This window comes from Bombina bombina, chromosome 1 (genome assembly GCF_027579735.1).
Source record: "Bombina bombina isolate aBomBom1 chromosome 1, aBomBom1.pri, whole genome shotgun sequence".
Lineage (NCBI taxonomy): Eukaryota > Metazoa > Chordata > Amphibia > Anura > Bombinatoridae > Bombina > Bombina bombina.
Window position 1 is genome coordinate 336,646,225 of NC_069499.1, and position 72,089 is coordinate 336,718,313.

Consider the following 72,089-nt stretch of genomic DNA (forward strand, 5'->3'; position numbering starts at 1 on the left):
TAGCAATAAATCTCTAATGAAATTTCAGGAAGTTATTCATTATACGTTTCTCCAACCTCCTTACTACATTAATGCACTCCCTGTACCCTCCAGAATCCTCTAGGACAGGTTATTTTGATATATTTTTTTACCTTTTGAGCCCACGTGACATAATAGACTAACAAACACAGTATAAAACCCAAAGGCAATCTTTCCAGCTGAATTAGTTGTCTAGGATTCCTGTACAACTATTTCTATCCACAGGTACTTTTTTTCCAGTACTTTTTTAATCTCTAGTGTTTAGAAGTCAGACAGCAAACATACTAATCACTTGTAAAGTCTAGTTTCATCAGGAGCTGACAAATTTATTTCAAGTTAAGGAGCCGGCAAGAATATTTAGGAACCAGACATTTACCTTTTTAGGAGCCAGACAAGGGCGTGTGTTTAGGATGTGAGAATATAAAGCATAAAATTTGAATATTGATCTCTGTAGACGTATATCAAAAAACATTTACCATAGCATATGTGTCTCTCTTTAAAGGGACCGTGTACACCAATTTTCATATTACTGTATGTAATGGACACTACTACAAAGAAGAATATGTACAGACACTGATATAAAAATCCAGTATAAAACGTACTTAGAAGCTCCCACTTTGGCACTTTGGTACTTTTGATAAGGTTAGATTGGGACACCCACTGAAAGGGGCTAGGAAACAGGCAGACACTTCCCCCTCCCCCTTCCCCTGCATATGAAAAGACCTATTACACAACCAGGAGCCTGTATACATCAGTATACATCTAAAACGTTGGGGCTTGGCTAGGAGTCTGAAAATCAGAACAATAATATTTAAAAATAAGCAAAATTATAAATTTTTACAAAAACACTCCCAGGTGAGCTATACTAATGGATCATCTACAAAACATTTATGCAAAGAAAAATCTAGTGTACAATGTCCCTTTAACTGCACTGAAATAATCCACAGCTCAGCACAACTTTAAGAACCAAATTCTAAAATTCTATTATATTTGTATAATATTTTTTTATCCTATATAAAATATATGCGGCAATGACAAATTAACTTGTATTAATGTAGCTAAATTAAGCCTAGAAGACATTAGATCATTCATTTTGGATATGCAGAAAGCAGTCAGAATAAGAGTATAACATTTTGGCATGTACAGCTCTTTCACATGAATGGACGTGATGCATTGTTTTTTTTTTTCACTTGCATGCTGTAGAAAACATTTCAGAAATTCTAGAATTCCAACAAAACAGATATTCTCTAAATGAAAATAGTATAATGGCTTGTTGCCAAACTGGTCACAAAGAGGATATTGTTTTAGTAGATTAAGATTCCTTTCGATGTATCAATGAATTCAAAATGAATACACTGGTCCATTAAAAAGGTATCACAAGCTATTAAAACTATATTTATCAAAACAGATACTTCTATATATGCAAAATTAAAAGGACATAAAATAAAAATGTTTTTTTAGATGGAACATACATTTTTAAACAACTTTGCAATGTACAAAGGAAAAGCACTAATGGCACTATTAGTGGTGTACCCTTAGGGAGAATTCACGTTACTTATAGGCTATATTAGGTATAGAGCAATGAGATTGTGACAAAGATACGCTGTTTAAAATATAACCTTTATTAAGATGATTAAAAAATGGAAAACACACACACTTAAAAACACAAATGCGTTAAAGCTGGTAAGTAAATAATGTGTGAATCGTCAGTAAGCTTTACTGGGGTGATTTGGGAAAATACACAAATCAATAAAGACCTAGGCTGTGGATTTTAAACCATGGCCTGTAAATAAATGTGGTTCTAAGCAAGCCTGCACGTAAGTAAAATACACATGAGTGCAATAATTATGTTGCTAAATGGAGGTAGAATAGCTCATAACCAAGAACAACAGAGGTAAGTAATATCCTTATTGCATTGGTTGCAAAGCTTATCTGTCTGCAATATCAAAATTAGGCCCTTTAAATGCCAACTGTTTAAATACATTTGTTTATATTCACTGCTATCATTGAAGAGACAAATGTAATCATTAGAATATTGTAGGCTGCATTTGCTGGCTCCCTGCGTACCTGCACTCATTGAAATACTGCTCAAGAGACTAGCTGAGCCCAAAAAAAGATTATTTCATGATTCATATAGAGCATGCAATTTTTAGCAACTTTCTAATTTACTCCTATTATCAAATTTTCTTCATTCTCTTGGAATCTTTATTTGAAATGCAAGAATGTAAGTTTAGATGCGGCCCCATTATTGGTGAACAACCTGGGTTGTTCTTGTTGATTGGTGGATAAATTCACCCACCAATAAGGGTCTGAACCAAATAGCTTAGATGCCTTCTTTGTCAAATAAAGATAGCAAGAGAACGAAGAAAAATTGATAATAGGAGTAAATTAGAAAGTTGCTAAAAATTGCATGCTCTATCTGAATCATGAAAGAAAACATTTGGGTTCAGTGTCCCTTTAATCACCTTTGCTTACAAACATGGACATCTATAGATATAAAATGCTACACATTCCAACACACCTAGTTATAAGTTAGCAGTGGGCACTCACAAACATTCACAGCGTCCACTTAGAATATTATTAGCAATGCTGGTTTGTGTTAAGCAGATTTACCAGCAACTCATTGCACATTCAAATGTGCACAGATTCCCTCCTGTGCCCTGACATGTTTCGCCACTGACTGGCTTTCTCAAACTTTGCAATAATTCTTTGTTTGTTTTTAATCCTTTGTTGAAAAGCAGGAAGGTAAGCTCAGGTGTGTGCACGTGTCTGCAGCAGTTTTTCAACAATGTTATATTTTAGCAAGAGCACTAGATGGCAGCACTATTCCCTGTTATGTAGTGCTCAAGATTTGTGCATGCTACCTACCTAGGTATCTCTTCAACAAAGAACAACATGAGAGTGAAGCAAAATTGATAATATATGTAAATTGGACAATTTTAATGGTATTCTCTATATGAATTATGAAAGAAAAAAAATGTAGGTGTCATATCCCTTTAAAGGATTGCTAAATACAGTAGAAATGAACAACTGACACATGCACAATAAAGTTCAGATTCAAACCAGCTTTAGAGACAAAGGGCAAAAGTTTAGTCAGTTTCAGCTCTACCTAGCATTGTTAAAGGGACACTAGGGTCAAAATTAAACTTTCATGATTCAGATAGAGCATGCAATTTTAAACAACTTTCCAATTTACTTCCATTCTAAAAATGTGCAGTCTTTTAATATGCACACCTTCTGAGGCACCTACTGAGCACGTGCAAAGAGTCTTTCTATTATGCAATTAAAATGTATTTACTGGTCCTTTGCGGCGACGTGCTCTCACAGTAAAACGACAGCTTAATACCTCAATGGTTCAGAAACAATCTTAAAAATAAAAAAGGATGGAGCAGATAAGGGTATTTGAGAATGCTTTTTTTGGCCCCAGGGCCACAGGTTGGACAGCACACTTTGCTGTTTTCCTAATAAATAATGTATTGAAGTGAGACATTTGATACAGTACATTCTGCAGTTGTTTATATTTTTGGAAGCACACAAGAGAAAATCAGTTCAGAGTCAGGAGTAAACCAATCCCTGATATTTCTCTTGTTAGAACAATAGTTACCAGCAGGAGATCCCTCAGCTGGAAAGAGGACTGGGTATGTGTCTCATCACAGGGAGTGACAGTGGCTTGTGACCTCTGTCTAAAGGTACAAAGTGCCCTGGGCAGATCAGTCAGTCAATTATGTTCTCTTTCTGCTGACCTTTCACCTTTCATCCAGACCAAAAGGAAACCCCTTAGGATTTTACAGCTGCAATAAAAGAGGTCTGTAGCGAATGCGCTAAAGTGCATGCAGATATCTCCCACTGACCCCTGGCAGACATCAGAACTTGACTCCTGGAGGGGAATGAACAGCCCAGAGTTATGAATCAGGCTCATTATTGCCTATGCCTCACATCTTAAGCAAACCCAACTGGTTGTTCTATAGAAGAGAGGCACTGACACAATTCCATATGCTGCAGTTATTTTCCTTTCACTTGAGAAGATTAATGCTCCATTCACTGAAATCAATAAACAAACTCACTTCCATTATAGTGAGCACACTTAAAGCAAATGAATGAACAAAGATACTCCAAGTAATTATTTAGGGTATGAATCCTAAAAGGAATGTTAAAAAATAAATATTTGCTGTATTTAAAAGAGGGAATTGTATTATGTATTACAATTGTGCACTCCCTTATAGGTTCAAAATACAAATAAACTGATTTAATTTAATAGATTCAAAAGCAAAATAAACAATTAAAGGGGAATGAAACCAAACATTTTCTTCCATAATTCAGATAGAATATGCAATTGTACAGTGAATGGACCATTAAATAATTTTCCAGTTTACTTCAATTATCTAATTTTATTTTATTTATTTGTATCCTTTGTTGAAAAGCATACCTAGGTAGGCTCAGGAGCAGCAATGCACTACTGGCTTGTGGCTCCACATACACGCCTCTTGTCATTGGCTCACTTACCCAATGCGTTCAGCTAGTTGCTCCTTCAACAAAGGATGTCAAAAGAATGAAGACAATTTGATAATAAAGTAAACTGGAATGTTGTTTAGAACTGCATGATCTATCTGAAACATGAAGTAAAATTATTTTTAGAATGGTTTAATAGTACTCTTTTATGTCCCTTTACAGTCACAATACAAGGTTGCAGGACAAATACTTGTTAGCATCCAATGGATTTTCTTCACCACCAAATATATGCATTAGTGTAATCAGGGAATCTACAGCCTTGTTCATTAAAATAGCAAGTGAACACTTGCATGTGCTGCATATAATCATTTTTTTGTATTATTCAGAGTTTGTATTATGATTTTGTTGCAACAAGTTTGCCTCTATAATATTACTGAATTTCATATTAATACTGATTTTTTATTCTTCCTCTTATGTGTTTTTACATACTTAAAGGAACAGTTGGATTCTAGAATACAAAACACTACATTTCCAATATATATATATATAATTTTTTTATGGGGGGGTTGTTGATGAGTTTACATTTGATCATATTAAGTCCACTGTCATAAATATTTGTTAATAGTAGTATTTGCTACTTATAAGTACCATGGCTTCTAGTACCTTGTGTAGAGAATGTAATATATATATATATGGTTTGTTACTGATGCTTTTCTTACTAGTGAGTACAAGTGATTGTACTGCAGTGTGCAGAAAAACTCAGTATTGGCCTCATAGAGACAGGAACTGGAGTGAGAAAACTAAGCACATAACATAGACTGTATCTGACTTTAACTGAAAACATAACATATTACAAAGGAATCTAAACACAACACCATGTGTATTGTATTAACTATGTAATTGTTATGTCAGGCTGGTTTTAATAGCCATAATTAGGTTAGCAAAGGCATTAAATTGCTAATGTAGCGCAAAAATGTAGAGAGGCATCACATTGGTAGTTTAAATGCACAGTAGTAAATGTACAATATACATTGCAAAAATACTTCTGTTAAAGGGACTGTACTATTAGTTGTTTAAATATTGGAGAAATAAAGAGTAATGAATGCTGACATGTTCTAACATTGTTTTAGCTGGGTTAAAAAGCCTGTTCTCTTTAGATCGTTTTCTCTGCTGAGACCAGAAGTAGTTAGAAATGAGCTGATATCTTTTGTTTGCAGGGTTTAGTTTTCCTTTAAAATAATATGTTACTGCTAAGTTTTCCCTGCCACTATGGTGAAAGGACACACGCACAAATGTATTTCCGGCACACGCACAAATGTATTTCCGGCACACGCACAAATGTATTTCCGGCACACGCACAAATGTATTTCCGGCACACGCACAAATGTATTTCCGGCACACCTTTCAGTATCCCCAGTGGATGGAGCATGCATGGGAGGTAATTGCACTGGAATGCAGCCCAGGAGCCTATGTGGATAGGGTAAGATGCAAGTTATTATTGTAGCCCTGATAACCAGGGCAGGATCATGACTTCATAGGCACTTCTTCCGTTGTGGGACCCATTTTGGGACTATTGGGGACTGTTTACATGTTTCTGTTTGTAAGAGCAAATCTTATTGTTATTAAAGGGGTATGAACCCTCCCCAAAAAAATGTGTGATTTTAACGGAGCATACAATTTAAAAAAAGTTTTCAATTTAAATCTATTATCATTTTTTTTTCTAATGGCATTCTTTGTTGAAGAGATACCTATGTAAGTGTCTGCAGCAGACATGGCAGGAAATAGTGCCACATAGTGCTCTTGCATATGGGTAACATTCTTGCAAAACTGCTGCCATATAGTGCATTTTATGTCCCTTTAAGAAAAAATAAATTTTGCTTCAACGCCAAAATTATTTTTTTCTTTTGATTTTCATGGGCCCCTAAACGTTTGCGGGCCCTAGGCCTATTGGATAAGTCGGTCCATTAACAGAAATACATTTGCATAATGAAAACAGAAAATGCTAAAGTTGCTGCTGTGGCTTTTAAATAACACCTTTATGTCATTTTAAACAAATAAACCTGCCAGTCGCTGATCTTTTTCATTCGTTTTTGCACATTGCAGATAACTGCTGAGAATGCGATGCTCACAGGATGTGGCTCTGAAGAACATGGCCGTATGCGAAAATAAAAATGACGAAGAAAAAAACAAACATGTTACCCATGCAAAGCCAAAGTTACTAAAACCAGTCCATAACCCTCTTCTCCCACCTGGTTTTGGCAACAACATCATTCCCAAATGACTGCTAACCTCTAGCGCGATGCTGGATAAATGTAATCTGCAGAGCTGCTCAGAAAGGAAGCTTCAAGTCACAAGCGAGGTCAGCTTAAAATAAAGTCCTGTAATTCTGATATGTCAGTCTCACTTCAATATGGGAAAAAGCAGACCTGTTATAGTTTTATTGCTTACAAAAGACACGGACTCAAAAAGGTCTTCAGATAAGCTATAAATATAGCAGCGCTGAGCTCAATCCATGTTTAACTATTGGGAGTCATGGTGTAAGAACCATTAAACAATATATGCAAATTACATTCAGCACAAGAATATAATAATACTTTTAAAACATAAAAAGTACAAAAACAGATCAGACAGAAATATCATCTATACCAAATAAACTAGCTTTTTTTTCTTCAAATAATATATGTTAGTGTTTTTAGCAGTCTTTTCAATTAAAATAAGGTTTTCAAAACATTTCCATAATTTATTAAAAGGGCATAAAGCTGAAATAGGAAAATGTGTTAGAGCCTTTTCTTATTACATTAGTTCTTGCCTATATCTTTATGTATAACCCGCTGCAAGTGGTTAAACACATAGTTATAGTCAACTCAGGAACAGCCAAGCAGTACTGGTCTGGAGCTGAACATAGCCACTAGGCCAATCAGTGGAGGCATATATGCATAGCCGCAAATTACAAGTCAGATTGATTCCAGGTTTCGCTATGTGTTTAACCCCTGATATTGGCAAGCAATAGTGCAATAAGAAAATGTTGTAAGACATTAGAGAAATATCTTATTTCATCTTGATGCCCATTTAATTACTTTTACATCATTTTGTATAAACATAAGTGTACCCTTTCTAACAGTGTATGTATCACTGGGCAATACAGTAAGGAGAACATAGAAGTGTTGGTCTTTAAAGCCCTAGCGGACTGTTTCAACGTCAGCACTATGAATACAGACCGATGAGGAAGCTTTAGCTTTTAGTACATTGTGTATGTTCTTGGAGCCATGCTCATAGCCTAACCAGCCGCTGATTGGTGCAATTGAGCTGTGCATTCGCTCAACTGCCAATCAAGCACATGCATGGAGTGTACACACCAATCAGCAGCAGGCTAAGATCAACACCAGGTGTGCATAAATACTGCAAAATCTTGAGTTAATAGGGCTATTTATAATAATAAAATGTTATTCTCAAATTAAATTCCTATAATATATTTGTTATGGTCTCTTCCAGTTTACAGTACAGTACAGTTTACAGTACATCTAATCTGTTTACATATAAATATAAATAGACAATAAAACAACCCTACTATTAAGATCCATTTAATACCATACATTTGAACTATGCACTGCAGCTACCAGCATTTAAACAGAATAGGAACGTACTAGCATACAAAGTCATGCTAATACCAGCTCATTTACTGAAATACTCTCATTCCTATGGACAATAGAGGGGCCTTTATAAAATAGTGACCAGCAATTTCACAGGTCAGTGACTGCCTTTAATCTGAGATGCAGATCTAATAATACTAATCTTCTCACTGACAAGATTGCTTCATTATTTATTAATCATTTTACATTTCATTTTAAACCTGAAATCTATAGAATATGAAGTTTCATAAATATGCAGTTATTTCCTTGTAGATTATATTTCTATGTACTCTATTGTTACATCACTTATGTTTGCAAAAGTTTACAATGGTGAAATAATTTATGTATCAATTTGAAAACCTTCAGCATTTTACAATAAGTGATATTTCAGTAACTATATATAAATAACACTTACAAACACAGGCACAACAGCATTGTCTTTATTTAACACTGTCAACACCATACTGGCCAATCAGTGGATGCTCAGACATACAGGCAGCCAAGAGGTTAAACAAAACAAGCAGCCATAGGCATAATATTTTTAGGTTTCAAAATTATTGTATTTAACAGTTTAATCCAGGGCTTGACAAATCCCAAGAGCAAAGGCAGCAACAAACTTTAAAAAATGTAGTACTGGTTCATAGCTGTTTGAATTCATCTACATGCATCCCTATATAAAGTCTTACACTGGCCCCTAATCAGCCTTTTTAAGTCTCAGATAAATTTGTTAAACCCTGGTTTAATCTTGTAATGTGTCCAATAAATAAGCCTGCAGTAATTGCAGGGATATACATACCCATAGCATACACGACAGGCAGAGCCAAGTCATTCTGTGGTCTGAACGTGGCTGAGGCAGGCAAAGGGATGCAGAGGGCATGCTGGCAAATGCACACCCTTATACCAGCATAAAATAAGTACTCAGAACAGCTCCCATATCCATAGTGATCAGGCACAATGTATAGTCCAACAACTCCAAACACACAAATAAACTTTTTTAAATCTCTAACACCACTTCCCCTCCCTCCTGCTTCTCATTCAGTCACTGCCTATAATATATTTCTAGTCTCTGCCTCTATTTTTCTATCACCACATCATACTTTCCCTCTCTCTCTCTTTCTTTTTCATTCCCTCTCTCTACTTAGTTCCAGCCTCTTTCTTTTCTGTCTCCAACTTTTCCCTCATTCTCCCATCAGTTCCAACACCTCCTGAAGAGAGGGAGGTACTCTGAGAAAATCCTTCCCTCACTTTTTTATATTCTAAAACCTCTTTCCTCTCTCCTCCCTCTGTTCATCCTTAGGCTGGCAGCCACAAGCAACTTTTTAGGGAAGAAAAAAATCTAATTCTTTGGTATTTCCTCTTCACCGTATACCTCAGCCTCTTTGAGCCACCCAACCCCCTATCACACACCTCCTCTCCCTGCATGGATATAGAAGGGTCTTTTTTTTCCCTTGTATTTCATAGAGCTTATGATCACAAAATACATATAGGTTGACATTTCACAAGGAAAGATAAACTGGTATTTTTAGTTTTTTTCCTGTGGTGATTTCATAAATGTTTCCCAATTTTCTTTATTTATTTATCCAGATATATATGCTGCACAGAGCTGTGTGTATTTGTATATAAGCAGCATCATTTGGAAATTAACATTTTTAATGTAATTGTTCTGAAGCAAGATGGAATAATGGTCTCTGCACACAATCCGTCCCTGATGTTTGTGCCAGAATTTGGCACATGGTCTTGCAGCTGAGAGAAGCCTATGCCAATGCTACAGTCAGCATACGCTTTGCAATGCTTTGCTAACAGGTGAAATATTCTGTATGCCACTTATATCTTTTATTAAGTACATTTAACCCATTGGCTGTCAGGGAATGCTTCCAAATCTAAGCCTCTTTGCCTTAGCAAAACAGCCCTGCATAAAAGTGTGACAATGTACACTGCAAGGCTAAAGACAGGCATACAATGGTAAATGTTACATTATGTAGCCTCTGTCCAAAATCTGGAGACAATGATTGCAAATAAATTAATAAATTAAATTTAAAAATATAGACGCTTACAGGGACAGTCTACACCAGAATATTTATTGTTTTAAAAGATAAATAATCCCTTTATTACCCATTCCCTAGTTTTGCATAACCAACACAGTTATATTAATATACTTTTTACCTCTGTGATTATTTTGTATCTAAACCTCTGCAAACTGCCCCTTATTTCAGTTCTTTTGACAGACTTGCATTTTAGCCAATCAGTGCTGGCTCCTAGGAACTCCACGTGCATGAGCACAGTGTTATCTATATGAAATACATGAACTAACACCCTCTAATGGTGAAAAACTGTCAAAATGCCCTGAGCTAAGAGGCGGCATATGAACCTCCTAGATTTAGCTTTCAACTAAGAATACCAAGAGAACAAAGCAAAATTGGTGATCAGGGCCGTCTTTAACACAGGGCAAAAGGGGCAGCTGTCCAGGGCCCAGTCTTTGTTGGTTCATGCCAGACTGCTGATGTCATGTGATATGGGGGGGACACACAGTCAGTCCCAATACTGTCACCGTCAAAAGTTCTCTGCTTATATTTATTTGTGAGAAACTGTGCCAGACCGTGCAGGTGTCATGTGACATGCCAAGCTAGTGCCATGTGCTGTTTTAGATGTGCACTGTGCAGCACTGAATGCTAAGCCCTAACTCGGCATCCAGCTAATCCCACTGCATCAGAAAAGGTCCTGCTGAGGTTACCACTGTTACCAGGTAACTGCTCTGGTGGTGGGGATTGTTTCTGGGTAGGGCTGACTGTAGGCGCATGCAGCAGAAAGCTGAAGCGGCAGGCACGTGAGGATTTGAGAATCTGTGCAGCTGCACACACTGCTCTCTTCAGTCTTGAGGCTGTGTGACTCATCTCACACTGTATCCAAGCAGCCTTGGGCAGACAGCATCCAGTCTGCTGGTCCCCTTAACCCTGCTCTTTCTGCTGTGGCCCTAAGATCAACTAACCGAAGTTTGTTAGGGGAACAATGCTTTGTAGAAAGGTGTCAGTGGGAGGAATAAGTAAGTGCACACACGCCCCTCCCCCTGCAGCATTGTCTACTGCAGTGTGAAAGGAAACTTGTTCCTAGCAAAGAAGTGACATGTGCTGCTGTGGCTGATATATAGTGTCATGCTGACACACATTAAGGCAAGGTTTATTTTTATAGGGGGGTTTTTCTCTCTGTCTCAGATTTTACAGCTTCCCATAGTAGTTCTGCTGTTCCAGTCAGTAAACTTATATTTGTCTGCACCTCCATGGTTCCTCCTCAGTCTTTACCGTGCTTTGCTCTTGTTGGCTGCCCTAAATCTCTTTAACCAGCTAACCTCACACCAGAATCACATTCAAAAGCATATTAAATGAATCCACAGTGGAGGAATTTATATATTTATTTACTTATTAGTACTGCTTAGGTCCAGTTTCACATATTGCAATTTATCTAATTTTTTTTTTTAAATGATTAGCCCAGCAGTGGATGATCCACTGCTGGGCTAATAATTAAAAAAAATAAAATAAAATAAATTGATTTAGTTGTTTTTTGGGATGTTGGGGTGGAGAGCGAAATTGCATGGGGGGGGGGGCAAGAAATTTTTTCCCCCGGGTCCAGTCAATATTAAAGACGGCCCTGTTGGTGATAGAAGTAAATTGGAAAATTGTTTAAAATTACATGCCCTATCTGAATAATGAAAGTTTGTTTTGGACTAGAATGTCCCTTTAAAGGGACAGTCTAGTATAAATTAAACTTTCATTATTCAGATAGGACTTTTAATTTTATTCAACTTTCCAATTTACTTTTATCATCAAATTTGCTTTTTTCTCTTGGTATTCTTAGTTTAAACTAAACATAGGTAGGCTCATATGCTAATTTCTAAGCCTTTGAGGGCTGCCTCTTATCACATGCTTTTTAAATCTCTTTTCAACACAAAGAGACAGAAAGTACACGTGGGCCATATAGATAACACTGTGTTCAGGCACAGGGGGTTATTTAAGATTTAGCACAAAACAATGCTAAATTTAAAACAATAGATAATAAACAGTCACAGTCATGTGATCAGGGGGCTGGGAGAAGGTTCCTAGATACAAGGTAATCGCATAGGTCAAAAGTGTTTTAATATAACTGTGTTGGTTATGCAAAACTGGGGAATGGGTAATAGAGGGATTATCTATCTTTTTAAACAATAACAATTCTATTGTAGACTGTCCCTTTAGTCACCACTGGAAATGATAGGAGGGATGTGAGAACTTGAACTGACATTTTACCGTAATGTAACTCTTAGGGCCAGATTATCAAAAGGTCTCTGGGCAGGCGAGATAATTTAAGAATTTTCGCCAGTCCTGTTTTCCTGGTTAAATTATCTAAAGCCACTCTTTTACCCTGAAACAGTGCGTCTCCCTAAGGGGAGCATACTGCATTTTCTTATGGGAAGCAGATGCATACATAACAAAAGTGCACAATGAAAATATAAATTTAAAAATCATACTAAATAAATAATTGAACTATTGAGACATAAAATACGCAGGAAACGATTGTACTGTTCAGGCGAATCAAAAATCGTAACAAAATTGTTCACCAAAAATCATATTTTATCAAAAACGTAAAATTTGTATTTAAATTACACAGGAATACATTCTTTTATATATACACAGTGTAAATTGTAATTTAAGTACACTACATGTGCAAAAATCACATAGAAATTTTTAAAAAGTTTTATTGTAAAATGGGCTGAACATGGGCGTTCCATGGGCGTATATAAAATGTCTCAAATCCCAGCGTAATTATCTAAACATTTCCTCCATACAGCTCTCACTGTTTTTTCTCTCAAACTAAAGGGTGGTGAGGTTGTGACAAAATACGCAAAATACTTAATACCCTAATAGAAAAATAAACGCGTATAAAAATAGAGGGGATTTAAGATGGTATACACAGAAAGCAGCGCAATGTGATTTGTTTTTGATGCAGGATTTAATTTTTAAAGTGCGCCCCATGCTCAGCTAACTTTGCTCTACCCAGCAAAGTTTCCCTTTCCAAATAGCTCAATTACATTCTATAGGAGACATCTCGCCACTCGCAGGGACAATTCCATGAGGGCAGCCCCTGTGAAGGTAGGCGTGAAAAACCACCAGCAAAGTTTAGATAATTGAGCCCTGAGAATTGTGAGTTGTTTTTTTTCTCTCTCAATATCCCTTAGTAGCTATAATACAGAGACCATGCTACATGCTACATAGTAATTGCTTAATCAGGGCAGGAGCTAATTTATATTATGTTCCTTATTGGCCAAATAAAACAAGAATAAAAATAAAAGAAATACTTAAATTTAGCACACATAACACACATGCAATCAGGGCAATAAGTGAATGCATATATATGTATGTTGTCAGGGGTGACTCATTTTTAAACAAATTGTTAAAATGGAGAAAGGAAGATCAATTTTCAAATACCTACAACGTATTATTGTTTCAAGACAACATATGAGATGTATTAGCTTATAAACAACTTTAAAATGCTTAAATAATGCTCTAGATATTGTTTGCACAGTAAAGTACCAATTTCCCAGTGTAAATACCCCCTTAAGGACTCACATTTAGGTGACTAGAGCAGTTTGCATGTAAATTTTAACACCTATAAGTATCTTAAAATGATTAGTTTGGCATTTGCGGAATTGATTGATTCCCTCTGTCAATAAGTGCTGAATAAAAGCTTGCACAGCTACAGCCCCCTCCACAGCCCCCTTTCCATATGACTCTTTAATAAAAAACAGGGTGGAGTAAGGGGATAACAGCCCCCTCCACAGCCCCCTTTCCATATGACTCTTTAATAAAAAACAGGGTGGAGTAAGGGGATAACATAAATTGAGATTGAAGAATGCACTGCAGTGTAGAGGCCCCCTATGAAATTTAGCCTGTAACTCATTTTTACAAAGAAAATAAAGGCAAATCCTTTGCTATTAGAATAGTCAGATATGATTAGTAAACAAAAAACTGAGATGACATAATCTGTCACTTGATTCTACATCACAGCTACATCAAATACTTAAATGCGTATGTGCTAGATTACAAGTGGTGCACTTTTTAGCGCTTTTGCTTTAGCGTTGAGTTGGGTTGCACACGTATTACAAGTTGAAAGTAAAAAGTATGCACGCAAGCGAAACCTGACCTGCATTAACCAAATATTGCAACCGTGTTAACGTATTCTCCCCATACAAGTCAATGGAGAGTGCACAAGAAAAAAACACCTATCACTCACGCACTAACCTAACAGGAGTTATTCTTCACATACAGTATAATGTAATTTTTATTGTAAATACATATTTCTCTATATATCTGTATATACCTATACCTACATATATATTCCTATATATATATATATATATATATAGGTATAGATATCTTATTTTACATTAACATTTTATATATATATATATATTTATATGTGAATAACATAGGAATGCAAAATATGCATAACACGATTTGTGTTTCGCGATTTAGGTCTTAACGTGATGTCGGGTTAACACACATGAAGAATTACTAATCTTACATTGCATTATTGAAATATTACATATAAAATATTTAAAAATATTAAAAAAAAAAAAAAAAAAAAATATTTAAAAATATTAATAAAAAATATAAAAAATTATTATAGATACTGTAAATAAATAAATATATATTCTATGGATTATGTAGAGTTTTTTTACAGTATCAATAATAATTTTTAATAATGATTATTTTTTTTCAATATTTTATATGTAATATTTCAATAACGCGATGTTAGATTAGTAATTCTTCATGTGCGCTAAACACAAACTGGCTTACGCATATTTTCTATGTTCTTCATTTAGAATTATTTTGTAATTTTTATTATTAAATATATAAATATATATATTCGATCGGGTTGATTTCTGTCTGCCGCCTCAGAGCAGGCGGACAGGTTACGGAGCAGCAGCATAACTTCTGTTTCCGGCGAGACTGAAAGCTCGCTGGAAACACGGGGCATCAAGCACCATATGGAGCTTGATAAATTGACCCCATTGTCTGAAATGCCCGGCCCTTAAAGGGACATAATACTCATATGCTAAATCACTTGAAACTAATGCAGTATAACTGTAAAAAGCTGACAGGAAAATATCACCTGAGCATCTCTATGTAAACAGCAAGATATTTTACCTCACAATCTCCTCAGCTCAGCAGAGTAAGTTATTGTGTAAAAAGTTATACTTCACCTGCTCCCAGCTACAGGTAAAAAAAAAATAATGAAGAAATGAACAGCAGCCAATCAGCATCAGCAGTGCTGAGGTCATGAACTCTTACTGTGATCTCATGAGATTTGACTTAACTCTCATGAGATTTCATAGTAAGCTTCCTTTACCTGATTGGTGAAATAATATGAGAGTTCACGAGGCTCATCCTTTCAGCTGTCCCAGGACAGACATACTAATATGCTGCTTAGAAATCCTTTACAATGGGATGTGGCTACTGAGGAACTTTTGAGGTAAAATATCTTTCTTTTTTACATAGAGATGTTCAGGTGATATTTTCTAGTCAGCTTTTTACAACTATGCTGCATCACTTTCAAGTGTTTAAACATTTGGGTATTATGGCCCTTTAAGGGGTTAAACTCGTGGTTCCCTGAGTAAAATAATATAACATTTCCCGAGTCACTCCAAGTACTGTTCATTCTCTATAAATGTAAGAATGACTTTTAATGAGTTGTGGGAAGGATAGCCCTAAAACCTACCCAGAAAATATCCAGCCTGGACATGTCTGGAGGGAGACATGAGGGTGCAAATGCTATAAGGAAAATTGCTCCTTATTTCCAAGCATAAGCATTTACTTGAATCACTTTTTCACAGCCAATGGTCCACCATTTTTAAACCTGGCTTTCATCTCATTTGTACAACAAGCACAAGTTGCCACTAACACTATTTAATTGTGGATGTCCATGGCAGAATGCAGGAACAGTTATAAAAAGCCTGCACCCCCTTATTCTAGAGTTCTTCAATTAGCAACAATGGTCTGAATATTCTGATTCAGAACAATATGAGTGAAACAGCATTTCTCATTTCTACTTACACATTTGAGTTAGAGCATAAACAGAGACTTTGTGAAAAGGTCCTACAATGTATATATTTATATAAAGTGTAATCATGATGTAAGAGAAAAGAATACAAATTGTTAGAATGTTGTTTGTCATTTTATGAGAAACATCCAATTCCAAAAAAAACGTTTAACTCATTCTCAATGATGTTACTATATTAAAACAATACAAACTAATAAATGATTTCAAAACAAAATCACTACATTGTGTATATAGAGAGCAACTCCCAACTGTGAATCTAGGGTACTTGTGTCAGTGTTTTTGTGATGGGAAGAGCTGTTGTTTCATATCCAAGTGCTTCACAATACTACACCTTCTGATGCTCTTAAAGGGACATGATAATTGCAGGAAACAATATGGTCATGCAGTTTCGCACGGGTTAAACATATAGGTATATGCAAGCAAATGTGCACTAATAAAGTGCTGTAGCACATAAGAGCATTTTCTTTTTGCATGTTTATGATAATTTAAATAATATATGGTGACACTGAGCCTCTGTAGAATTGTATGAAAGTACAGACTCAGCCACAGGATACTCACAAAGGTGAATTGTGGCCACAGGTTATATTCTGGTCATATATATTTTATATAACTGTGCACCTAAAAACCTTTCAATATAAAAAAAAGAGTGTGTGCAGATTAAATTGCTTTTAAAGCACATTGTTAAACCATCATATAGTCTATAGGTTGTCAGCCTTATAAGGAGATACTTATGATAAGTGGTGACACTACACAGAGATAGCCTCTCAATAAGTGTCCACACCTTCTCAATATATGAGCTTATTATAGTTCATATGAATTCAAAAGGTCTCTAATAGCAAACATTCGGCTAGATTTGGAGTTTTGTCGGTAGCGACCCGAAAAACTAACGCCGGCTTTTTTCTGGCCGCACCATAAAAATAACTCTGGTATTGAGAGTCCACATAAAGGCTGCGTTAGGCTCCAAAAAAGGAGCGTAGAGCATTTTTAACGCAGCTTCAACTCTCAATACCAGAGTTGCTTACGCAAGCGGCCAGCCTCAAAAACGTGCTCGTGCACGATTCCCCCATAGGAAACAATGGGGCTGTTTGAGCTGAAAAAAAACCTAACACCTGCAAAAAAGCCGCGTTCAGCTCTTAACGCAGCCCCATTGTTTGCTATGGGGAAACACTTCCTACGTCTGCACCTAACACTCTAACATGTACCCCGAGTCTAAACACCCCTAACCTTACACTTATTAACCCCTAATCTGCAGCCCCCGCTATCGCTGACACCTGCATTTTTAACCCCTAATCTGCCGCTCCGTAAACCGCCGCTACTTACATTATCCCTATATACCCCTAATCTGCTGCCCCTAACACCGCCGACCCCTATATTATATTTATTAACCCCTAATCTGCCCCCCTCAACGTCGCCTCCACCTGCCTACACTTATTAACCCCTAATCTGCCGAGCGGACCGCACCGCTATTATAATAAAGTTATTAACCCCTAATCCGCCTCACTAACCCTATAATAAATAGTATTAACCCCTTATCTGCCCTCCCTAACATCGCCGACACCTAACTTCAATTATTCACCCCTAATCTGCCGACCGGAGCTCACCGCTATTCTAATAAATGGATTAACCCCTAAAGCTAAGTCTAACCCTAACACTAAAACCCCCCTAAATTAAATATAATTTTGATCTAACGAAATTAATTAACTCTTATTAAATAAATTATTCCTATTTAAAGCTAAATACTTACCTGTAAAATAAACCCTAATATAGCTACAATATAAATTATAATTACATTGTAGCTATTTTAGGATTAATATTTATTTTACAGGCAACTTTGTAATTATTTTAACCAGGTACAATAGCTATTAAATAGTTAAGAACTATTTAATAGTTCCCTAGTTAAAATAATTACAAAATTACCTGTAAAATAAATCCTAACCTAAGTTACAATTAAACCTAACACTATACTATCATTAAATTAATTAAATAAAATACCTACAATTACCTACAATTACACCTAACACTACACTATCAATACATTAATTAAATACAATATCTACAAATAACTACAATGAAATAAACTAACTAAAGTACAAAAAATAAAAAAGAACTAAGTTACAAAAAATAAAAAAATATCTACAAACATAAGAAAAATATTACAACAATTTTAAACTAATTACACTTACTCTAAGCCCCCTAATAAAACAACAAAGCCCCCCAAAATAAAAAATGCCCTACCCTATTCTAAATTACTAAAGTTAAAAGCTCTTTTACCTTACCAGCCCTGAACAGGGCCCTTTGCGGGGCATGCCCCAAGAAGTTCAGCTCTTTTGCCTGTAAAAAAAAACATACAATACCCCCCCCAACATTACAACCCACCACCCACATACCCCTAATCTAACCCAAACCCCCCTTAAATAAACCTAACACTAAGCCCCTGAAGATCATCCTACCTTGTCTTCACCTCACCAGGTATCACCGATCCGTCCTGGCTCCAAAATCTTCATCCAACCCAAGCGGGGGTTGGCGATCCATCATCCAGTGGCTGAAGAGGTCCAGAAGAGGCTCCAAAGTCTTCATCCTATCCGGGAAGAAGAGGCGATCCGGACCGGCAACCGTCTTGATCCAAGCGGCATCTTCTATCTTCATCCAATGACGACCGCCTCCATCCTGAAGACCTCCACCGCGGACCCATCTTCTTCCGGCGACGTCCAACTGAAGAATGACGGTTCCTTTAAGGGACGTCATCCAAGATGGCGTCCCTCGAATTCCGATTGGCTGATAGGATTCTATCAGCCAATCGGAATTAAGGTAGGAATATTCTGATTGGCTGATGGAATCAGCCAATCAGAATCAAGTTCAATCCGATTGGCTGATCCAATCAGCCAATCAGATTGAGCTCGCATTCTATTGGCTGTTCCGATCAGAATCCTATCAGCCAATCCTATCAGAATCCTATCAGCCAATCGGAATTCAAGGGACGCCATCTTGGATGACATCCCTTAAAGGAACCGTCATTCTTCAGTTGGACGTCGCCGGAAGAAGATGGGTCCGCGGTGGAGGTCTTCAGGATGGAGCCGGTCGTCATCGGATGAAGATAGAAGATGCCGCTTGGATCAAGATGGTTGCCGGTCCGGATCGCCTCTTCTTCCCGGATAGGATGAAGACTTTGGAGCCTCTTCTGGACCTCTTCAGCCACCGGATGATGGATCGCCAACTCCCGCTTGGGTTGGATGAAGATTTTGGAGCCAGGACGGATCGGTGATACCTGGTGAGGTGAAGACAAGGTAGGATGATCTTCAGGGGCTTAGTGTTAGGTTTATTTAAGGGGGGTTTGGGTTAGATTAGGGGTATGTGGGTGGTGGGTTGTAATGTTGGGGGGGGGTATTGTATGTTTTTTTTTACAGTCAAAAGAGCTGAACTTCTTGGGGCATGCCCCGCAAAGGGCCCTGTTCAGGGCTGGTAAGGTAAAAGAGCTTTTAACTTTAGTAATTTAGAATAGGGTAGGGCATTTTTTATTTTGGGGGGCTTTGTTGTTTTATTAGGGGGCTTAGAGTAGGTGTAATTAGTTTAAAATTGTTGTAATATTTTTCTTATGTTTGTAAATATTTTTTTATTTTTTGTAACTTAGTTCTTTTTTATTTTTTGTACTTTAGCTAGTTTATTTAATTGTATTTATTTGTAGGAATTGTATTTAATTAATTTATTGATAGTGTAGTGTTAGGTTAATTGTAGGTAATTGTAGGTAGTTTATTTAATTAATTTATTGATAGTGTAGTGTTAGGTTTAATTGTAACTTAGGTTAGTATTTATTTTACAGGTAATTTTGTAATTATTTTAACTATTTTAGCTATTAAATAGTTCTTAACTATTTAATAGCTGTTGTACCTGGTTAAAATAAATACAAAGTTACCTGTAAAATAAATATTAATCCTAAAATAGCTATAATATAATTATAATTGATATTGTAGCTATATTAGGATTTATTTTACAGGTAAGTATTTATCTTTAAATAGTTTATTTAATAAGAGTTAATTAATTTCGTTAGATGTAAATTATATTTAACTTAGGGGGGTGTTAGTGTTAGGGTTAGACTTAGCTTTAGGGGTTAATACATTTATTAGAGTAGCGGTGAGCTCCAGTCGGCAGATTAGGGGTTAATAATTGAAGTTAGGTGTCAGCGATGTTAGGGAGGGCAGATTAGGGGTTAATACTATTTATTATAGGGTTAGTGATGCGGATTAGGGGTTAATAACTTTATTATAGTAGCGCTCAGGTCCGCTCGGCAGATTAGGGGTTAATAAGTGTAGGCAGGTGGAGGCGACGTTGAGGGGGGCAGATTAGGGGTTAATAAATATAATATAGGGGTCGGCGGTGTTAGGGGGAGCAGATTAGGGGTACATAAGGATAATGTAGGTGGCGGTCGGCAGATTAGGGGTTAAAAATTTTTATTTGAGTGTCGGCGATGTGGGGGGACCTCGGTTTAGGGGTACATAGGTAGTTTATGGGTGTTAGTGTACTTTAGAGTACAGTAGTTAATAGCTTTAGAAACCGGCGTTAGCCCAGAAAGCTCTTAACTACTGACTTTTTTCCTGCGGCTGGAGTTTTGTCGTTAGATGTCTAACGCTCACTTCAGAAATGACTCTAAATACCGGAGTTAGAAAAATCCCATTGAAAAGATAGGATACGCAATTGATGTAAGGGGATCTGCGGTATGGAAAAGTCGCGGCTGAAAAGTGAGCGTTAGACCCTATTTTGAGTGACTCCAAATACCGGCGGTAGCCTAAAACCAGCGTTAGGAGCCTCTAACGCTGGTTTTCACGGCTAACGCCAAACTCCAAATCTAGGTCATTTTATTTTGTCCAATTAAATCTTAATAAGGAAAATGCATTGTCGCTCTGTGTATGGGCCACTGTGGAGCCTGTCCCAAACATTCTCCAGTGTGTTTAATGTTACATAATAATTGTGATATGTATTATTCTTTAACCTATCCATAGCAGCAACACACAAGGACCAAACATAGGAGTCTCTCTTCATTTTAAAACTGGTTCACTGTGGTATCAGTTTTTATATTTGCCTCATACTAGTGGCCAGGGATGCATGGTGGGATCATGAATTTACCATTAAATTAACAAATAGAAAAATTGGAGAGCAACGGATTGTAAAGACATAACAGTTTATTGAATTACCCATAAGTAAAAATGCACCGAAATGGAAATTCTGGACTGAAACCAAACCCGAAAATCCAGGATGCACTTGGCCAAAAACCAAAACCAAAAATTTAAATTTTTCAAAAATTTTTCAAATATTTTTCAATTTTTTTTTTGTGTATAATAAGACTATTAAATAAATGAATCTGAATTGAAAAACTGCAAGCAAAAAATAAATTACCACACTTTTATTGAAAGTAACACACTAAAATTGGACAAAAAAATATCTTAAAACAATATAACCAAAAAAGAAAAATGTTAAAAAAAAAACAAAAAAACGATAATACCATTTTCAGCCAAGATGTTTCTGCATATTAAATACCAATATACTGTATTATTCTGTGTAACAGAATCAGATTTAATTTTTTTTTACCAAATATCCAAATAAAGTATAGTCCTAGAAAACTATTATTATATGAAAAACGTCAAGTAATGAACTCAAACAGCAGCTCTAGGCTAGCATCAAATTTGAAATATGCTGCACAATAATTTTAGCGAAAATAACAGGCAAAAAATCCAAAAAACGAAATAACCAAAAAAGGAAATTTATGCTTACCTAATAAATTGATTTCTTCTAAGATACGACGAGTCCACGGATTCATCCTTTACTTGTGTGATATTATCCTCCTGCTAACAGGAAGTGGCAAAGAGCACCACAGCAGAGCTGTCTATATAGCTCCTCCCCTGACTCCACCCCCCAGTCATTCAACCAAAGGTATAGGAAGAAAAAGGAGAAACTAAAAGGTGCAGAGGTGACTGAAGTTTTAAACAAAATAATATAATCTGTCTTAATTTGACAGGGCGGACCGTGGACTCGTCGTATCTTAGAAGAAATCAATTTATCAGTTAAGTATAAATTTCCTTTTCTTCTATAAGATACGACGAGTCCACGGATTCATCCTTTACTTGTGGGATACAATACCAAAGCTACAGGAAATGGATGAACGGGAGGGACAAGACAGATACCTAAACAGAAGGCACCACTGCTTGAAGAACTTTTCTCCCAAAAATAGCCTCAGAAGAAGCAAAAGTATAAAATTTGTAAAATTTGGAAAAGGTATTAAGGGAAGACCAAGTCGCAGCCTTACAAATCTGTTCAACAGAAGCATCGTTTTTAAAAGCCCATGTGGAAGCCACCGCTCTAGTAGAATGGGCTGTAATCTTTTCAGGAGGCTGCTGTCCAGCAGTCTCGTATGCCAAACGGATGATGCTTTTCAGCCAAAAAGAAAGAGAGGTAGCTGTAGCTTTTTGCCTTCTACGTTTTCCAGAATAGACAACAAACAGGGAAGATGTTTGACGGAAATCCTTGGTCGCTGCAAGTATAACTTCAAGGCACGAACCACGTCCAAGTTATGTAACAGACGCTCCTTCTTAGAAGAAGGGTTAGGACACAGAGAAGGAACAACAATTTCCTGATTAATATTCTTGTTAGACACAACCTTAGGAAGGAATCCAGGTTTAGTGCGCAAAACCACCTTATCAGAATGGAATATAAGATAAGGCGAGTCACATTGTAATGCAGATAGCTCAGAAACTCTTCGAGCAGAAGAGATAGCAACTAAAAACAGAACTTTCCAAGATAGAAGTTTAATATCTATGGAATGCATAGGTTCAAACGGAACCCCTTGAAGAACATTAAGAACTAAATTCAAACTCCATGGCGGAGCAACAGGTTAAAACACAGGCTTAATTCTAACCAAAGCCTGACAAAACGATTGAACGTCTGGGATGTCTGCCAGATGCTTGTGTAGTAAGATTGACAAAGCAGAAATCTGTCCTTTTAAGAAACTAGCTGACAACCCCTTCTCCAATCCTTGTTGGAGAAAGGACAAAATCCTAGGAATCCTGATCTTACTCCATGAGTAGCCTTTGGATTCGCACCAATAAAGATATTTACGCCATATCTTATGGTAAATTGTCCTAGTGACAGGCTTTCAAGCCTGGATCAAAGTATCAATGACCGACTCAGAGAATCCCCGCTTAGATAAAATCAAGCGTTCAATCTCCAGGCAGTCAGTTGCAGAGAAATTAGATTTGGATGTTGGAACGGACCCTGAATGAGAAGGTCCTGTCTCAGTGGCAGTTTCCACAGTGGCAAAGATGACATCTCCACCAGGTCTGCATACCAAGTCCTGCGTGGCCATGCAGGTGCTATTAAGATTACCGAAGCCCTCTCCTGTTTGATTCTGGCAATCAGACGAGGAAGAAGAGGAAAAGGCGGAAACATATAAGCCAGGTTGAACGACCAAGGTACTGCTAGAGCATCTATCAGTACTACTTGACGATCCCTTGATCTGGACCCATAACAAGGAAGTTTGGCATTCTGACGAGATGCCATCAGATCCAATTCCGGTGTGCCCCATTGATGAATCAATTGTGCAAACACCTCCGGATGGAGCTCCCACTCCCCCGGATGAAAAGTCTAACGACTTAGAAAATCCGCTTCCCAGTTCTCCACTCCTGGGATATATATTGCTGATAAATGGCAAGAGTGAGTCTCTGCCCATCGAATTATTTTGGAAACCTCTATCATCACTAGAGAACTCTTTGTTCCCCCTTGATGATTGATATATGCCACAGTCGTTGAATATCGCTCTCAGTTCCAGAATATTGATTGGTAGTAGGGACTCCTCCTGAGTCCACACACCCTGAGCCTTCAGGGAATTCCAGACTGCACCCCAGCCCAAGAGGCTAGCGTCCGTCGTCACTATGACCCATGCTGGCCTGCAGATGATCCTGTGATAACCACCAAAGAAGAGAGTCTCTGGTCTCTAGATCCAGATTTATCCATGGAGATAAATCTGCATAATCCCCATTCCACTGTCTGAGCATGCACAGCTGTAGTGGTCTGAGATGTAAGCGGGCAAATGGAACTATGTCCATTGCCGCTACCATTAATCCAATTACCTCCATACACTGAGCCACTGACGGCCGAGGAATGGAATGAAGTGTTCGGCAAGTAGTTAAGATCTTTGATTTTCTGACCTCCGTCAGAAAAATCTTCATGTCTACCGAGTCTATCAGAGTTCCTAGGAATGGAACAAGTGAACTCTTTTTTATGTTCACCTTCCACCCGTGAGTTCTTAGATGTCCATGTGGGATTTGGCTAGATGGTAAGTTGATGCCTGAATCAAGATATCGTCCAGATAGGGCGCCACTGATATGCCCCGCGGTCTTAGAACCGCCAAAAGGGACCCTAGCACCTTTGTGAAAATTCTGGGAGCTGTGGCCAACCCAAAAGGAAGGGCCACAAACTAGTAATGTTTTTCCAGGAAGGCGAACCTGAGGAACTGGTGATGATTTTTTTGTGGATAGGAGTGTGAAGATACGCATCCCTCAAATCCACGGTGGTCATATATTGACCCTCCTGGATCATTGGTAAGATTGTTCGAATGGTCTCCATCTTGAACGATGGAACTCTGAGAAATGTGTTTAGACTTTTGAGATCTAAAACCGGTCTGAAGGTTCCCTCTTTTTTGGGAACCACAAACAGATTGGAATAAAACCCCTGCCCTTGTTCTAATTTTGGCACTGGGCAGATTACCCCCATTGTATATAGGTCTTCTACACAACGTAAGAATGCCTCTCTTTTTGTCTGGTCTACAGACAAACATGAAAGATGAAATCTCCCCCTTGGGAGAGAATCCTTGAATTCTAGACGATACCCCTGGGACACAATTTCTAATGCCCAGGAATCCTGAACGTATCTTGCCCAAGCCTGAGCGAAGAGAGAAAGTCTGCCCCCTACTAGATTCGGTCCCGGATCGGGGGCTGCCCCTTCATGCTGTCTTGGTAGCAGCAGCGGGCTTCTTGGCCTGTTTACCTTTATTCCAGGTCTGGTTAGGTCTCCAGACTGACTTGGATTGAGCAAAGTTCCCCTCCTGCTTGGAGGCGGATGAGGAAGTAGCGGGACCGCCTTTAAAGTTTAGAAAGGAACGAAAATTATTCTGTTTGGTCCTCATTTTAACCGTCTTGTCCTGAGGAAGGGCATGACCTTTACCTCCAGTAATGTCAGAAATGATCTCCTTTAGTTCAGGCCCGAAAAGGGTCTTACCCTTAAAGGGAATAGCTAAAAGCTTGGATTTAGATGACACATCAGCAGACCATGACTTAAGCCATAACGCTCTACGCGCTAAAATAGCAAGACCTGCATTCTTTGCCGCTAATTTAGCCATTTGGAAAGCGGCATCTGTAATAAAAGAATTAGCTAGTTTGAGAGCTTTAATTCTATCCAAAATATCATCTAATGGGGTCTCAACCTTGAGAGACTCCTCTAGAGCCTTGAACCAAAAAGCTGCTGCAGTAGTTACTGGAACAATGCACGCTATAGGTTGTAGAAGAAACCCCTGATGATTAAACAATTTCTTTAGAAGCCCCTCTAATTTTTTATCCATAGGATCTTTGAAAGCACAACTGTCCTCAATAGGTATAGTTGTATGCTTAGCCAGGGTAGAAATAGCTCCCTCCACCTTAGGGACCGTCTGCCACTAATCCCGAATGGTGTCAGATATGGGAAACATTTTCTTAAAAGTAGGAGGGGGAGAGAACGGAATGCCTGGTCTATTCCATTCCTTAGTAACAATGTCCAAAATTCTTCTAGGGACTGAAAAAACATTAGTGTAAGTAGGGACCTCTAGATATTTATCCATTTTACACAGTTTCTCTGGTGTTATGACAATAGGGTCACAATCATCCAGAGTCACTAAGACCTCCATGAGTAACAAGCGGAGGTGTTCAAGCTTAAACTTAAAGGCCGTTACATCTGAGTCTGCTTGAGGGAACATTTTTCCGAAGTACGAAAGCCCTCTGATGGCCAATAAAGCATCAGAGGGCTCAGCATTTACTCTAATGCCTGACCTGCTGCGCTTACCCTGTAACCCTGGCAGTTTAGATAATACCTCTGTAAGGGTAGTAGACATAACTGCAGCCATATCTTGCAGGGTGAAAGAATTAGACGCACTAGAAGTACTTGGAGTCGCTTGGGCGGGCATGAAAGGTTGTGACACTTGGGGAGAAGCAGATGGCATAAACTGATTCTCTTTTGACTGAGAATCATCCTGAGACATACTTTTATCAGTTAAAATATGGTCTTTGCAATGTAAGGCCCTTTCAGTACATGAGGGACACATTTGAAGTGGGGGTTCCACAATGGCTTCTAAACACATGGAACATTGGCTTTCCTCAATGTCAGACATGTTAAACAGGCTAGTAATAACCACAAACAGGCTAGAAAACCCTTTATTTAGTGAAAAAATAATAATCTGAAAAAACGGTACTGCCCCTTTAAGAGAAAAAAAAGCATAACATTTTTCCAAAACTGCTTCAAAAAGATAAAATGATCTCAATTTTATGCTAAATATATCCTAACTTGCCAGCTAAGATTGCACCACAAGAAAAGGATCACTTAACTCTTATGTATAAAAACGTTAGACAAAAAACATTATAATCAGTAAAAAAAAAAAACCTGCACCTCGCCACAGCCCTGCTGTGGCCCCTACCTGCCCTCAGGGGTCTGCAAAATCGGATTAACCCTTCGATTAGGCCCAAACTTTCTTGAAAGGCCCACCGGAGCTGGAGCTTGCTGCTTGCATGGGGAATATAACTGCGCAACTGAGGCGCGAAAATAGGCCCCACCCATCTACTCAATGTCTCACAGCTTTGCAAAAGGACCGCTCCAAAGCGGTCTAAAAATCTAGCCATGTGGGTACATATACCCAAATCTAAGCCATGTGTACCCTCCATTGCCAATAAAAAGAAAACGTTTGTCACAAAAAAACGTTATCTACCAACATATAATCGTTTTCCCACAAACATTATGTTATCAGTGTCAATCATTTTATAGCCCAACATACAGGTCCAGTAATACTCTTTTTCACAATAGAATTACTGCTTACCCCTTCCCTCATGGGAACACTGTCAGCCAATTCTGAAATAACACAGTCTCTCCAGAAAAAAATGACTGAACATACCTCAATGCTTGTAGCATAAAAACCGTTCCTCACACTGAAGTTTCTTAAGTACTCCTCAGCCATTCTGTGGGAACTACTCTGGATCTTAGTAACAACTGCTAAGATCATCGGTCTCCAGGCAGAAATCTTCCTCCATCTGCTGCCTGGGAAAAAATAGCACTCACCGGTACCATTTAAAATAAAAAATTCTTGCTTGAAGAAAATAAAAACTAACATTTTATCACCTCTTTCACTTTACCCTTCCTATCACTTAGTATAGGCAAAGAGAATGACTGGGGGGTGGAGTCAGGGGAGGAGCTATATAGACAGCTCTGCTGTGGTGCTCTTTGCCAGTTCCTGTTAGCAGGAGGATAATATCCCACAAGTAAAGGATGAATCTGTGGACTCGTCGTATCTTATAGAAGAAATGTAATTTTCTGCCGAAACGTTTCTGCGGCCGAAATTTCGGTGAATCCCTACCCCTCAGTATTATGTCCTGCCTCAAATCCTGCTGGCCTAGGCACAGGACTAGCTGGATAAGGGCAAAATATACCATTGCCAGTTCCTTGCTATATTTTATTGCATTCTCCATTAAATCACTGACTGTATTCTCCAACTTAACGCTACTTCTTTAATTAACCCAGCAAAAAATGAACTACTTTTCTTTTTCTCTTTTTCCAGTAATATAACTCAGACATTTGGCTGTAGGCAGAGACTGCCTGGTTTAAACATGTTGACATGTGTGGTATAACTTATACAAACACATTGAAAAGGGACAAGTTGCTGCATCCAGATGATTCATTTGCTGGCTCAGGAACCTTTGTACTTGGGACACATTCCATAGCTTCTAGAGCGAGCTAGTGATCTGCTGCATTACAATACTGCTGCACGTCAGCTAGAGATTTCATTTCCTAAAGGTCTCAATGATGATGTGGGAAGGTGGTAAAAATACAAAGGCTATCACAATATAGAGATCTCACTCACATTGCTTATTTAATCCAGTTATGCAATAGCTTAATCTTTTCTTCCAATGCTCAAATAAATGTGCAACTCATTTGAATACTCAAGAAGCTGCTGAGTTGCAGATAACGATTTACATTTATTTTTATATAAGAATAAAAAAAATCAAAGTTGGGAGGGAGGGACACGGGTGGATTTAGGGAAGGTTTTATAATATAATTTTTTTTTGTTTGTTTGTTTTTTGTTGTTGTCTGTTTGTTAGCTTGTTTGTTTGTTTGTTTGTTTTTTTTCTTTTTGTTGTTGTTTGTTGGTTTTGCTCAAAGGGATCGTATAGGAGGGTTAAAGTATTTTGCATATATGGAGTCAGTATGTAATTGATGCTAGTATACTTTTTTCTGTTGTTTTCTTCTGCCTTTTTTGTATTGTTTTCCTTTTTGCCTTGATGTATAGAAACTTACCGAGCTTATTTAACATGTTTTATATATATTGTTATACTAAATAAAAATATTAATAAATTAAAAAAAAAAAAAAAAGAAATCAAAGTAATAATAAAAGAGCTGTAAAAATAAAGGTCCATATCTTTATAGATGCCCTTTATTACCATACAAATATTACATGACATTCTGAACTGCAGAACAGGTACAGGTGATTGCGGTGCCAATGGTACATTATTGATAGTTTAGCCACATATTAAATGATCACATATGTAAACTGCTTTAAACATGTTAATTGAGTATTCAGTGGTTCTTAACCCTTTCTGTTTTGGGTCACCCTGACGCACTTTTGAAGTTCTGTTGACTTACTTGATTTATTTTCTACATGTTTGTGAAACCTCAAGAAATTAATTAATGTAAAGCATTGATCTAACAATGAAAATATTATAAAAATGGAAAAAAAAAATAATCAAAGTTATGTCTATCAGTTATAGAGCTTCAAATCATACTACAATTAGTTAATACATTAATTCCCCTATGCAATTTATAGCTATGTTCTGGTTTCTCTTAGAAACAACAGGGGCCACACAATTCCCATTTTTATCCATATAAACTCCAACAATGAAGCACTATGGAGCTGAATAACCAATGTGCGAACGGACATGATCCGCTGTAGCATACGATGTCGGCATCTATCATTGCACAAGCATTTCACTAGAAATGCTTGTGCAATGCCGCCCCCTGCACATTTGCGGCTGCTAGCAGGGGGTGTCAATCAACCCGATCGTATGCAATCGGGCGGATTGCTGTCCGCCACCTCAGAGGTGGCAGATGAGTTAAGGAGCAGCAGTCTTAAGACCGCTGTTTCTTAACTCCTCGTGCGAAAACGGAGGCATTAGGGCCCTGCGGGGCTTGATAAAATCAGCAATCAGCCCGATCGGATATGATCGGGTTGATTGACACCTCCTGCTAGTGGCCGATTGGCCGCAAATGTGCAGGGGCGGCATTGCACATGCATTTCACGAGAAATGCTTGTGCAATGATAAATGCCGACAGCTTATAATGTTGGCATTTATCGATGTGCAGCGGACAGGATTTGTCATGGTTGCTTGAATCATATTGCTAATGTTATAGTTATTAATTCAGTAGAATGACAAACCACTATAAAATTATAGAGCGAGCGGACATGATCCGCTACAGCGGATCGTGTCTGCTCGCACTATAATAAATCAACCCTTAAGTCTCATTCTCGGAGTCGCTTAAGACTCGCCTCCAGATTGCTCAGACTCCCACCCAGGCCCAACCCCCTTATGCCTGGCCCCAGGTAAAATAATAATAATAATAATAATAATAATAATAAAATAATGAAGGGAATGCAATATTATAGTGGTCTGTCATTCTACTGAATTAATAACTATAACATTACCAATATGATTCAAGCAACCATGTCAAATATTTGGCTAATTTTCTGACTGAAAGATGGAAATTACATGAAAAATCTAGTGGTCAGAGTTAAATATGTTTACACCAACACATATCATTTTAATGACAGTGGGCATTGTTCACAATTTTATGCCTTTACGTTTAAAGGGAGTGTATTAAATTGTTTACAAGTAGCTCCTTTACCCCTATTTTGGCTTTTGAAATAGCTGTTCGCTTGTGGTATCTCAACCTATACTGAAAGTTTTGATACTGGAGTCTCAGGTATTGAATAGCTTAAGTAAACACAGCCAGCAGAAGAAATTAAACTCACAGTGGTGTGCAGGATAGTTAAGTAATAAAATTATAATTTTTCATACATTTTATACTCTGCAGCTGGTATAACGAGTCATTGAAAATACATTAATATAAAAACAATTTTACAGTGTACTGTCCCTTTAAAGGGACATTATACACTAATTTTTTCTTTGTGAATTGTGATCGCAATTTGATGTACTGTTTTTATGTGGTTCAATATACTAATCTAGTATTTTTTATTTTTTTATTTTTTAATGTTTACCTTAAACCTATACCATACTGCTTATTAAATAATATATTCTTTTAACCAGAGGTCTCCTATATAGGTCTGATACTACACTCAAATTATTAGATCGACCAGACCCCTTCTGGGTCTAGTATAATCCAGGTTATTAACCCGTTATTGGTTTATTATTTATATATACATAACTCTCATATGCTGCGCATATTCATTTATAACCTTGCTTGACATATAGGCATTATTAACATATAGCTAGTTCTCACATAGTGAGCCATACTCTCTTTATCCATAGTTTTGAACATACGCATACATTTATTATTTATCCCACAGCCTGTTACCTATTATATTTGGTTGCTAGCAACGCCACATTATAAAATCCTAGTGTGACTCAGTTCACTTTAGGTTATATTTGTATTAAAAGCACAAAACCAGCTACTTCATATACACAAATAAACCTGAAAACGCAATATTTCATACATTTTATACTCTGCAGCTGGTATAACAAGTCATTGAAAATACATTAATATAAAAACAATTTTACAGTGTACTGTCTTTAAGGTGAAGTAACTGCTGTAAAAAAAAACGGCACATAGAAAAGTTAAAAGGACTATGGCTCATTCATCTTCCATGACATAACCCAATGTTTAGAATGTTAAATGCTGGTATCAGAAGAGCTTACCATATATCACACAAAATACCCTCCTACGCTAGGCTAAGTAATCCTTCTCTATGATGTAGTATCGTTCATCTGACACATCTGTGGGTTTTTAGGACTCTCTTTGTACCAGTGAAATCACTAATACACAGTATTAGAGATACAAGGCATCTGTATCACTCTTTCAGTTACATAGTTCCCCACTGAGGGAAACTTAAAGGGATATAAAACTGCAACAAAAAAAATTGTTAACGTTTTTTTCTGCTGCACTATTGATTGTCTGTAACTCTAAGTTTAACAAAGTGAAGTTAAAATCATAGTTAAAAGCAGCTTAAGAGCAGATGTAAGGGCTGGTTACTGGTATCTATTGAGCTGACTGAACTTGTGATTGGCTCACTGACCATGTTCAGCTCAGGATTGGCAGTGCAAGGCTGCGGCCAATTAGAGACAGACGTAACTGAGCTAATGCTTTGATGTTGCAGGGTAAAATAAATCACATATGGTGGCGGTACTAGTGCCTCTGTGGACACAGTGGAACAATAAAGCAATATTTTCTGAGGTATTTTATGTCAAAAACAATCAACATAGACAGTAAGTGAATATTGTATTTCTGTTTTATTTTGTTTAATTAAATATTTTATGTCCAATTTAAAGAGAAGTGCTGTTTAAAGGGATATGAAACCCAACATTTTTATTCATGATTGAGATAGAACATGCAATTTTAAACAACTTTCTAATTTACTTCTGTTAGTTTTCTTCATTCTCTTGATATCTTTTGCAGCCCATTTCTGGAGCACTATATAGGAGCAGTTTTGCAAGAATGTTATTCATTTACAAGACCACTAGATGGCAGCACTATTTCCTGCTAAGTAGTGCTCCAGATGCCTACCTAGGTATCTCTTCAACACCTAATATCATGGGAACGAAGCAAATTTGATAATAGAAGTAAATTGGAAACTTTTTTTTAAAATGGTATGTTCTGTCAGATTCGCCAAAAGATTTTGTTTGTGTGTTTCATATCCCTTTAACTCTATATAAGCTTCAGTAAGATATGTACTTAGAGCCTGATCATATCATAGTAATGAATAAAAAGTACCAAACAGCATCCATACAAATAGATGGAACATTTACTGATCCTGTCCAATATTCATCTGCAAACAATGGGATCAAATAATAGTACAATGTAAGTCCTGTTCTCATATTTGCATATTTTATACAAACTAACAACGATAGATATTACAGGAACAAAAACTGTAAAACATTCATACTATTTCTCTTTAGCACAATCAGCAGAGTTCAAATTAAAAATCATTGTGACAAAAAGTTCTGGCATTATGTTTCTAAGGCAAATAAACTAACTGATTAAAGATGCCAAAACTAAAAAGCGGGGCGAAACTACAGGGGGTGCAGAGGTCGCAACTGGGGGGCCTTTCTTAGATTCTTGCACCTGGGCCCTGTGGTTTCTAGTTACGCCTCTGTGAGAAAGATCTATTTGAGGCTGTGGTAGAGAATTAAAAACAGACAAAACTAAACTTCCCAATTTTCTTCTTTTCTATTAACTCATTTGACACCAAGAGAATTTTATCATTTGCAATTAGATATACTTAAAGGGACATTGTAGTTCCAAACGCACTGATAAACCCACTATTAATTGTATATTGCAAAGCAGCTCTCTGCTAATATAACCTACATGAAAAAAATGCACCAGCCTCCAATCTTTCTTCATAATAGTTGAAAAATGACTTGCTTTAATTTGTAAGAGCATGCCATTTTAAGACTAGCAACCCTGCATATGCTTAACCTCCATAAAGGGTTATTCGCACAGTAGAAGTCCCAGTGGAAAATGCTATTAGTGCTGCTGACTGGATTAGTGGTGGTTTCTGCTCGAACTAGCAGTGCTCTGTGGATCTGTGTGGTACTTTTACTGTGTGTTTAAACCATTTGCGGGAGTTAAATACTTTATAGTGCAGGGTTGGTAGTCTTAAAATTAGAGCCTGCAATTTTTTGACTATTTTGGCCCATTTTTTACTATTATAGCGCTTTAATGTAGTAGATGGGTCCAAAAACACAAATACAGTACAATGTTTAAAGCTATAGAACAGCCCTTAGTCATATCTTACTCAGGACATGACTAAGGGCTGTTATATGGAGCAGTTTTATTAATAAAGTTTGGATTTTGATGCATTTTTATTTCATGCGGGTTATTGAGAGGTGGTAACTCTGCAATACTGTGCTTCACTGCTGTAAGTGCTGTGCCTGCTGTTATAGTGTGAGATGCGCTAATATAACCTGTGATTTATAGTAATAAGCAATAACAGCAATACATAATTTTCATAAAAAAATCTTTTATAAACTTGCAGAATAATTGATACTTCCTGTAACATGGTGTAATATGGGAAATCTAGGTCGTTTTGAAGAATTGTTTGTTTTTTTAACTCTGCTTTTCTCCTCTCAAGCAGTAACTCTTGCAGAGAACCAAGCCAGCGATTCATTAGTTAGCAATTCCTTACTTCCTTTTCTCTATGGGTTAAAGTGATCTTGCCGCCCCGGTAGATAGAAACCAGCTGACATTCCTGGCTCAGAGACCTGCGCTCACCCCTACACAGCTCTTTTCTTCTTTCCTTGTCCCCTACTCTCCCTTTGTTTGCCTTAAGGGGCATTGGATGCAAAACCAAACTGAATCAAAATTAGCCTCATTTATGCAAAGCAGACAAAGCTCCTTTTATTTGTAAAAGAGGGTGCAGGGATCACTATATCAGAATGATCCTACACATTCCCTCTACATCCTTTGGTCTCATGTACCCCCCACCTTCTACAGATATCTGAGGCCCCAAACACTTCAATCTCACACTGACAAAGAGAAGGCAGCTGCAGAGCAGGGCACAGGTTCATTTCCAAACTAAGGAGTGTAACATACGTCTTTCTCTTCATTAGAACAAAATGACCTAGGCAACTGCACAGAGTAGATATACTGATCTTCTGGCTGTGAAAGAGGAGATGTAACACAACCTCTTATATACAATTATGGGGACCAATTTAAAGAAATTGTCATTTATTCAGCAAAACATAAAAAGGGTAAACATGAGAAACAAACCAACAAAAATAAAAATCAGTACTTCATATCTGAATCTTCTTTATTTTTCTCCAAAAAATATCAGCTGCTGCAAACAGTTTAAAGGGATATAAATATATATATATTAGAGCATTTTATTATTGCACTCCTGGTTGTTTGTAAATTTGTGTTCAACCACTGCAAATGAATTAAACACATAGTTAAAGTCAGCGCCAGAGCAGAAACACACAACTGGGAACTCGACACAAGCGTTTGTTTTATGCTGTGAAAAACTAATACTAAAAATGGCTCTTTTCTAAGCCATATTTCTTCTTGTGAAAGTGCAACACACACAGTTCTGGATTTTCACACATTGAAACCTGGCTCCGAAAAGAGCCGAATTACATTGTACTGGTTGTTCACAGAATACAACAAATGCACAGTCTTCTGGGAATGGGTTAAAACATCTGGTGAGCCAAGAGACAAATAAATACGTGTAACCACCAATCACCTATCTCCCAGCAGTGTAAGACAGGTACATATTATTTTTCAACAAAGGATACTAAGAGAACAGAGTTAATTTGAAAATAGAAGTGGTCTTAAAATTAAAAGCTCTGAATCATACAAGTTTAATTTTTAACTTCCTATTCCTTTAATGTATCTATTGAAATAACAGATGCATTAACTGCTACTATATACTGTGATTTGTGTTGCTGCCTATAAAAATGTAGTTTTAATAAGGCAGATAAGCAACATCGCATCTTTATTACAAGTGATTATCTAAAATATTGCTTAGATTCTGGACCTGATTTGATTTGTCAAGTTTACCATCACTTTTGATCCCTGATTTTAAACAAAAGATACGAAGAGAATGAAAAAAAAATTGATAATAGAAATAAATTACAAAATGTAATTTTAAAATTGCATTCTCTGTTTGGGATTCATATTCATTTAAGTATATATAATTATTGTTTTACATGTAATTCAATTGTTTAATAGAAGTGTACAGTAACATATGAATAATTAGGGACATTGTACACTAATTTTTTTCTTCTTTTAAAATATGTTGTAGATGATCCATTTATATAGCCCAAGGGGGGGGGGGGGGTTGTGACAATATATAGCTTTGCTTATTTTTAAATAACATTGTGCTGATTTTCAGACTTCTAACCAAGCCCCAACTTTTAGATGTATATTGATGTATACAGATTCAGAGTTCTTCTGTTTGAATAATGGGTCTTTTCATATGCAGGGGAGGGAGGGTCTGCTATCATCCCCTTTCACTGGGTGTCCCAGCCTAACCTAATCAACAGTACTAAATAGGGAGCTTCTAAGTAAGTTTTTAAAAGGATTGGATTTTTATATCAGTATTTTGGCATAATAGTCTTTATAGTAGTGTCTATTACATGCAGTTAAAGTGATGGTATATTCGTATCTATTGTTAAACATATTGTAGAAGCTAAAAATGCATCAAATGAGATCTAGCTAAACTCACAATATCAGAAATCATTACTAGAAGTAGTAGACTGCATAGTTTAATCTTGGTCTTTGCTTTGTATATAGCCAAGGTTCAGTTATCATTTTTAATGATTTTCAGTTACAGAAGATAATGAAACATCCTGACTTATTTTACAACTTACATTTTTTTTTTTAATTTCATGATTCAGATACAGCAAGTGATTTTTAAAAAACTTTCCAATATACTTTGTTCTCTTGATTTCCGTAGTTGGAAAGCATATTTAGGTAGGATCAGGGCAGCAATGATTAATGTTTAGTTATGTGTTATGAAACACCTTTGCAATATATTTTTATTATTTATTTTGTCCCCTTTTAATGTACTTTAGCTCTTAAAATTGTAAATTAAAGTTTCTAATTCTCAGGACTTGGACTGCACCATGCTAACTCTGTTACATATCTGTCCTTAATTGGCTCTATCAGATAACAACTGCAAAACTATAAATATTAACTCTATGACAGTGGCTAGGGTCCTCCAAATAAGGCCAATATTGGGGGAGTTTTGCTATTGAAAAATAATTGCAGTAGAAAGGATGTTAAAGAGATATGAAACTCAAATATTTTCTTTTGTGATTCAGACAGAGCACACTTTTTTTTTAAAAGCTTCCAATTTACTTCTACTATCACATTTTCTTTGTTCCCATGGTTTTCTTTGTTGAAGAGATTCCTAGGTAGGTGTCTGGAGCAGTACATGGGAGGAAATAGTGCTGCCCTCTTGTGCTCTTGCAAAAGAATCATATTCTATAAAAACTGCTGCTATATAGTGCTCCAGACACGTGCATGCTCCTGATCTTACGTCCCTGTTTTTCAACAAATGATAACAAAAGAAAAAATACAATTTGATAATAGAAGTAAATGAGAAAGTTGTTTACAATCTAAATCATGAAAGAATTTTTGGGGGGTTTTATGTCCCTTTTATTTGTTTTAAAAACATTAAAGGACTGCTCAATGTAGTTGAATTGCATACTTAACAAGTGAATAATAAAAAGACAATGGGCAAGATTACATATGCGGCACAGGCTTCAGCGTAACTGCGTCGCCCGTAATTTCCCCTTGCACATCAGGGAATCACATATACGGCGCCGGCAGTTCATAAAGTGCCGTAAGTCGGATTAACTAGTGATGTCCAGAAATGTGCGTAAATACACATTTCTGGAGTCGAAACGTACGTCTGGGGTTTTGCTGTTTCCCCGTTCAGAGAGGGATTGCCTGGTATTTCGGGGCTGGACTGCACTGTTAAATCAGGATCAGACTGATATGCTTCAGGAAAGTTCTTCTCTGTGAAAGGCACATGTTGAGCAAAAAGAGGCTGCTTCTTGGGTGGTAACTGGCCATAGAACAAGCTATTATGCTATTGTTCGTTCCCAGATTGGGCGCTTCTCCCTTTTTATTTATGCAAATTTCTGGAGTCGCCAGTGACTTACAGCACTTTAGAAACTGCCGGCGCCTAAGAAAAAAAAAAAAAGTTAAATCTCCCGTAAAAGTCAAACACCTCCCAAAAATAAACCTGTCACGTCAAAACCCCTATATCCGCCATCACCCCCATATCGGAACTAATAATAAATGTATTAACCCCTAAATCCGCCAACCCCAACATCGCAAACTACCTAATAAATGTATTAACCCCTAATCCGCCATTCACCCACATCGCAATCTACCTAATAAATGTATTAACCCCTAATCCGCCATTCACCCACATTGCAATAAACGTAATAAATGTATTAACCGCTAATCCGCCATTCACCCACATCGCAATAAACCTAATAAATGTATTAACTCCTAATCCGCCATTCACCCACATCGCAATATACCTAATAAAAGTATTAACCCCTAATCCGCCAACCCCCCACAACCCTAATTACCTATTAACTATTAACCCCTAATCCGCCATTAAACCACATCGCAACAAACCTTATAAATCTATTAACCCCTAATCCTCCAAACCCACATTGCAACAAGCCTTATAAATCTATTAACCCCTAATCTGCCAAACCCACATCGCAACAAGCCTTATAAATTTATTAACCTCTAATCCACCAAACCCACATTACAACAAACCTAATAAATATTTTAACCCCTAATCCGCCAAACCCCCACAATGCAAATAACTAATTAAATTACTAAGCCCCCTAACCTAACACCCCCTAAATTAACCCCAATTACCTAAGTCAGAGCTTTCCAAACTTTTCATGCTGGTGACACACTTTTTAGACCTACATCATTTCGCGACACAGTAATTCAAATGTACTAGCAAACAGGAGGTTAAACTAACTTGCTTTTAAGAGATACGGACACAGACATAAATTATATAATAACAATGTATTTACAAGTAACAATATGTAAGTATGTGCAAGAATTAAAAAAAAAGTTTAATAACACCAATAACTACTTACTACAGTATTTTAATAGGATGTATGAGGTTGATGGGATGATGCTTTTAATCATCAAGCATTTTTAAGCTTCTACTTCCTATCCATATATCAAGAGCAGGAGCAGCAATGCACTACTGGGAGCTAGCTGCAAAACAACTAATACTTTGACTTCTGACTTCAGCTCAGCGTTTAAGCTTCCGCCCTAGTTCGACTGACTACTTCATGCGCAGAAAACACACTGCTGTCCCATTCACTGACTACACATGCAGTCACGAGCCAATTGAGGAGACTACACGTGCAGTCAGGAGCCAATGTGCCGCCAATGGCAATAGTTTCAGTTCCCACTGAGCTGCATTAATAGGTTAAAACTAGGTATCAATCACGTGTCAAACACATGATATGCGTAACAGGCAGGCGGAAAGTCGGAAACCAAAAAAAAATAATTTAAAAAAAATTGAAATTTGTGCTGAAGCAGGAACACACCTACACACTGCTGCCGACACACTAATGTGTCACAACACACAGTTTGGAAAACACTGACCTAAATTAAAAAATACTAAGTTACAATTAAAATAAAAAAGCTAACATTACTTAAAAATAAAAAAAAAATCTAACATTAAATTAATCTAAGATTACAAAAAATAAAAAAACACCCCCTAATCTAATACTAAACTACCAATAGCCCTTAAAAAAAGTTAAACAGCTCTTTTACCTTAAAAAATACTAAGTCCCCCCTCTAACAGTAAAACCCCCCACCCACCAAACCCCCCAAAATAAAAAAAACCTAACACTAAAAAATCCGGCAGAGAAGGTCCTGTTCCAGGCAGTAAAGTCTTCTTCCAAGCGGCCGACATCTTCTTCCAAGCGTGGACCTCTTCCTTCTTCATCCAGGACTAAGCCGGCACAGAGCGAAGATGAGCGAGGAGCAGGACCGGCGACTGAGGAGCCATGAAACATGGAGGATCCTCTTCGTATGATCGCCACCGTACACTGAATAGTGAATTCAAGGTACGCGTTTAAATATGGCGTCCCTTGCATTCCTATTGGCTGATTTGATTCTTCAAATTGAAATCAGCCAATAGGATGAGGGCTACTGAAATCCTATTGGCTGATTTGAGCCAATAGGAATGCAAGGGACGCCATATTTAAACGACCCTTGCATTGTAACTTAGTATTTTTTAATTTAGGTAATTGGGGTTAATTTAGGGGGTGTTAGGTTAGGGGCCTTAGTAATTTAATTAGTTATTTGCGTTGTGGGGGTTTGGCGGATTAGGGGTTAATAGATTTATTAGGATTGTTGTGTGGGTTTGGCGGATTAGGGGTTAATAGTTTTATTAAGTTTATTGCGTTGTGGGTTAGTGGCGTATTAGGGGTTAATATATTTATTCGTTTTTTTGCGATCTGGGTTAATGGCGGATTAGGGGTTAATACATTTATTAGGATTATTGCGATGTGGGTTAATGGATTAGGGGTTAAAGGGTTTGTAAGGCTTGCTGCGCCTGCCTATGTGTGGCGAGGTGAAAATGGAGAAAAATTTCTCCATTTTCGCTGCGTAAGTCCTTGCGCTGAATATGTGATACCAATTTGCGACACGGTTCTATGTTAGTTTATGGGAGTAAAAGCGACGGGTGAAATATATGCAACGCATTTATATGCGGCGCCGTATATGTGCTACCAAAACCGCGTAAAAACCTAAGCATATGTAATCTTGCCCAATGATTTATGTCCTACTCTGAATTTCAAATAAGCAGTAGATTTTTTTTCTGACAAATTTATTTTTTCCTTCCATTTTCCAGCCCCTGTACCATGTGACAGGCATAAGCCAATCAGAAACTAGTATACATATACCCTGTGAGCTTTTGCACATGCTCAGTAGGATCTTGTTTACCAGAAAGTGTGTATATTAAAAGATTGTCTTAAAACTGCATGCTCCTTCTGAATCATAAAAGTTTATTTTGACATGAGTGTCCCTTTAAGACTTGGCTGATATGTTATTCTATAACAAAACAACAGAAATGTCTTGTAATTAGGTGTTTACTCTACATTTTAAAGAGACCTTAAATACTGAGTTTTTTTATATAAAATATTTAGTTATGCATAGTAAAACAACTTTGTAATATACTCTGGTTAATTATTTTGCCATCCTTTCATGTAATTTTGCTCTGAAAATTGTGGATTTTCTCTTTCTTAGAAACAGAAATGCACCCTGTTGTCTTATACAGGCAAACCCTACTACATATCTTTCCCTACATGGATTAACTGACGACAACTGCAAATCAATTCACTTCATAATTAAAAGACTAAAGCCTGGATTGGCTCTTTCAATCAAACCAAATGGTAAGTGGAGTTTGGCTGTTCAAAAATAACTGCAGTAACAGAGGATGTTAATTTGTTTTTAAAATGAAGTTTAGATTTGTCTGCCATAATTTTATAGCAACACTTAAGAAATATCTTGTAATTACAAGGTGTTTACCATACCATACAGTTTTTAAAAACTTTCCAGTTTACTTATCTTGTCAGATTGACTTTGTTCATTTACTATCCTTTGTTGAAAAACATACATAGGAAGTCTTAGAAGCATACATATGTCTTTAGCACTATATGTCAGTTTTCTTTGCAACAATGTTTGTAAAAGTGCTGCAAACGCTGCTGCTATACAGTGTTCAAAATATGTGCATGCTCATGAGCCTACCTAGGTATGTTTGTCAACAAAGGATACCAAGAGAACAAAGTAAAGTTGATAACAGAATTAACCCCTTAACGACCGACGATGTACAGGGTATGGCCTACAAAAAAACGCTGTTAACGACCAACGTACCCTGTACGTCGTCAGGGATTTCAAGCGGTGGAAGCGATCCTGATCGCTTCCAGCCGCTTTCATGTTATTGCAGTGATGCCTCGATATTGAGGCATCCTGTAATAAAAAATGGGTGGGAGCCATTGCAGGGAAGCGGGTGGGCGGCCATCGCTGGAGGATAGCTGGCAGAGGGGGGCAGCTACAATAGGTTATTGTAAAAGCTAATGATATGGCAAACTGGGTACTGGCAAACAGCTGCCAGTACCCAAGATGGCTGCAAATAAGTAGAGGGGGGAGGGTTAGAGAGCTGTTTGGAAGGGAACAACGGGGTTTGGGGTTAAGTGGGGATCCTATAAGTTAGAATGTATATTTAAAAAAAAAAAAAGCCTTTTATTTTAGTACTGGCAGACTTTCTGATTGCGGGGACAATTGTGGGGTGGGGGAGGGAAGAGAGATGTTAGGGAGGGATCAGGGGGTGGGATGTGTTAAGTGGGAGGCTGATCTCTACACTTAAGCTAAAATTAACCCTACAAGCTACCAAATTAACCCCTTCACTGCTGGGCAGCATTTAGCGGCCTTCTAATTACCAAAAAGCAACGCCAAAGCCATATATGTCTGCTATTTATGAACAAAGGGGATCCCAGAGAAGCATTTACAACCATTTGTGCCATAATTGCACAAGCTGTTTGTAAATAATTTCAGTGTGAAGCCTAAAGTTTGTGAAAAAGTGAAAACATTTTTTTATTTAATCGCATTTGGCGGATGGTGGCATGAAATATACCAAAATGGGCCTAGATCAATACTTTGGGTTGTCTACTACACTAAAGATAAAATTAACCCTACAAGCTCCCTAATTAACCCCTTCACTGCTGGGCATAATACACGTGTGGTGCGCAGCAGCATTTAGCGGCCTTCTAATTACCAAAAAGCAACGCCAAAGCCATATATGTTTGCTATTTCTAAACAAATGGGATCCCAAAGAAGCATTTACAACCATTTGTGCCATAATTGCACAAGCTGTTTGTAAATAATTTCAGTGAGAAACCTAAAGTTTGTGAAAAAGTGAACGATATTTTTTATTTTATCGCATTTGGTGGCATGAAATATACCAAAATGGGCCTAGATCAATACTTTGGGTTGTCTACTACAAAAAAAATAATATATATATATATATATATATATATATACATACAGGTAAAGGGATATTCAGGGATTCCTGACAGATATCAGTGTTCCAATGTAACTATCGCTAAATTTTGATACTTGTATTTATTGCCCTATAACTTGCAAAGAACATGTAAACATTGGGTATTTCTAAACACAGGACAAAATTTAGAAACTTTTTAGCATCTTTGTTTTTTGGTGGTTGTAGATGTGTAACAGATTTTGGGGGTCAAAGCTAGAAAAAGTGTGTGTTTTTTCAATTTTTTCATTATATATTATCATTTTCTTTATAGTAAATTATAAGATATAATGAAAATAATGATATCTTTAGAAAGTCCATTTAATGGCGAGAAAAACAGTATATAATATGTGTGGGTACAGTAAATGAGTAAGAGGAGAATTACAGCTAAACACAAACACAGCAGAAATGTAAAATAGCCCTGGTCCCAAACGGTCAGAAAATTGAAAAGTCACTAAGGGGTTAAACTGGAAAAGAAAAGCTGCATACTTTGACTGAACCAGGCAAGTTTAATTTAGATTTTCATGTCCCTTTAATTAGGCCACCTCAATAAATAAATTCCTCAATCAAATTTCTACTCAACGTCTTTATCACATATGCTTTATTCTTATTTAGATTATAGGAAAGCACCACAAATGTGTAATATTCTATTTATGAACTTGTTGAATATACTTTATTTGTATAAACACTACAGACACTGGGTTCAATAGCTCACTATCGACTTGTGCTTATGTTGTTCACTTTAAAACTTTATGTTACAAAATATAATACACACATATGCCACAATAACATAGAATTCTGCTGGTTACTCTTTTTATGTCAAGAGATGAAGTCTCCATTATAAAAGAAAAAAATAACTGTAGTGCCAATTATGTGTAAATGTACCCAAATCTAGTTTAAGTGCTCTCAAATACACTCAACACTCTTTAGTAACAAAGCAGGGATCTCAGTATCAGGCAGAATAAACGCTGGCAGAGTGGATTTCTTGTCCTTTAGGATCTGCACTTCATGCACTCATTACATTTCATTATTACTGCAAAACAAGTTACTTGTCAGTTTTAATTGCACCATTGTACAGATTGAAAACTGTAGGTTATGTTGTTGTGTATAATTCAATATAATAATATATTTGTTATGCTGTGTCACTAGAGGCAGACGTTCTATGGATGTGTAACATCTCTTCTGCCAAATGACTCCACAAGTCCTGTCAGAAAGTGCCCAGACTTCTATGACATCTATACTTTGTTTATTCATTTTATCAATTTGATCTGTGTAATTGCTAATGGAAATTTGATTTGAATGTGTGTGCTGAAATACCAACCATATAAACCACCTATTAAAGGGACATAAAACCAATTTGTTTTTCTCGCATGATTCAGAGCATGCAATTTTAAATAACTTTACAATTGACTTCTATTATCAAAAATTTGCTTCATTCTCTTTGTAAAAAGAAGCAGCAGTGCTTTACTGGGAGTTAGCTGAACACATTGGGTGAGCCAATGACAAGAGTCAAAGATGTGCAGCAACCAATCAGTAGCTAGCTGCCAGTAGTGAATGGCTGTTCCTGAGCTTACCTTGGTATGCTTTTCGACACAGGATACCAAGAGAAGAAAGCAAATTAGATAATGGAAGTAAATTGGAAAGTTACTTAAAATTGTATGCTCAAGTTTTGTTTTGAGTTTACTATCCCTTTAAGACCACTGTTATGATACAGGAAATACTTGCACAATATGCAGGTATGGGGGTTTGTTGGTGTTCAGTGAAAAATAGGTGGTCAATAATGGATAGTTAATGGCTGTGGCTATGCAGTCAAGGGGCATGGTTAAATAAGGATAAACAACAGTGGGGGGGGGCAGTTTTATCCCTCCTCCTCAGCACAATGGCAGTGCAGTCTGAACAGCCACAACTTTACTTTGTTTTTATTCTAAAAAATAACAAAACACAAAGGCACCAAATAGCGTAGTACAGTCTCCATAAAACAAAATTATATAATAATTAAGTCAGTTAAACTCACAAGAGGCTGGCACCTGTATGGTGCGGTATGAGTGTGCTGAAACTTCGTAGTTGCCCAGCTAACTATCTCCGGTGAGGAGTGAGGACTTCTGCGCGAGGAACACAAAGGTTTCTTCAGGTCCGGCTTCGTCCGCCATGGGATTGACGTCTCACTACCACCGCTCCTCCAGATTCCTTACAGCCAGTTTGTCTGATATGTGACTGATACGGCGTGCCAAGTTTGAGCGGTCTGGTGAGTGGCAAGAAGGAACTCTTGACAAACTGGCTGTAAGGAATCCGGAGGAGCGGTGGTAGTGAGACGTCACTCCTGCGGCGAAGGAAGCCGGATCTGAAGACACCTTTGTGTTCCTCAGGCAGAAGTCCTTACTCTTCACAGGAGATAGTTAGCTGGGCAACTACAAAGTTCCAGCATACTCTTGTTAGTTTAACTGACTTAATTATTACATAATGTTGTTTTATTGAGACTGTACTAAGCTATTCGGCGCCTTTGTGTTTTGTTATTTTTTAGAGCTTTTACCCTTGGGAGGCTGACCACCTTCATACCAAAGAGCTGCCTATTATTGGACATTACTATTGCCATCTTTATATGGACTTTTATATCTTGTATATATCTTGTATATCATTGTTGTTTTCAATCATATCATTTTATTAGAGAGCGCCCCCTAGAGGCTACTTATGTGTGTGCAGTTAGCCTTCTGGTGGGTTCTCACATATTTATCCTCTCATTGTTCTTGTTTTTATTCTGTAGAAAATACTTTCAATAAATAAACAACTTGCAAGTTAAAGACAATTTTAGAGATATAAGTATGCTATATCAGAGACAAATATTTCAATACTGAAGATGAAGAATAATCTGTGTTCTAAATTTCAAGAATTGGAACATGCAGACATTAAAGGGACAGTCTAGTCTTTTAAAAGTTTAACCATTTTTTAATATATCCATAATGGGCATTAATTTGCTCTTTAAAGCATTTTTCTTACATTACATTCTTAATTTTGTGTTTTCCCCTGTTCTATAATAATGTCACATATCTGCCCAAACAGTAGTGACTAGATGCCACATGCACACACTATTTATCAAGCTGTGGATGCAGTTGTGGAGCTCCTTCAGTGCAGGCTCCTCTGCCAGGAGGATCCACCACAGAGGACCAGAGGCCCTGCCGCCAAGGACCAGAGGATCTGCCACTGAGGGCCAGAGAAACGGCCACTAAGGACCATAGGAACTGTCGAAGGGACAACAGGAGCCGCCAGAAAGGACCAGAGGAACCACCGGTAAGGAACGGAGGAGCCATCGTAGAGGACTGGAGGAGCTTCCGCCTAAGCCCGGAGAAGACAACGCCAAGGTGTACCAGAGAGGCTACCACTAAGGAACATAGGAGCTGCCGCTGAGGAGTACCAGAGGAGCCCCTGCCAACTAGGAGGACCAGATGAGCCGCCAAAGACCAGAGGGGCCACTACCACCATGTGGATTATATTAGGTGAAAAAAAAGAAGAAGATGACCTGGAGGAGCCACCGCCAAGGACCGGAGGCACGACTGCCGAGGACCGGAGCAGCTTCCGCCAAGGACCGGTTGGTTTACAAATGTTAATTAAAAATTAATACAAAATTAGAGGTAAGGGTTAATTGCACCCATATAGGTAACCCATATAGGTAACCCATATAGGTAAGGGTTAATTGCACCCATCATGAATTGAGCGTATTGGGTAGATCAAACAAACTTAAAACAAGGTAATTGGTAAGAAAATCACAAATAATATCAGAGTCCAGTTTGATGTTTTAATATAGCAAATTTAAAAAACTGAAAAAAAGTTATGCTATTGGTATTGTAAACTGTTTATATTCTGTTATATATGTTTCATACCCAAACTTGCCAATATATATACCATATAACAAACCCTACCATTACCCCAGATTATAGAGGGAAGATAGAGGATATTGGAAGTTCGTTTCTTGCCATTACAGATCCAATTAATTTACCATAAAACTCTTTACAAGGCTCCAGGTGAAGGGGGAAATGCAAAGTAAAAGAGACAGGGCCTGTCTCTTACCTCTTATGAGAAATTCTAACTTCCCTTTACATAATTTACTTGCTGGTATTCCTTCTACTTATAGATACTCTCCTGAGATAATAAATATATATCTATTTTGTTATACATCTGGTTACATTACTAGCTCCCTGGGGGATCAACCCCCTTATTTAATAAGATTACACCTCCCTATTATTAATCTTTAGCCCCAACCCCTCAAGTTTATGCTAGCTCTGCCCCCCCCCTCCCCTTATATCACAAAGCTTACTTTATAAGCAAAGGAAAATATATCCTATAGAAACATTTCATTTTTACATGTTTATAGGCTGAATCATTCATCAACACTTTCTTATTTTGGTGATCTTGAGAACATTACAGTAATAAATTGATTCTGAAGTGTGTTAATAATAACCAAACAACTTGAAACAAGGTACCTATTTACACTAGCAAATATGGGATTTTATCTGAAAATAACACACTTTTGGTATTGCAAATGAATAGACAGATAGAAATAAAATGTATTATATCACTATTCCTATAACGATAAAATATATATGACTGATCACCCTGAATACATTTGGACTATGTTAATAAATTGATAACATCATGCATTGTATTATTGTTTTACTTCTCGGAAAATTCAATAAAAATATTTGGAAAAAAAACAAAACTGAAAATGACTCATAACTTTGAAAGTTACAGTTTCTATACACTGTTCTGTATGTATGGCACCCTATGCATTAAAGGGACAGTCTACACCAGATTTTTTTAATGTTTAAAAAAAAATAGATAATCCCTTTATTACCCATTCCCCAGTTTTACATAACCAACACAGTTATATTAATACACTTTTTACCTCTGTGATTACCTTGTATCTAAGCCTCTGCAGACTGCCCCCTTATTTCAGTTAATTTGATAGACTTGCATTTTAGCCAATCAGTGCTGACTCCTAGATAACTCCACAGGCGCGAGCACAATGTTTATCTATATGGCCCACATGAACTAACGCCCTCTAGTTGTGAAAAACTGTGAAAATGCATTCAGATAATAGACAGCCTTCAAGGGCTATGAAATTAGCATATGAGCCTACCTAGGTTTAGCTTTCAACTAAGAATACCAATAGAACAAAGCAAAATTGATGATAAAAGTAAATTGGAAAAATGTTTAAAATCACATTCCCTATCTGATTCATGAAAGTGTATTTTTGACTAGATTGTCTCTTTAAGCCATTGAATTATTAGAAGCTGACTAAAACAAAAAGTATAGCATATCCCCAGTCGGGATGAACGGATGTCTGCATTTTAACTTTTAACTCAGATATGAAATTCCCTCTTTGACAATAAGTTATTTCATTTGAATGCCTCTCTAGAATAAATACAAACATTAGAATTAAAGGGACATTAACCTCACATCATACATAAGCAAGTATACATTGCATTGTAATGAAAATGTTTAAAAATCACTTGACACTGCCATTTTGAAAGCTCAAATTAAACAGTTTTGCATACTTACTGCTAGATTACGAGTTCTGCGTTAGCTTTAAAAAGCAGCGTTAAGGGGTCCTAACACTGCTTTTTATCTAACACTGGTATTACGAGTCAGGCAGGAAAGGGTCTACCGTTCACTTTTCTTCCGCAACTAAAGGCTACCGCAAATCCCCTTACGTCAATTGCGTATCCTATCTTTTTAATGGGATTTGCCTAACGCTGGTATTACAAGTCTTGGAAGAAGTGAGCGGTACAGCCTCTACCTCCAAGACTCCTACCGCATTTAAAAGTCAGTAGTTAAGAGTTTTATGGGCTAACGCCGGAACATAAAGCTCTTAACTAAAGTACTAAAAAGTACACTAACACCCATAAACTACCTATTAACCCCTAAACCAAGCCCCCCCCCCCCACATTGCAAACACTAAAATAAATATTTTTAACCCCTAATCTGCCGACCGGACATCGCCGCCACCTACATTATACCTATGAACCCCTAATCTGCTGCCCCTAACATCGCCGACACCTACATTATATTTATTAACCCCTAATCTGCCGCCCCCAACGTCGCCGCCACCTACCTACACTTATTAACCCCTAATCTGCCGACCGGACTTCGCTGCCACAATAATAAATGTATTAACCCCTAAACTGCCGCACTCCTGCCTCGCAAACACTATAGTAAATTTTATTAACCCCTAATCTGCTGCCCCCAACGTCGCCGCCACCTACCTACAATTATTACCCCTAATCTCCCGCCCCCAACGTCACCGCTACTATAATAAAGTTATTAACCCCTAAACCTAAGTCTAACCCTAACCCTAACACCCCCCTAACTTAAATATAATTTAACCCTTAAATATAACTTTACTTTTCTTATAATATTTGCTTTGTACTCTTGGTATGTTTTGTTGAAAAGTATACCTAGGTAGGCCGAGGCACAACGATGCACTACTGGGAGATAGCTGCTGATTGGTGGTTGCTAATATATGCTTTTAGTCATTGGCTCACCAGATGTGTTCAGCTAGCTCCCAGCTGTGCACTGCTGTTCCTTCAACAAAGGATGCCAAGAGAATGAAGCACATGTGTTAATAGACATACATTTGAAAGTTGTTAAGAATTGTATATTCTATCTGAAGTTTTGAAAGACAAAATGTAGGTTTATGGCCATTTAACTAATCTTTTTAAGGAAGATTAAATGTTGAGTTTAATATCTCCTTAAAATTCAATTATGAAGTCTATCAGAATCAACACTCTAATGATACTGTCTTAATATTTAAATGTTACATTTTATATTGAAATTTATATCCAATAAGGGCAGTAGCAGTAACGCTTGTTTGCCAAAACCTAATATTGAATGTTCAACAAACATTCATCATTTTTTAACATAATTACAGCCAACACGGGTTATGTTAATAAATGTGCCAAAACATTCACCCATGCCTGGCCACAAGAATGATTTGTTTAAAATAAAATAGCTATGAATCCTAATGGGCAAAAGAATAACGGTCTTTTTTTAAAGGGATTGTCTTCCTGCTGCTACACAACATATACACCTGATAGACATCAGGGCTCTGGAATATTCATAATAAAACAGTTATTATTCTAGACTTTGTATTTGTTTTCCTCAATCTGTTTCTTGCCTGTGGGACTGTCACATCTTCTGCAACACTAAATACACAGTAAACACCTTCAGATTTTTACATAAAATGTTTAGTTATGTGTAATAAAATAACTTTGTAATATACTTTCATTATTTATTTTGCACCTTTTTATGTACTTTAGCTCTGGAAATAGTGGATCTTGTAATTCTAAGAACTTGAAATGCACTCTGCTGACTTCTCAATGCTAACCCTGCTACATATATTTTCCTAATTGGCTTTAAAGGGACAGTGAACCCGCATTTTTTCTTTCATGATTCAGATAGAGCATGCAATTTTAAGCATTTTTCTAATTTACTCCATTAATCAAATTTTCTTCTTTCTCTTGGTATATTTATTTGAAAAGCAAACATGTGAGTTTAGAAGCCGGACACTTTATGGTGAACAACCTGGGTTGTTCTTGCTGATTGGTGTATAAACAATAAACAAGTGCTGTCCAGCTTCTTAGCTTAGATGCCTTCTTTTTAAAAAAAGATAGGAAGAAAACGAAGAAAAATTGATAATAGGAGTAAATTAGAAAGTTGCTTAAAATTGCATGCTTTATCTGAATCACAAAAGAAAAAATTTGGGTTCAGTGTCCCTTTAACAAATAACAGCAAAGCAATGAATGTTTTACTAATATTAGGACTGTGGCTAGCCTTGTTGTCTGCAGACTCAAGCCTGGATTGGCTCCTATAAACAAGGTAAGTGGTGGGTGGAGTTTTTTTATTTAAAAACAAATGCAGATAATGTTAATTTGTTTTAATGGTGTTTAGACTTGGCTTATATGTTATGTTCTATAGCAGAGCTTTCCAAACGTTTCATGTTGGTGACACACTTTTAAGACCTACATCATTTTGCGACACAGTAATTCAGTTGTACTAGCAATCAAGAGGTTAAACTAGAATTATTTTTTTTTAATAACACCAATAGCTACTTACTATTTTAATGGGATGTATGAGGTTGATGGGATGAACACAGTTTCTGAATATTTGGTGGAATATTAGATAAAGACATTCGCATTTCATCATCAAGCATTTTTAAGCTTCCACTTCCTATCCATATATCAAGAGCAGGAGCAGCAATGCACTACTGGGAGCTAGCTGTGAAAAAAAAAACAAAAAAAAAACACTGACTTCTGACTTCAGCTCAGCGTTTAAGCTGCTGCCCTCAGAGCTCTGCGAGTTGCACTGACTACTGCCCGCACTGCAAACACACTGCTGTCCCACTCACTGACTACACATGCAGTCACAAGCCGATTGAGGAGACTACACGTGCAGTCAGGAGCCAATGTGCCGCCAATGGGAATAGTTTCAGTTCCCACTGAGCTGCGCCAATAGGTTAAGATGATCTGTGACCCACTAGGTATCAATCACGTGTCAACCAGTGATATGCGTAGCAGGCAGGTGGAAAAATCGAAAACTAAAAGAAAAAAAAAAGTAAAAAAAAAATGTAAATTAAAAGAAATTAGTGCTGAAGAAGGGACACACCTACACACTGCCGCCGACACACTAACGTGTCATGACACACAGTTTGGAAAGCACTGTTCTATAGCAACACAAAATAAATGTCCTGTAATTACAAGGTGTTTACTGTCCCTTAAAAAACAATAATAATGTAATTAAAAGAAACTTTAATTACTTTTCGTTGGTAATTGCTAGACATGTGCATATGTCAGTTCCATTTTTAAATGAATCCCGAAAACGCCTGTGACATATTCTGGATTTGCATATATCTAATTGCACATTCACAAGAAGAAATCCATTCCAAAAAGAGCTGAATGTCAATGGTGGCCGCCATATTCGACATTCATTTTAAAACAAAACTGACAAATATACATGTCTAGTAATTTACGCACTCCAGAACAGCCTTTGGGAACAATAATAATATTTGGATCTGCTAGAGAGGTTGCAGAGGAACAGGTACTTATATACATGTATGGTTGCTTAATCATGGCATGGGATTGGACATACACCACTTTACTACTAAGCACTATATAGCAGCAGTAGTAACAATGCTTGAAACAATGTTAAACACAGTTCTCAAGACATGTGCACACTATTGAGCCTATCTAGATAGGAAATGAGCTAAGTTTAAGCAATGTAAGATAAAGAGGTCATTTGATAAGTACATTTGAAAGTTTTTTCTTTTTTAATTGTACGCAATATCTGAATTATGAAAGCTTAATGTTTGACTTCCAAGTCCCTTTATTAATTGCATTATTTTTTGCTGCAAAATAAACTATATGATATATCTACAATTAAATATATTGTAGCAGCTAATGTATTCAACCGTAGAGATAAATAATTCACCATTTTGGTCTAATTGGTTGATAAACTCTTCTAGTGTGCTAGCCTAAGGATTAGATTATGCATTATTTATGTTTTATTCACCCCCCACCCCCCGAAATTAAATAACAACTCTTCTCTCATTAATTATATTCAGGGGTGCAACTATATAGATGTCAGTTTAGAAGAGGCTCAGCCCATCCATCCCTTCGGGAACCTCTATAGCTCCCACAATCTTCTGCAGTGTGTATCAATGAAAAGTAAGAGGAATATATGGGGCAAGGTAAAATTAGCTTGATTTACAGGACAAATTATAATGTTATATTAAGGGCAGTCAGGGAGCAGTGCGGAAACAAATGTGAGAATCCAAGCCCTGCAATATTCCAATGGCTAAAAACAGAGTGACAAACAATCAGCGCATAGAGAAGTCTGCATGATTGACAGGAGTACAACTTTCTACAGGAGGACAACTATTGACAGGGTCGGTCTTGCAGAGAGTAAAACAATTGGAACAAGAGGGAGGGGAAATGGCTAAACTGACAGTAATAGGCTACTCACCTAATACTGATCTAATAGGCTGATAAAAGTATGACAGATGATGCTGCCCACAACCAACATCTTAAAATAATTGCTGCAATAATATTTAAAGGAAAACTATATGGACAAAATGTACTGTATTTGTGCAATCGCTAAAACCTGTGTAATCCTCTAAATCAAACCATGTGCAAAATAAATAATACTCAAATAATTTTCCACAAATTGCCCTATTGCTCTTTGCCCTTTGTGCTAATTTATTTATATATGATTGTGAAACTACATATAGATGCCAAAGGAAGCATTGACCTGGATATTAGAATACAATATGCTTTTGTTAATAAAGAAAATCATTTCTGCACAAGAAACATTACTGGTGAGATTAGATATATGTGCGAATAATACTTATGACGTATTGAATAAGCAAGAAGTAAAACAAACTTTCAACCAGTTAACTCTGTATTAATTAGTAAAAAGGAATCTAGAGATTGTGTCTCCTCTCGTTGCAATCATGAAATACAAAGATATCTTCAATCTTTCAGTAAGTGTATACTTATGACACTTTCGTAACAAGTTAACTCTTGTAAATTAACTATTTTAAAATGACAACTTAGTTCTTTGTCCCCAGTTAAAATATCTAAATACTGACTGTATGTGGTTAGATGTGGTTATGTCTCATAAGAGCGTAGAATGTAGTATCTTTAGGGAGTAAAGGCCTCTAATCCTAAATTTGCATATTGGCCCCAATTTAAAATTCTACAGGAAGACACGGTTTCCAGTCAGGGAACCATTCCAGCCAGGCTCACTGACGGTGACAGCAATGCCAGCATTACTAGCAGAAGTTAAAATTATACTGCTCTTATATGATTGGTTGTGAGGAGAACCCCAGTTGGATCAGTCAAGGGTGATTTTAATCCGGTTAGGAATGGGTGAGTACCTCTTGTATAGTGCTATGGAATCTGTTACATGTTACAAATAAAGATACTTTAAAAAATATGCACCCCGATGGCATCAGATTGTTAAAATGTTTAAACGCAATCAATGGAAAACATACACACAAAATAACACATTTCACATTAACCCTTCTCCTATTCACAAAATATACTGCAAACTGCACCTACTATAAAAAAAAAGTTTGTGACTACACAAGGTACAAGCAAAAGAATTGGAATGATACACTGAATACGGAATAAAAATCTGTATATAGAGAAGTTTTCTGGCCTATAGATGTTCAAAAGATTATGAATAGGCAATTGAATGTATTTTGCGATATGAATAGTAGAATGGATATTGCACTAGAAATGTATTCCACTATACTGTAGAACAAATGTTATATTTGAATATCTATTACATTTCAACATTAATTGCAATATACTAGTACTGAAGACAATGAAAAACAATAGGCACAGGCACTCAGCAGCTTTGTTAGCTGCCGAATGTGGAAGTAGGCGGCGACTTGTGGACTTTGGCAATTTTCGGAGCCGGATTTATGCTTGTGTAAGGTCACCTGGATTTGCATACATCTTAGTGTGGCGATCTTTCACGAACATAAATCCCCTCAGAAAATTGCAAAAGCCCCTGTGCCACCACCTACTTTAGCATTTGGCAGCAAACAAAGCTGCTGAATGCCAATGCTTAAAAAATCAACATTTGGATTCAAATTCAGTTTGCAAATGTTACATTAAAAAGAAAATGTAACATTTGTTTGCAGGATGTTCAAGTATTTGACATTAATTTAACACAAAAATTTGACCAACATGTGTTATTTTTAAGGAATGTGAATGGCCGTAGCTAAGATCCATTTACTGTTTAGACCCCAAGAGATTTTAAAGAGATATGAAACTGTCTGTTTCACTGTTAATTAAAAAAGCACTAAGCAGTGGCTTATACTTAATAGAAATCATTGCAATATGTATTATACATTATTTAAAAGGATTTTTCATTTTAATATTTAGTTTTTTTACTTCATTTGTGCAGGGTCCATTGCTTCCTGACAAAGCCCCACCCTTTGAAGTGTTGCTAGGAGACAATTAAATGTAGGTGCAATCAGTTTATTGCCCATGTTCAGTAGAGAACTTTTGCTGCAAAAATCATGTGGCACTAGAACGTAGGTTCTGTAACGTCTGCTCTGTGGCTACACTGAGAATATCTAAGTGTCCAGTTAGCAAAAAGTTGTTTATGTTAAAGGAGTAGTGTTTCCTATAACTTTAAAGGTTTAGGGCCAGATTACAAGTGGAGTGCTATTATTAAACGTTGCAACTCGAGCGTTAACAGTGCTAGAAGTAAGCTTTTTGCATGCGTCGGGTTGCATTCATATAGTAAGTTGAAAGTAAACTGTTTTTGCTCTCGTGCTAACCTGACGTGCATAAAAATCTGAACTTAGAATATTGCGTGCGCGATAACCTAATCTCCCATAGAAGTTAACGGAGCAAAAAACGTGGGGGGGAAAAATTAACACCCAACTCGTGCACAAACCTGATGTAGAAATATGAATATTTCACATTCCAATGTTCTTCCCATAACAGAATATGTTCTATGTATTCATAAATACATATTTCTAAATATATTTTATGGTATTTTTGTACAATATATACCTATATATATATATATATATATATATATACATCATTATATATAGGTATAGATACAGTATATATATATATATATATATATATATATATATGAATATCTATTTAGAAATACACAGAATATATTCTGCTATGTGCAGAACATTGGAATGTGAAATATTTACAGTAAATGCACAGTATAACACTTTATTGAATATGACATAAATATGATTATACATGTTTTCATCTGCTTAACTGCAACATATAAATACGTAAATACATATATATACACATATATAGACATATATTTCTCTGAGATTTCATATCTTGGAGCACTTATAACGTTTTTTGTGCAATATTTTTTTGAATAATTTTTATCAGATGGTGTTATTATGAGTGTAGCTGTACTTTGTAATGTAGTTTTGATGTGTTTTCAGGGGCGAAACTACAGGGAGTGCAGAGGTCGCAGGTGCAACTGGGCCCCTGAGGGTGGGGGCCCAGCTAAAAAAATATTTTTTTTTTAATAAAAAACGTTAACCTACCACTGCCTGCACTGATATCATGTGAGTGTGACATGACTACAGGGGTAAGTGTTTCTGTTTTACCCATTGGTGTTTATGTGTGTGTGTATGGTGTGTGTGTGTGTGTGTGTATTTATGCATGTATGTGTGTTTGTGTATGTTTGTGGAACCAGAAAATTACAGACCTTGTTACTACAGCATGGGGGGGGGGGGGCAGGGGGTAAACAGTGTCACTATACAGTACCACTATATACAGTATGGGGGGTGGACCATGTCACTGACTACTGTGGTCACTTTATAAAGTACTGGGCGGGTAGGGTCAGGCCAGCCATCTCACCGGCAGATTACAGACTGTGTCACTAACTTACTATATACAGTACTGGGGGTTAAATAGTGTCACTATATATATATATATATATATATATATATATATATATATAGTAATAGGGGGTCAAACCATCTCACAGACTGTGGGCACAGGGTACCTCCTTTTGCAGACATGTAATCTGATTCACATTTTTTTCTGTGTTAAATGTAAAAAAAAATATGTATTAAATTCACCTTTTTTTGGAGGGGGGAGGGGTGGTGGGGGGGGCCCTTCTTAGATTCTTGCACCTGGGCCCTGTGGTTTCTAGTTACGCCTCTGTGTGTTTTGTGACACTTTTTTCATTTGCAAAACAGTTAACCAGAGCTCTGAGGACGCTGTAATCATTCTAGCATAAATCGCGATTGCGCTCAAGCGATCAGGTTTACTTTCAACTTGTAATACAAATGGAAAACCCAAAGCACGCAAACATCCACGATAAACCCCATTTCTCTTGTGAGTAACTGTTACCCTCCACTCGTAATCCATCCTTTAGTGTTTATATTTCTTGCAGTGTATTTAATATGTATATATTCTTAAGTGTCTGCACGCACGGCAACCTTTAACCTCCTGAACTATTTATATGAGGGAGTAAAACCTCCACATTTAGCTGATATCAATCAAAGTCTGAAACTGTTATCACAGTGAGTTGCTTCTTTCAGTCTATGTCTCTCTTCTAACTAATGTCTTCCCTTTATCACTCAGTAAACCAGCTTGAGGAAGGGTCAGGCTGTCAATAAAATCACAGGTCTCCTCCTAACAATGTCACCGTATATCACTTGCAATACTATGCAAATATGGTAATAAACAGACAGAAAACAATAGACATGCTTTATTTAATACCACACGTCTTCAGTTGTAATTCCATAGCCTGGTGGTATATGGTTTCCATAAATTCTCTTATATTCCTCATGAGCACCATAAATTTTACAACTTCCAAACTCACAGAGGAGAGGAGTCAGTCAAAATAAATAGATAAATAAATAAGGAAAGGGCTACATTTTTTCAATGATTTGCCTGTTTGTACTATTTCCTGAGCAAAAGCTCAGAAACGATAAGCTTCTGCAGACTGCCTCCTTATCTCAGTTCTTTTGACAGACATGTATTTTAGCCAATCAGTGCTGACTCTTAAATAACTACACGGGAATGTTAAATAACTCCACTGGAGTGAGCACAATGTTATTTAAATGACACACATGAACTAGCAGTAACTGTCAAAAACTCAGATTAGAGGCAATTCAACGGTTTAGAAACTAGCATATAAGTCTACCTAGTTTTATCTTTCCACAAAGAATACCAAGAGAGCAAAGCAAATTTGATGATAAAAATAAATTGGAAAGTTGTTTAGAATTGCATGCTCTTTTGGAACCATGAAAGTTTAATTTTGACTAGACTGTCCCTTTAAGGACTTCACAATTTTAATGGTTATAGCAATGATTCATACAGCCTTGCAAACCTGCAGGCCGACAAGTTCACAAGTAGTGAACCAGTCCGTCTGCAATTGTCACTTGCGTTGTTTCATTGCAGGTAAAATTGCGTTAGAGCAGGGAACGTCAATCACCCCGAACAAGCGAGTGTCGGGTGATTGATCTTGCCACTTCTGGGAGGAAAAAAGAACCAGTTTTTGCTTTTTACATATGTGGCAGCAGACTCACTTATTCGAAACTGCACCACATAGCCAGAAAAGCTACAAATGCAGTTTAATAAATTTACCCATCAGGAACTACTGAAAAAGCTTTAGGTCGACTCAATTAACCATGGTAACAATGCAGATACGGGATTTTACTTTTTTTACTTTTAAACATGGATCACTTGGATACAGTAACTTTTAACAGCATCAAATGGTTTAGATGTTCATTACTTTAAATTCTTATTTTTTTTCTTCCATCTATAGAAAGTAGGACTTGACATATCCTGTGCTCCTAACATTCTAGTTCTAGATTCTAATATTTCAGATTATTCCATACATCTCTAAAAAATCTCATTCCCTGGCTCAAAAATATCGGACAGCTGGTTCCTAAAGATTCTGACTGCTTAGTAATTTTCAAATACATTTTCAATCTATCATTTGACAATTATCTGCAGAATAATGACTTCCAGTGAGTACTTTTCATCACAATCACTATCACAATCAGACGTTTTCATCATTTCTACTTATCAACACATTTAAAGGCCCAATTATTACATTGAATTTGATAACTACAGGGACTTATATATATTTATAATTTGCTGCTATCGCTACGTTACTTCACTGCGCTTTGGTTCTGTGCCGTGTATGAAAGCATCAGAACTAGGCTCCCATTGGAGCTTATGGAAGCACGCTCTCCTGCTGTTAACTTGTAATACCAGCGCACATTAGCGTGCACTTGTATTACTCAGTGGAGCGCAAGTATTGCTTTCACAAAAAATGTTTACAAAGACGCTTCTTTTTTTTAAATACTTACCATTTTGTTACGGTAAACATACCTCCGTCCACATCTCCTTCTGTATTTAGCATATCGATGACGAATCCGGCTTCCTCCCATCATTGCTTGCCCCCTTTGGCATCCACTCATGGGGCACGCAATGATTGGACAAAGCCGGACTCTTCATCGATATGCTAATTAAAGAAGGAGATGCGGACGGAGGATTGGCACTATGTTCACCATAACAAAATGGTAAGTATTTAAAAAAAGAAACGTCTTTGTAAAGTTTAATGACTTAAAGTGCCCCTATTTTTAAGATTATTTTTATATTCTGTGCTTTAAATCATTACACTTTACAATCAATAACTTTGTTTACCTTGTGTACATAATGGCCAGAGTACTCCCCCAAAGGACCGTTCCAGACATTATTCCTCCATACAATCCACCTTGGTTGATTTACCTGTTGTATATAATTAGGTTATATGGTACAGGGAGAACACCATTGCTGAACATTATTCTTACATACTTTCCTATTCCTGCACTGAAACCTCATACAAGCTGTGTTTGAATTATCTACATGTACTCTGTACTCCTGTGTTCTTTCATATCTTTTTGGTACCTCAATAAAAAGAAAAATGGTTAAAAAAAAATTAAATAATATTTTATGATTCAGATAGAGCATGTATTCATTCTCATGGTAGTCTTTGTTGAAAAGCTTACCTAGGTAGGCTCAGGAGCTAGCTGCTGATTGGTGGCTGCACACATATATCTCTTGCCAATAACCCACCAGATGTTTTCAGCTAGCTCCCAATAGTTTATTGCTCCTCCTTCAACAAAGAATACCATGCGAATGTAGCAAATCTGATAATAGAAGTAAAAGGGAAAGTTGTATGCTCTGTCTGAATCATGAAATAAATATTTTAGGTTTCATGTCCATTTACTTGCACTCATCAGTCTTATTATTAACTTTACACAATATATATATATATATAGATTTTAGTGTGACTGTGTGACATTTCGGGGATAATATATCCCCTTCCTCAGACCCCTGAGGAAGGGGATATATTATCCCCGAAATGTCACACGGTCACAGTAAAATCTGTTTTAAAAATCCAGCGAGTGCAAGTTTCTTTCTATGCTGTTTACAATTATCTACTAGCACCCTGGTAGATGTACTCAAGGTGAGAGTGCACTTCTCTGCTACGGTGTATGTGTGTGTGTGTATATATATATATGTATATATATATATATATATATATAACAAAACAATATATATATATATATATATATATATAAACATATATTTAAAATAGAACATTGGAATGGAAAATATTCATAATTCATGTTGGGTTTAGCACACTTGGTTAAACACGGTTGGGTTAGTGTGTGAGCAATAAGTGTTATTTTTTTTCTGAAAACCCAGCCCCATTAAAGTCTACGGGGAGAACAATTTAACGTGGTCCCTGTATCCGAATTCTTGAAATTAACTAAGACTTATTTTAAAATAGTAGACCAGAATACTTACCTTAATTCTAATAGTTGTCATGATAAGAAATGGCTCCAAGATATACCTAAGGGCCAATTTGCCCGCATAAGGAAAAACTGCACCAATATACCTGATTTTCATTCTCAGGCCAAAATGTTAAAAGAGAGATTTATCAATAAAGGTTTTGAATCTTCATTACTGGAAAATAATATAGATGAAATAACCAAACTGGATTGGGATAAATTGCTACAAGGTAAATCAGAGGTAAATACTATATAAAGACAATGGATGGCAACACCATCATGAATAGTGATCGGGATAGTAAGTTTTGTAATAGAAAGTTAACCACTTATTGCCAAGATAAGAAAAAGATAGAATATACAGTAAATAAACATTGGCATTTACTTAAAAAAGACCCTTCTTTAGGACATCCTATTGGCTGATCCAATCAGCCAATAGAATGCCAGCTCAATCCTATTGGCTGATTGGATCAGCCAATAGGATTGAACTTCAATCCTATTGGCTGATTGCATCAGCCAATAGGATTTTTTCTACCTAAATTCCGATTGGCTGATAGAATTCTATCAGCCAATCAGAATTCAAGGGACGCCATCTTGGATGACATCATTTAAAGGAACCTTCATTCTTCAGTTGGACTTCGTTGGAAGAGGATGCTCCGTGTCGGATATCTTGAAGATGGACCCGCTTCGCGCCAGATGGATGAAGATAGAAGATGCCACCTGGATGAAGACTTCTGCCCGTCTGGAGGACCTCTTCTGGCCGGCTTCAATGAAGACTTCTGCCCTTCTGGAGGACCACTTCGCCCGGCTTCGTTAAGGACTTCGGCCCGACTGGGTGAAGACTTCTCAAGGTAGGGTGATCTTCAAGGGGTTAGTGTTAGGTTTTATTAAGGGGTGATTGGGTGGGTTTTAGAGTAGGGTTGGGTGTGTGGGTGGTGGGTTTTAATGTTGGGGGGGTATTGTACTTTTTTTTACAGGTAAAAGAGCTGATTACTTTGGGGCAATGCCCCGCAAAAGGCCCTTTTAAGGGCTATTTGTAATTTAGTATAGGGTAGGACTTTTTATTATTTTGGGGGGCTTTTTTATTTTATTAGGGGGTTTAGATTTGGTGTAATTAGTTAAAAAAACTTGTAATTATTTTATTATTTTCTGTAATTTAGTGGGGGGGGGTTGTACTATATTTTATTTAATTGTAATTAATTGTATTTAGTTTAGGTAATTTATTTAATTATAGTGTAGTGTTAGGTGTATTTGTAATTTAGGTTAGTTTTTATTTTACAGGTAAATTTGTCTTTATTTTAACTAGGTAGTTATTAAATAGTTAATAACTATTTAATAACTATTCTACCTAGTTAAAATAAATACAAAGTTGCCTGTAAAATAAAAATAAACAATAAGCTAGCTACAATGTAACTATTAGCTATATTGTAGCTATCTAAGGGTTTATTTTATAGCTAAGTATTTAGTTTTAAATAGGAATAATTTAGTTAATTGTAGTAATTTTATTTAGATTTATTTAAATTATATTTAAGTTAGGGGGTGTTAGGGTTAGACTTAGGTTTAGGGGTTAATATGTTTATTATAGTGGCGGCGACTTTGGGGGCGGCAGATTATGGGTTAATAAATATAATGTAGGGTTCGGCGATGTTGGGGGCGGCAGATTGGGGGTTCATAAGTATAATGTAGGTGGCGGCGGTGTCCAGAGCGGCAGATTAGGGGTTAATAATATAATGTAGGTATCAGCGATGTCGGGGGCAGCAGATTAGGGGTTAATAAGTGTAAGATTAGTGGTGTTTAGACTCGGGGTTCATGTTAGGGTGTTAGGTGTAGACATAAAAAGTATTTCCCCATAGGAATCAATGGGGCTGCGTTAAGAGCTTTACGCTGCTTTTCTGCAGGTGTTAGGTTTTTTTTGAGCCGGCTCTCCCCCATTGATTCCTATGGGGAAATTGTGCATGAGCACGCTTTACCTGCTTACCGCTAACGTAAGCAGTGCTGGTATTGAGGTGAGATGTGGAGCTAAATTTTGCTCTACGCTCACTTTTTGCAGTTAACGCCGGGTTTCTAAAAACCCGTAATCGTAATACCAGTGCTGTCTGTAGGTGAGCGGCGAGCATAAACTGTTCGTTAACACCGCACAGCCTTACCGACAAAACTCGTAATCTAGGCATATGTTTCTAGGCATTTCAAACAGGTACATCGAAGTAATAAGCAAGATCTCATTATTTTTGGAATTGACCATATTCCTATAGATAGACGTAGAGGTGACCATGAAAGAACTCTGAACCAACATGAAACTTACTGGATACTTAAAGGGACATTAAACCAAAAATGTTTCTTTCATGATTCAGACAGAGAATACAATTTTAAACATTTCAATTTACTTCTACTATCTAATTTGCTTCTTTCTTTAGATATTCTTTGTTGAAGAAATAGCATTGCACATGGGTCAGCCAATCACACGAGACATCTATGTGCTGCCAACACTCAGCAGCTACTAAGCATATCTAGATATGCTTTTCAGGAAAGAATATCAAGAGAATTAAGCAAATTAGATAATAGAAGTAAATTAGAAAGTTGTTTAAAATTGTATTCTCGTTCTGAATCATGAAAGAAATTTTTGGGCTTTAATGTCCCTTTAAATTAAATAGAACCAATAGGCTTAAATGAAAATTATGATCTTGTATCTTTTTTGTAAAATATTATTTGCCAAGGTTTTATATAAGTTTCTGCAATGGTTTCTATTAAGTTCACATTTCATATATACATAAAAGTATTTTTATATAATATACATATATGCCAGTAGATGCTAATATATTTTCTATATACTTTGTTTTTAATATAGTTTTACAATGTTTTAATGACAGATTCATCTTTGTATATTGGTTTAGTCATATTAAAAATGCAATATTTCTCGGAAATTCTATATAGAGATCTTAGTATTTTGCCTGATCTATTCCTTTGATGCCCTTTTCCAAGATGGCGATTTTAGAGTAACTTGTCAGTTAAATATCCGGAGACAATCTATTGGTTGAACAAACAGGAAATGGGTTGTCTTTTGAGCATTTAACAGCTAGTCGCACCCTACTCACTCTACACCTGATGAAGGGGCATGACCCAGAAACGCGTAGTGAGTATACTGTTTGAGTTGTCTGGCCAGACCAGTAGGTTGCGATTTGCTGTTAACATTTACTCATTTTTATCGATATATATATTTTTTATTTTGTATGCACTTGTTTTTATTATTGTATAACATTATAACATTATGAACAGTTCCTTTGTACTGTATTGATAATAGATATCACTATACTGCCAGTAGGCATTGATGTATTAAGATACAAATCACTTGTAACATATTCTCAAGTGTTTAAATTGCTACTAAAGCTGTAATCTTTCACTCTGTATAGAGGTTGCAACTATGTTTGCATATTTTGCATATTGTGTTTTAAATATTGGAAATAAACATTAGTATCAACACTATAACGGCTAGTTTTGGGCTACTGCTGGTATTTAGAGTCAGTCATTAAAGGGTCTAACGCTCACTTTGCAGCCGCAACTTTTCCATACCGCAGATCCCCTTACGTCAATTGCGTATCCTATCTTTTCAATGGGATCTTTCTAACGCTGGTATTTAGAGTCGTGGCTGAAGTGAAATCTAACGACAAAACTCCAGCCGCAGAAAAAAGTCAGTAGTTAAGAGCTTTCTGGGCTAACGCCGGTTTATAAAGCTCTTAACTACTGTGCTCTAAAGTACACTAACACCCATAAACTACCTATGTACCCCTAAACCGAGGTCCCCCCACATCGCCGCCACTCTATTAACATTTTTTAACCCCTAATCTGCCGACCACACACCGCTGCCACCTACATTATCCCTATGAACCCCTAATCTGCTGCCCCTAACACCGCCGACCCCTATATTATATTTATTAACCCCTAATCTGCCGCCCCCGCTATCGCTGACCCCTGCATATTATTATTAACCCCTAATCTGCCGCTCCATACACCACCGCCACCTACATTATAGCTATGTACCCCTAATCTGCTGCCCCTAACACCGCTGCCACCTACATTATCCCTATGAACCCCTAATCTGCTGCCCCTAACACCGCCGACCCCTATATTATATTTATTAACCCCTAATCTGCCCCCCTCAACGTCGCCTCCACCTGCCTACACTTATTAACCCCTAATCTGCCGAGCGGACCGCACCGCTACTATAATAAAGTTATTAACCCCTAATCCGCCTCACTCCCACCTCAATAACCCTATAATAAATAGTATTAATCCCTAATCTGCCCTCCCTAACATCGCCGACACCTAATTTAAATTATTAACCCCTAATCTGCCGACCGAATCTCGGCGCTACTGTAATAAATGAATTAACCCCTAAAGCTAAGTCTAACCCTAACACTAACACCCCCCTAAATTAAATATAATTTAAATCTAACTAAATAAATGAACTCTTATTAAATAAATTATTCCTATACTTACCTGTAAAATAAACCCTAATATAGCTACAATATAAATTATAATTATATTATAGCTATTTTAGGATTTATATTTATTTTACAGGTAACTTTGTATTTATTTTAACCAGGTACAATAGCTATTAAATAGTTAAGAACTATTTAATAGCTACAATAGTTAAAATAATTACAAAATTACCTGTAAAATAAATCCTAACCTAAGTTACAATTAAACCTAACACTACACTATCAATAAATTAATTAAATAAAATACCTACAATTATCTACAATTAAACCTAACACTACACTATCAATAAATAAATTAAATACAATTCCTACAAATAAATACAATGAAATAAACTAACTAAAGTACAAAAAATAAAAAAGAACTAAGTTACAAAAAATAAAAAAATATTTACAAACATTAGAAAAATATTACAACAATTTTAAACTAATTACACCTACTCTAAGCCCCCTAATAAAATAACAAAGCCCCCCAAAATAAAAAAATGCCCTACCCTATTCTAAATTAAAAAAGTTCAAAGCTCTTTTACCTTACCAGCCCTGAAAAGGGCCCTTTGCGGGGCATGCCCCAAAGAATTCAGCTCTTTTGCCTGTAAAAAAAACACATACAATACCCCCCCCCAACATTACAACCCACCACCCACATACCCCTAATCTAACCCAAACCCCCCTTAAATAAACCTAACACTAAGCCCCTGAAGATCTTCCTACCTTATCTTCACCATGCCAGGTTCACCGATCCGTCCTCGGAAGTCTTGATCCAAGCCTCGGAAGTGTTGATCCAAGCCCAAGCGGGGGGCTGAAGAGTGACGTCCATCCTCGGGCTGAAGTCTGGATCCAAGCGGCGACTGAAGAAATCCATCATCGGGCTGAAGTCGGAAGTCCATCATCGGGATGAAGTCTTCTATCAAGCAGCATCTTCAATCTTCTTTCTTCCGGAGTGGAGCGGAGCGGAGCCATCTTGTTCCCAGCCGACGCAGATCCATCCTCTTCTAACGACGCCTACTAGCTGAATGACGGTTCCTTTAAATGACGTCATCCAAGATGGCGTCTGCCGAATTCCGATTGGCTGATAGGATTCTATCAGCCAATCGGAATTAAGGTAGGAAAATTCTGATTGGCTGATGGAATCAGCCAATCAGATTCAAGTTCAATCCGATTGGCTGATCCGATCAGCCAATCAGATTGAGCTTGCATTCTATTGGCTGTTCCGATCAGCCAATAGAATGCGAGCTCAATCTGATTGGCTGATTCCATCAGCCAATCAGAATTTTCCTACCTTAATTCCGATTGGCTGATAGAATCCTATCAGCCAATCGGAATTCGACGGATGCCATCTTGGATGACATCATTTAAAGGAACCGTCATTCGGCTAGTAGGCGTCGTTAGAAGAGGATGGATCCGCGTCGGCTGGGAACAAGATGGCTCCGCTCCGCTCCGGAAGAAAGAAGATTGAAGATGCTGCTTGATAGAAGACTTCATCCCAATGATGGACTTCAGACTTCAGCCCGATGATGGATTTCTTCAGTCGCCGCTTGGATCCAGACTTCAGCCCGAGGATGGACGTCACTCTTCAGCCCCCCGCTTGGGCTTGGATCAACACTTCCGAGGCTTGGATCAAGACTTCCGAGGACGGATCGGTGAACCTGGCATGGTGAAGATAAGGTAGGAAGATCTTCAGGGGCTTAATGTTAGGTTTATTTAAGGGGGTTTGGGTTAGATTAGGGGTATGTGGGTGGTGGGTTGTAATGTTGGGGGGGGTATTGTATGTGGTTTTTTTACAGGCAAAAGAGCTGAATTCTTTGGGGCATGCCCCGCAAAGGGCCCTTTTCAGGGCTGGTAAGGTAAAAGAGCTTTGAACTTTTTTAATTTAGAATAGGGTAGGGCATTTTTTTATTTTGGGGGGCTTTATTTTATTAGGGGGCTTAGATTAGGTGTAATTAGTTTAAAATTGTTGTAATATTTTTCTGATGTTTGTAAATATTTTTTTATTTTTTGTAACTTTGTAAATTTATTTGTAGATATTGTATTTAATTAATTTATTGATAGTGTAGTGTTAGGTTTAATTGTATTTATTTGTATATATTGTATTTAATTAATTTATTGATAGTGTAGTGTTAGGTTTAATTGTAGGTAATTGTAGGTATTTTATGTAATTAATTTATTGATAGTGTAGTGTTAGGTTTAATTGTAACTTAGGTTAGGATTTATTTTACAGGTAATTTTGTAATTATTTTAACTATTTTAGCTATTAAATAGTTCTTAACTATTTAATAGATATTGTACCTGGTTAAAATAAATACAAAGTTACCTGTAAAATAAATATAAATCCTAAAATAGCTATAATATAATTATAATTTATATTGTAGCTATATTAGGGTTTATTTTACAGGTAAGTATTTAGCTTTAAATAGGAATAATTTATTTAATAAGAGTTAATTTATTTCGTTATATTTAAATTATATTTAATTTAGGGGGTGTTAGTGTTAGGGTTAGACTTAGCTTTAGGGGTTAATCCATTTATTACAGTAGCGGCGAGATTCGGTCGGCAAATTAGGGGTTAATAATTTAAGTTAGGTGTCGGCGATGTTAGGGAGGGCAGATTAGGGGTTAATACTATTTATTATAGGGTTATTGAGGCGGGAGTGAGGCGGATTAGGGGTTAATAACTTTATTATAGTAGCGTTTAATAAATTATTATAGTATCCGCTCGGCAGATTAGGGGTTAATAAGTGTAGGCAGGTGGAGGCGACGTTGAGGGGGGCAGATTAGGGGTTAATAAATATAATATAGGGGTCGGCGGTGTTAGGGGCAGCAGATTAGGGGTACATAGCTATAATGTAGGTGGCGGTGGTGTACAGAGCGGCAGATTAGGGGTTAATAATAATATGCAGGGGTCAGCGATAGCGGGGGCGGCAGAATAGGGGTGAATAAGTGTAAGGTTAGGGGTGTTTAGACTCGGGGTGCATGTTAGAGTGTTAGGTGCAGACGTAGGAAGTGTTTCCCCATAGAAAACAATGGGGCTGCGTTAGGAGCTGAACGCAGCTTTTTTGCAGGTGTTAGGTTTTTTTTCAGCTCAAATGGCCCCATTGTTTTCTATGGGGGAATCGTGCACGAGCACGTTTTTGAAGCTGGCCGCGTCCGTAAGCACCGCTGGTATCTAGAGTTGCAGTGGCGTTAAATTATGTTCTACGCTCCCTTTTTGGAGCCTAACGCACTGAAAACCCAGCCATTCTGTGAACTCTAAATACCAGCGGTATTTAAAAGGTGCATGGGAAAAAAAGCATGCGTAGCTAACGCACCCCTTTGGCCGCAGAACTAAATCTAGGCGTAAGGTTGTTTTGCACAATTATTTGCAGTGCTGTTACCACTTGTTATTTATTTTTTGTTTATTCTTTATAACAGCTGCTTATACACAACTTTACACAAATTATACACATTTGCACACAATTTTTTTTAGTATCAGTGGCGCTCCATTTTTTTCATATGTATGTATATATATATATATATATATATATATATATATATAAACATATATTTAAAATAGAACATTTTATTCTTTGTGAAGAACATTGGAATGTAAAATATTCAAAATTCATGTTGGGTTTAGCGCAATTGGTTAAACGCGGTTGGGTTAGTGTGTGAACAATAAGTGTTAGTTTTTTTTCTGAAAACCCAGCCCCATTAAAGTCTACGGGAAGAAGAATTTAACGTGGTCCCTGTATCCAAAGTCCTGAGATTAGCGCATCAGGTTTTGTACGCAGGCAACAAAATTACTTTCAACTTGTAATACACATGCTAACCCACATGTACAAAAAGCTTACTTCTAGTGATGTTTATGCTCTAGCCCAATATTGACTGAAATTCAAATATTAATATCGGTCTTAAAAATGTACAGGATTTTGGTTATAGTAACCAATGATATAAATATGTTTACAACTTTTGCTATATCATATTAATAATAACCACTGGCTATGTAATCATAAATGTTTTATTTTATTTTATCTTGAAAAGATTGCAGTGTAATACAGTGCAAAAAAAACACAAACAAGCTAAAAGTCCTCTACATTCTATCAGCATTTTGGCACAAGATCAGCAAATGAATGGAGACTCTGAAATAACTATTATATAAGAGAATCTTTCAAGCTAAATAGCAGGATTATCATATTCTGAGAACAGATTAGGCAATTCCTGATATCAGTTAGCCCTTTATTCAAGGAGCCCTAAATCACAAACAGATAATTAGCTATAATGATATCTTCAGGTGTTAACAAAAAAAATACAATGCTGGGGTCATGATCTACACTGACAACCTGATCATATACATACAATGTTCTATGGTCTATTTATTTTAGTGCGCCTTTATCATTGACATTCTTGCAGCATAGTAATGAGTAACCTAGGGCAAGTCAGAAGCCACAGGCTAAGTATGATGTGGATGATTTGGGAAACAATTAGGGCACTCGCACAGAACTAAAATACTGGATACCACGGCAGGGTGGCTCTATTCAATGACCAGACCCCTGCAAGGGTGAGTTTTCATTAATGCTGAATACACATTGAATCCAGAAAAAACAACAATTCTTCTTGTGGATTCCAATTGTAAGGAGAGGAAGTATGTTTCCTAATAGAAAGAAACTTCTTATGATCCAGATCAAGAAAAAGGGAAAACATGTCTCCTTTTCAACTTCAAAGCAGGACCTGCAAAAAAGCAGTATCAGAGATCTCCGCTGCCTTTGTACTAGTCTTGCACCTTGTCATGAGATGGAAAGACTGAACAGGTCACAGTTCCTTATTGTTAATGTAAATAGCCAGCGGTAATTACAGCACTTCTCTATATCCTCCTCTTTCTGTCAAAAGGAATTTTTTATGAATAGAATGTATTTATATTAATGGGTTTAATGTCAACACATAAATTCACAGAGCCCAATACCTCTGCATTGTTTCTGGTTACTGGAGCAGAGGAAACTTAACTCCAGTGGCACATACTGTATGAACATCTAAATTATCAAGACAATACTGCATTATAGTTTAGTTATATGCTCATGATCCTTAACATAGCAGTATAGAATGGCATATTTCATATGTATAAACAAGTCCTAATTAATATACTGCATAGAATACCACAGACCTCACAATATTTCCCTATTTCCTAGATGCTATCATAAGCGGAGTTGAGGGTACCCTGTTGGTGGAGTAACTACAGGTTGGGCATTGATGTTCTTAATACAGGACTAGGTATGCCTTCGACAGATTGGGCATGCTGTATTGTGAAGTTAAGGGCAGCCCAGAGACATAAGCAGGTGGTTCCCGGTTTCTCTTTGGGACAGCAGGGCAGAGCTACCAAAATGTGGCAATCCCATAACATGCACACAGATTGTGATATCCGCTAACAATATTCCATACCTAACCCTTCTCTTACAACAAGTTAAAAATTTGGACATGAAGTGGGTACTTTGGTAAAGAATTTCTAAACATCTGACAAAGGTTTTCAAGTGCTGGAGGTTCTTGAATTAGATTAATCTTGTGAACTGTGTTTTGGAGCATAGCCCTTGTCATCTTGCATTAATTTCTTTTGTTAAGTCTATTTTATGTATATATCTGTATTTATTTTACCATGAGTCAGTGTCACCTTATGCACATACTCCTGTACCCAGTGCTATAGAATTTGGCAGTGCTTTACACATACATTATAATATTTAAAGAAACGTGAATACTGCATGAAAAGTGTTTTCTCACTGGACTGGAATACTCCTGCCAGGTTTCAAACTATTAGTGGAGTTAAACATGGTGCAAACCTGAGTAATAACCTAATGAAAACTATGTTGGATTGATAAGCCCTCAAGTTTGAAAAACATGAAAACCATATAGACATAAGTTATGCAAAATACTATATAAAAAGATATTTCTGCTAAACCTTTATACATAAATATACAATATTGAGAATGAGTACCTAAGTACAACACTAGCAACATAAGAATTTAAAAAATGTCCTTATTTCAAAACTAAACAAATGCGTAAATGAATATGAGCACAACCTAAATTATCCCCCATCTGAACTAACAAAGCAATAAACCAATTATAAACCTATTATACATAACCAATAATAATTTACATACATTTTCTACATCCAATAAATGATAAAAGCAAACCAACCTATTAATATCCAATGCTCAATCACACTAAAAAGATTATAAATTAGATTATTTTTTTATAATAATAATATAACATTACTCAATAGGTGTCCATCAGTTAAAATACAACTTTAAACAAGATACAAAGAAATGAACTATTTGTGGGGGCTAAACACACAGAGTTACATGGTCTAACAAATTAAATCACATAATTAATGCACTATAATGACCTTTAAATATTCATGTATGTTTTTCAATGTCACTAGATAGAACAGAAATTGCCTTGGCAATCTTTAACACGTATATAAGAAGCCGTCTGTGGTCGTTCCAGAGTGTTTCGGGGGCATTCTTGAAGCTTGCACAGGATATTTCACCTAAATCTTGATTTAGGATGCAGAATTAAGAAAAATTTTATGTGTCTCTGGGTCCGATGATCTAAAGCTCTATAGGCTAGCGAGATTATAAAAGAATGCTCGCCAGTACTTCTACTTCCCTGGTGGAATGATCTAAAGCAACGTTTCACCATTAAAACTGGGCGTCTCGCTAAGGGGTGTACACTGCATTTTCATATGTTATGTGTACAATGTAATTTGTATTTTAAAAATCTTACAAAACAAATAATTGAACCATTCACACAAAAATACACAGTAAAAAATTGTATTGTTAAGGTGCATCAAAAATCGTAAAAAATTGTATATTATCAAAAACGTAAAATTTGTATGTAAATTACACAAGAATAAATTGTATTAAACATGCACAGCGTAAATTCAAGTACACTGGATGCGCAAAAACAAAACAAAAAAACAGACATTTGTACTTATAAGTACACAATACTAAATCTGAATTGTTGTTTTTTCGTAAAATGGACTGAACATGGGCGTTCCATTGTCTCTCTAATCCCACCATAATTCTATAAAGATTTTCGCACTACAGATTTCACAGTTTTTAATTGCAAACTAAAATGTGGCAAGCATTTCTCAAAACACTCAGTATACTTATAAACCTAATAGATCTGAAAAGTGGGTGGAGCTAGCGCTATAAACTACCCTACTGCCAAGTACAAGGGAGCTTACTCAAATAAGCCCCCAAATTAATGAGTTAAGGAAAAAAAGGGGTGTAGTACTGGCGCTCTATGCTAGGGATAGATGAAACACACTAAAATAGCGCCTATGGTAGCATGTAGGAAAATATGTGCATATACTCCTAGTGTGAAGAGAGATGTGTGTGTGTATACACTCAAATGTGAAGAAAGATGTGTGTATACACTCCTAATGTAGCGTCTGCTACTGGTATATATGAATAAAGATAACAGCAATAAATGCTATACATATGTCTTCAAAAATGTAACTAGAGATGAGCTCTAAAAAAGCAAATTACAAAAGTATAAATTTTAATACACAAATAACATATAAAATATACGAATATTAGAAATCAGCAGCAAATTAATACATAAAAGTACAATAAACACTTATGTGGTGTGTGGGAAATAAAAAAGATGACATATAAGGATATATGGGAATATAAAACCTCAAGTGGATAAAGTTAATGTTGCGGTGGGAACACCTACTATGAAGTGCAATCTACTTTCAAGTGGTAGTTAGAGTAAATGTCGTATAATTCCGATATGTAATAGAGGCCGGCGGCCTAAATCAAAATAAACACTGTTGATATATAATGTTAAGGGATATATGGGGATAATTCCTCCAGTGACTTGGGGATAATACCTCAAGTGAATTTAGTTAATATAGTGGTTTTATCGACTACTAAGATGATATGATCTGTAGTCAAGATGGTTAATAAAGGCCGGTGGCCTAAATCAAAATT

At 36.8% G+C, this 72,089-nt stretch overlaps 1 long non-coding RNA gene across 1 annotated transcript; it reads left to right on the plus strand.

The window, feature by feature from the left end:
* Positions 1-5,869: 5,869 nt before the first annotated feature.
* LOC128645265 (uncharacterized) lies at positions 5,870-40,607 on the plus strand. Its single transcript, XR_008400092.1, has 3 exons — positions 5,870-5,947; positions 6,571-6,826; positions 40,500-40,607. It is a non-coding gene; the product is annotated as an uncharacterized LOC128645265 (long non-coding RNA).
* Positions 40,608-72,089: the final 31,482 nt, after the last annotated feature.